This window comes from Carica papaya, chromosome 2 (genome assembly GCF_054855325.1).
Source record: "Carica papaya isolate Zhongbai chromosome 2, ASM5485532v1, whole genome shotgun sequence".
Classification (NCBI taxonomy): domain Eukaryota; kingdom Viridiplantae; phylum Streptophyta; class Magnoliopsida; order Brassicales; family Caricaceae; genus Carica; species Carica papaya.
Genome location: NC_142310.1, coordinates 27,033,628 through 27,103,961, shown reverse-complemented (window position 1 = coordinate 27,103,961; position 70,334 = coordinate 27,033,628). Strand labels below are relative to the sequence as shown.

Here is a 70,334-nt window from a genome sequence, read left to right as displayed (position 1 = left end):
AATGATAAGTTTCTTACTTTTATTTTCATAAAGGATTAGGATTTGAAAATTTGGAGAATGCTTCAAATCATCCTCTAGCTAATGGCTTGGTTGTGCTTAACTACATTCAAGAAGAATTATCTGTGAATGATGGCTTATTCCCTTCCTTAATATTCCACATATTCAAAAATTTTCTGTATAGTAGAGTTCGAATTGGTGGAACATAATGGAAAAATTATAGGCGTATAATACTTAAATTTGGAAACAGTGAACTTTTGTGTTGATCAAGTCCAAATGAGTTTTGAATAATATCTCTGGATGAACTGGTTTCGTGAACTTAATGAGAAAGGTCAAGACAGAAGTAATCTGACAAAGTCCACTCTCAGTTGCAGATTGGGTTTGTTACAACTACTTGTGCCCTGGATGGTGTTGATCTGATGGTATGGTGGTTGGGTGAACTTGTGGCTGCGAGTGGCACAATTTTTGATGGGATGTCATGGCAGGGTTAGCCATGAAAGGAGACATAACTATGTGGAGGAGATGTTTGTTGGTGGGAAGGGTGTGAGGGGCAATGAGGCTATGAGGGAGGCTGCTAGGGCATTTTATTTCGATCTTTACAGTGAAAATGGGAGCCTAAGACCAAAGCTAGATAATCTGCAGTTTCCGTGCTTGAGAGACAGCGATAGAGCAGAGCTGGAGGGGGTCTTTTTGGAAGAGGAGGTCAGGTCCTGTTTATTTGACTGTAATGGGGACAATGCACCAGACCCTGATGGACTTAATATGAGGTTTTTACAAGATTTCTGGCTTGTTTTTAAGGATGATATCATGGAGCTTTTTGATGAATTCCATAAAAATGGTTCATTTTTAAATCTTTGAATGCAACATTTTTAGTGTTGATTGCTAAAAGAGGGGCCAAAAATATCAGTGACTTTAGACTGATTAGCCTTGTGGGCTGCATATACAAATTGATCGCCAAGGACTTGGCAAATAGGGTGACGAGAGTCCTTGAGTATGTGACGGGGAAAGTCAACATGCGTTTGTTGAAGATAGGCAAATTATGGATGCTGTCTTGGTGGCCAATGAGGGGGTGGATGATTTGATTGGGAGCAATAAAAACGGAATGCTATGTAAATTGGATATAGAAGAAGCTTATGATCATGTTTGTTTGGACTTTGTTGATTATATGTTGGATAGGTTGGGTTTTGGTGGGAGATGGAGAAGCTGGATTAGGACTTGCATTACCACTGCTTCATTTACGGTTATGATAATGAAGGTCCATCTACCTTTTTACAGGCTACTCGGGGGCTTAGGCACGGTGATCCCCTATCCCTACTCCTCTTCATTGTGGTTATGGATGCTTTCTACAGGTTGTTAGAGAGGGCCAAATGGTGTAATCTGATAAGAGGGGTTAGGATTGGTAGAAATCATCAGCAGGTGGAGGTATTTCACCTTTTTTTTTGCGGATGACATGTTGGTTTTTTGCCAAGCGGAGGAGGAGATGGTTCAGAATTTAAGGACTGTTTTGTTGTGTTTTCAGGTTGTTTAGGGTCTGAAAATAAATCTCGAGAAGTCAGAAATTGTTAGATGTGGGGGGAAGGGAGGGGAAGATGCTCTTGTGGGTGTGTTGGGATATAAAATGACTAAACTTCCAATTAAATACTTGGGTGTTCTATTGGGAGCGGGATAAAAGAGACTCATATATGGGATCCGGTGGTTGAGACTTTTGAGAAGAGATTAGCATGTTGGAAACTGAATTTTCTATTTTGGGCAGTACACTCACATGGGTGAAAAATGTTTTGTCCAATACTCCTATTTATTTTCTTTCTCCTCTCAAAATGCTGGCCTTGGTTGCCAAAAAGCTTGAGAGAATTCAATGCAGATATTTGTGGGGAGATGACATGGAGAGAAGGAAATGCACTTAGTTAATTGGAGGGAGATGAAGAAACCTTTGAAGGAAGGAGGCTTGGGTATTAGATCTATTTTACATATGAATAGAGCTCTGTGTATGGTAAGTGGTTGTGGAGATTTTTAAGTGAGGAGGGCAGTTTGTGAAAGAGGGTGGTGGAGGCAAGATGGGGCAATAGGGATGGGAGAGGTGTTTGGGAAGGCACCTGGGAGCAGGTATCTGGTTTATGGAAGAGTTTCACAGGCGAGTGTTGTGATTGTGTGAGATGGAGGATTGGGAGAGGAAATAATGTGTACTTTTGGACTGATGATTGGGTGGAGGGGGGTTGTCTAAAAGATGGTGGCCAGATGTGGTTTCCTGCTAACCTGATCTGGAGGTCTCAAGCTTCGCCAAAGATTGCTTTCTTTGCATGGGAAACATGCAGAAACAGCATTTTGACGGTACATAACCTTATGAGAAGGGGTATGGTGATGGTCAACAGATGTTGTTTGTGTAAAAGGGAGTTGGGAACTTGCTGTCATCTTCTTCTTCACTGCACTGCTGTACAGGAGTTATGGCACATAATTTACAGATACACTGGGATTTGCTGGGTGGTGGGGGGGTCGGTAAGAGAGGAAGTGGGTGCTTGGGCTGGTCTGGGTTTAGGGAAGAAGAAACTGACTAGATTAATTCCTTTGACTATTTTTTGGATTATTTAGAAAGAAGGGAATCGTAGGGTTTTTGACGGGACTGAAAATAACATTGGAATGATTAGGGAAAGATGGTTTCATTTATTTAGTTCCCTAAATTCCAGCTTCGATGGGACAGCTTCTTTCAGAGTTGCAAGCAAACAAAAACTGCTGAAAAATGAAATAAAAGCTTGGACCAAGGAGGAAATCAGAAAGAATGGTGAAGAGATGGATAGTTGGCTTAGTGAATTGGTGTTGCTGGATGATATGGAGGGCAGGGAGGAGCTGGGGGTTGCTGATCAGCTCCGTAGGGATGAGATCAAATTGCAGATGGCCAGAAAATCAAAGATGGAGGAAGTGAATTGGAAGCAGAGGTCAAGAGAGAAGTGGCTGTTGGAAGGTGACAGAAATACTAAGTATTTTCATGCTTTAGCCAGTCACAAGAGGAGATGTAATTACATTGAAGAGTTGGGGGTGAATGGAGTGAATTACAGAGGCAATGACCAGATGAGGGAAGCTGCCAGGATTTATTTTGAGGATGTGTACAAGGAGGAATTTAGACTGAGACCGAAACTGGATGGCTTAGACTTCAGGAGTATCAGCACACTAAGCAGTCAGAATTTGGAAGCAGTGTTTGCTGAGGAGGAAGTGCAGACTGTGTTGATGTCCTGTAATGGAGATAAAGTCCCTGGACCGGACAGTTTCAACATGAGATTCCTCCAAGACTTTTGGTATGTGATTAAAGATGATGTGATGGAGTTATTTCATGATTTGCATAATAATGGTAAGTTTGTGCGGGAACTTAATTCTACCTTTCTCATATTGATTGCAAAGAATAAAGGAGCAAGGAACATACAAGACTTCTGCCCCATTAGCTTAGTTGGGTGCATATGTAAACTTATTGCAAAAGTGCTGGCTGCGAGATTTACTAGAGTTTTAGGGGAGGTGGTGGGCGAATGTCAACATGCTTTTGTGGAGGGAAGACAAATCCAAGATGCTATACTTGTGGCTAATGAGGTTGTGAATGATTTGATGCACAATAGAAATGGGGGGATTGATTTGTAAACTTGACATGGAAAAGGCTTACGACCATGTTTGTTGGGATTTCGTGAATTACATGTTATCTAGAATAGGTTTTGGGAAGAAATGGAGATTATGGATGAAAGTGTGTTTGACTACTTCTTTCGTTGTTTTAGTCAATGGTGGACCTTCAAAATTTTTCAAGGGATCTAGGGGGCTGAGACAAGGGGATCCACTCTCCCCGTTATTGTTTATTGTTGTCATGAAAGCTTTGAATGGCCTGATGGAGAGGGCTAAAGAACTGCAATTGGTTAGAGGGGTGCAGGTGGGCAGAGGTGATAATTATGTTGAGGTATTTCATTTATTCTTTGCGGATGAAACATTATTATTTTTGCAGCCAAAAAAGCAATACTTGCTGCATCTTAGGTGCATCCTCCTCTGCTTCTAAAGTGTTTCAGGACTCAACATTAACTTAACTAAATCTGAATTAGTAAAGATGGGGAGTGCGGGTGAAGATAACAGATTGGCTAAGATCCTTGGTTGTAAGACTGCGCAGCTTCCCATAAAATATTTGGGGATGCCGTTAGGGGCGAGATACAAAGATAAACAAACATGAGAATTGGTAGTTGAAATGTTTGAGAACCGACTTGCGACTTGGAAGAGGAATTTCTTATCAAAAGGTGGAAGATAGATTCTAATCAAAAGTATACTTGCTAACCTTCCAATATACTATCTTACTACCCTAACTATACTGGCTAGCATTGCAAAAAGATTGGAATCAATTCAATGTCGCTTCTTATGGAGGGACGGTATTAAGAAAAGAAAGTATCACTTGGTGAGATGGTCAGAAGTTAAAAAACATCACAACATGAGCGGTTTGAATATCAGATCTTTGGTTCATATGAATAGGGATCTTCAAGGCAAGTGGCTGTGGAGATTCTTTAAGGAGGAGAGCAGATTTTGGAGAAAGGTAATAGTAGCTAAATGGGGCGGGCTTGATTTTGCTGAGGAGGGTTACTGTGACAGTAGGGGCCATGACCTGGCTTTATGGAAGAATATCAAACAGGGTCGGGCGAGATTTAAAGAGTGCATCAACTGGAAATTGGGTAGGGGAAACTGTATAAGGTTTTGGGATGATGAGTGGCTGGATGGGGGATGCTTGAAGACTAGATTCCCTAAAATATATGCCATTGCACAATCTAAAAACATGAGAGTTGAGGAGGCGTATCCGATGGAAAATGGAGGTTGTCTTGGACAGTGAATGTTTTTAGAAATCTAAATGATTGGGAGGTTTTGAGGCTGGTCTCACAATGTCAAATTAGTAGTGAAGCACACCAAATTCGTTGGAAACCATCCAAAAAAGGTGAATTCATGATTGTTTTGCTTTATCGGCAGTTGGTGGGGACTGGGCATGATAACATACCCCTTTTTCCTTCAAAACAGATTTGGAATTCCAGGGGTCGCCTAGAATTGGTTTTTTCACGTGGGAGGCTTGTAGAGGAAGTATGCCGACACTTGATAAGCTAAAGACTAGAGGCCAGATCGTGGTTAATGCGTGTTTTATGTGCAAGAAGGCTGAGGAATTCTGCTGCCACTTACTTCTTCATTGCGAGGTGGTCCACGATTTATGGTGCCAGATTTATAGACTGATTGGGATCAATTGGGTCATCTCTGGTTCGGTTTTTGATAAGATATGGGCTTGGATGGGATTTACCTGGAGAAGAATATTGTTAAAATTATCCCTTTTAACATTTTTTTGGGTTATTTGGAAAGAAAAGAATAAGAGAGTGTTTGATGGTATTGAGAGGGATAATAATAGACTAAGAGAGTTATGGTTTAATTAATTTGGTAACATTGTGTTGGGTCATGATATCATTAGAGACGAGGATTTTGGGAATATTATTGACACCCTAATAACTTTGTAAATTTGTACAGGGTACCTCATTGGTACCCTGTTTATATATATCTACACTTATTATCTAGAAAAAAAAAAAAATTATTTGGTTCCCTATTTATTGGGAATGACTTGTATAGGGTGGATGATTTTGGGTACATAATAGATAGCCTAACAAATTTGTAATATTTTTGTACATGGGTTGCATCCTCTTGGTGCTTTGTTGATATATTTATATTTTTTATTTAAAAAAAACTCATAAATGGGTACATAATAGATAGCCTAACAAATTTGTAATATTTTTGTACATGGGTTGCATCCTCTTGGTGCTCTGTTGATATATTTATACTTTTTATTTTTAAAAAAAGACTCATAAATAATACAATAGTTTTATATTTAAAAAAACTATAGGTTCTAATCTTTTTAGGGAATATAAAACCTAATCCTCTCAATGACACTGATGTTTTGTTTAATTAATCCAACAAAGTAAAAATATATATACCAATTTGTCAGAGTATTTTTATTTTTTCTACATAATATGCAAATTTTCTCTACAACCTTTAATCCTGGTTGATTTTGCAAGGGGGATGTCAAAGATGTAACTTAGGAACATTTGTGGATTCTTAAATATTTGGATTCTTATATTAGAATAAATTGCTAAATCTTGGATGATGACTGAAAGAAGATAATTTTCGTAACTTGGTAACAAACATGGTTTATTGATCCGTGATCTGCTTTTCTTTTATGGAATTTACTGTCAGATGCTTGTCTAAAGTTTAGGTTTTCTGATTTGTAGCCAAGTAGTTTAATCAGGCAGGTGTTTTGCACATTTTACTTTTGGCATGGTTGTATGTAATTGGAATTGAGTGCTGCTAACTATATGTCATGGAATGTACCTTTAAACTCTTTTTTCCTTTGTTTTTTTTGTAGGCTTCATTTGAGCGAGCCAAAAAATGGGTCCAAGAACTTCTTTCACAAGGTAGTGTTTTCCATTGCCCTAAATTTCCGTAATCTGAGTTTTCTTCGTCATGTGGCATATTTGTCTCCAGACTTGTAATTACTTGGAGCAAGTTCTACACATAAATAGTTTTTTATGAGTCTGTAACTATCATCTTGTTTCATCTCTGTAGTATCTGATTTGTGTTTTCTGGTTATGTTTAGTTGATTGGTTAGCATCTATTAGATTTGTATAAAGTTATGTTTTCTGTTGTATCTATATCTATTAAAGCAGTATTAAATGGTTCTTCTTTTATGGTTTATTTGTGTCTTATGTACGACTAGGCAATCCAAATTTGGTTATGGCACTTGCTGGAAACAAAGCTGATTTGCTGGATGCAAGAAAAGTGACAGGAGAGGCAAGTACATGTATTTTGTCTTTAATGCTGCTTTTCTGAAATATATTTTTACTTCTTAATGTCCCTTCTGACACTTCAACAACAAAATCATATTACATTGGTTGTTTGATGCCAACTGCTTTGAACTTGAGTTAGATTATAGACTTGGCCTGCCATGCTTGCGATAGATTTTGAATTTTGATAACATTTTTCTGTGTTATCTTCTTTCTTTCTCTTCTGGGGTTTGATCTGTGATGAGGGATCAAATTCTATTGATAATATGTTTTGAAACCTCATTAATCTTTTGTTGTAACTACCAATCAAGTTAGTTTTGTAGTCACTGCTAACTACCTCAGTGGATTATTGGCAGTCTGACATTACAGTTGACCTAATGAGGATAGTTGCACCATATGGATTGTGGAAGCAACTGTTAGATCAAGTTGCTCACTAAAGGGGGACTTTAGTTAGGTTTGTAGGTTTGTTGGATGACCAAGGCCTAGATTCTCTACATATTCACATTATAAGATGTGAACAATGCATGTCTTAGGAAAAGCATTTTAGTTCCAGGTGTTGCTTTTTACATCTAGCTTTCTATGTTGTTGGTTTGTTTACTGATGCATGGCTAAAGCAGCAACTCCTAGGAACAGCAGGTAAGTTTGATCAGTTTAGAGTCTGCCACTGAGATTGGCCATTTGGTAGGGGTTGACATCTGGGCCTTACCAGCCGAAGTACTGCTGGACAATTTTAGGTCAGTATTCATGCAAATTTGACCAGTTGGAGAATATTCTTTGCCGCTATACTTTGGCAAACCTTGGGGCCCAAACAACAGGGAAAAAGATCATTGAGAATATGGTGAAATGAAAAACAAGGGTCTGCTTATCTACTTCACCTGTCTGGTTGTAAGATCAATTACATTTTTTGTCATTATATTTTCTTTTGTTTTTATCCTCAGTTATTCAAGCGTATGGTGGGCCTATTAACCATAAAAATAGAGATTATGTTTTTGTGGTTGCTGAAAATTTGCTTGGGCCATCATTTCATTTTATGTGCTTCAACTGTCACTTCAAAAAAAAAAAAGATCTAATGGGGGAGCAAGTGCCTTTTAAGTATGATTTGCGTGCACATGAAGCCCAGGAAATAATAAATTTTCAGTTATTGAGGCTTACTTCTGCAAATATTTTTGGAAACCTTATTTGTCTCAGAAAGCTGTGGAGAGCTTGGTAAAATGATCTCAGCGCTTCTAAATTTTACTAAAGAACTAGTTTGGAGCCCTCAAATTATCTGGGTTTTCCCTCTGCCCTTCTTTCTAAAGTTTCAGCTGCCCATTTCTTCTTCCCCGGGGCCCCTTTTTTGTCTCTTCCTCGTGTCAATTTCATCCAAAGGAACTTTTTTTTAGACCATGGCACTTGGGCCTGTTGGTCACTTTTCCCACTTAGTTAAGTGGGGTGGGGATCTGTTCTGCGTTCAACACCCAAGATTACGAAAACTTCTAGGGGTACGCAGAAAAAAAAACAGATATACTTTTTTAAAAAATACAACAAATTTTTTTTTTTTTTTTGGTTTGCTTGCCCTATGGGCTTGAGAACAAGGGTTAGAACCCTCGACCCGGACCTCACTCATCGTCTCTGATGAGGAGATGCCAGTGGTTTACAAAAAGTTAAATATTTAGTTTAAAATTTTAGCCTCATTTTCTTCCATGCAGGAGGCACAGACATATGCTCAGGAAAATGGCCTTTTTTTTATGGAGACCTCAGCAAAAACTGCAGCAAATGTCAATGATATTTTCTATGAAATAGGTATTTCAGCAGTTCGATTATGTCTCTAAGTAATAAAGCATAATGCGTAATGCTATAGTTGGTTCATTCTGTTACATTGTGCCTGATATGTGTCTGATATACAGCAAGAAGGCTACCTCGGGTGCTGCCGGCACAAAACCCAGCGGGAATGGTTCTGATGGATAGACCTGCAGAAAGGACAGCAAGTGCATCTTGTTGCTCTTAGGTACTCAAGGTAGTAGTGCGGCTTGTCACAGTCACTGCTCATGGTATTGCATATTTTCTGTAATATGGTCTAGAGATGGACCTTTTATCTTGACTCTATTACACCCTGTTCGTGTACCATTTTATTCAGATTTGTAAATGTTCTTTTTTTTTTTTTCTTCATTTATCTTGTCAACCCAGGAATGGTATTGGAAATTTGTCTTTCTTGTAAGTAAATGCTCTGGTGTGCTTTAATTCCTGTGGAAACTATGAGATTAGTTCAGCTTCTCTTGGTAAAATTACTTTCTATTAGCCAAACGTTTATAAAATAGAACTCATCGGTAAGTCTAGGAAGAACTTGAGATGATCTCAACCAATACCCAATAGGGAATAGAACACAAACGTTTGTTAATAGCCTTATTTGCGTATGGATAGTTTTTTGGGTAGTTGATTTTGATATATTGGATCGAGCTCTATTCGGATTATAAATTGAATCTGTTAAGGTGCAATTTAAAGGAGATATATTTGTCTGCAAAAATATTTTATATATATATTTTTTTCAATTATACACCTTGAGCTCATACAAACTAACAACTATGCAAGCAGAAGGAAGAATTACAAGAAAATCATGTTTGATTTGTGTGAAATCACCATTCAAAATGTTTTCCCTTATTTTCATTTATTATAACTAAGAATTACAAGAGATGTGATTCTTAATATTCCTCACCCTTGGTATCTCATTCAACCAAATTAACACGAGGACATCGGCTAGCAGTTAAACAAGTTCATCACAGATGAAGGAATTCGCACTTTCCCTCTGCCTTGAATTTCAGTAACAAAAGTGAATTTCTGCTGGCTATGGTTAGACGGTCTTCCTGAGTACCATTTTCATTTCAAACAACTGAATATATATTAAACAAAAGTGTATGAATATATATGTAATATATATATATATATTGTAATATTATTTTATTGGAAACTAATTTAACTGCTCGAACGATCCAGCCAATGAAAATGTATTACATATCAACTAACTGATTATATATATATATATATATAATATTATAATAATTTTAACTATTTTAATTCTCCCTTTTGCCGTAAGATTCCTCTGGTTTTTCAGTTATGTTAACATTTTCCTTCTTGTGCATGTTAACTGGCAACTTCTGTCTCCATCATGCACCCTTTGTCATAGGAAATGTAAGCCTTATAATATATATATATATATACACACAATACTTATTCCACCTCAATTTGTTCCTCCGCTGCGAAGCATTGAGAATATTTCCAACTCATTTTCTCACAAATCCCGAAGTTTTCATTTGACGGAGAAAATAAAGTTTGTACAATTAAAGACTTGGAAGTACAAATTAACATCAGCAAAACAACAAAAAGCAAAATTCATTTTTTTAGCGGTTTGAAAAAGAAAATTATTGGGAAAGAAGGAAGCAGCAGTCCAATCTTTTTCGGGCTAGAGCATATAGAGGACCGTTGAAGTGTAAATATAGTCCCTTTAGAGTGCCTTTGAAGTGTCTTCAAAGACCTGATTTCATTTGAAAGCTGCATTTGAGGCACAGTCCATTGGCTGAAACCCAACTCTTGCATTCTCTAAATCATAAACTACATGCACATCTTGTTGTTGGAAGCTCCCAAAGATCCCAGCTGGTCCATAATCACCCTCCTGCATGCTTTGAAACAACAAGCATTTGACCACACTCGAGTTACTTGGTGCATTCATCGCATAAAATTTGTTTTTCTTTGGTAACACAAGGCTCACATTGTTCAAAAAATGAAACGTGATTGAAGGAAACATATGTTCGTGTTGATCATCTATAGCACTCAAATTATTGTTTGGACAAGGTACCATGTAACAAAGATCAAAACCGGTCCGATCCTCCGTCTCTTTGGCTCTTGGGTAGCTTATCATCGACTCAAGAATCGAGAGAAGTTGTGAATAGAATGGCTCTGGGAGGTGAGTATAAGTTGTTCCAGAATCAATCAACATGCCACCATTGCCTTGAGAATCAAACTCTCTCAAGTTCAAAGACACGGGGGTTGAACTAATAGTGCTAATATTACCTACACTTATGGCCTCTAACCCAATATAATAGTAGTTAGGCAACATGGGATTGGTCATCATGGGGGTGAACTGCATTAAATCACCAGTGTTAGAAATAGCAGCATCTCCTAAAACTAAAGGGCTTGTGATATTAGGATTGTTTGCATACTTAAAGGGCAAGAAACAATGAGAGAAACCTTTGTTGAGGAACCCTAGTTGGGAGGGTATAGAGAGAGGTCCTCTCCCAAATCCTGCAATTCCAATGGGTTCTTTATAAGTAGAACCCACACATCCGAAACGAAATTTAGGTACTTCCCTAATAAAAATAGTATCAGAGGACCCATGAACCCTAAGAGTATCCTTAGTTAGCATCCCTGTTACCACCCCTCCCTCGCCATAAGTGTAAGCAAATGAAGGGCATGGCCTGGAACATGTGCCCTTGAGAAGGGTACTCAACGAGCAACCAGCCACTGTGCAGGGATCAAGAAATGTATCAGAGCTATGGAGGTCGGTACAGAAGGAGGAAGCACATGTGTCCCTAACTGAAGAGGATGAGCGAGAAGGAGAAAAGGTGTCCATTAACTTGTAGTTTCTATACTCGTCACAATCCATGCAGTCAAATGATAAGTTGGATCCACAGGGAACCCAAGTAAGGTCACTGCCAGTATCCATATAAACTTGAATGGTCTGTGGGGGTGTCCCTATATTTAGAGATAGTAAGTACCCATCTCTTATTTCCCTAAGTGACTCCACCATGGCATCTCCTACTGATGAATCTAGCTGGGAGATGAAGACGTTGTTATTGTATGATTTAGCCCTAGAATGAGTGAGGCCAAGAACTAGTGGGTTGAGATTTTTGGGTGATCTTGCTAGGGTTTGATTGAAGTTTAAAAAGGTTACCATCCCTATCATCATAACGAGAAAGATTCTCATGGCTATAAATGTGTCTGAAGCTTAATAATCTTGATATGGACTCGTTCGTATTTATAGTCTTATCTCTTGCTGAGATTAAGATTTATTTAATATATATATATATATATATATGTAATCTAATTAATGATAAACATTGCAGGAAGATTTAGATATAGTTTGCGGCGCATGTATATATATATATATATTCTTCTTTTACAGTAAGAAGTGAGGAAGTGCTTTTTTCACGTGTGGATCCACAAGAGAGTGTTGGGGAGAGAGAGAAAAGCAAAGCAAATACATATGTCGAGAGAAAATGATCATAATTATAAGCTGCATTTTTGTTTTTGACATATAAATCTTACCTAAAAAGCATATAAATGATCTATTTACATACAAATATTTAGTGCGCATGCTTTTATTTTATTATCCATATATATTAAATATTTTTCTGAGTCTAATGTTCGTATATTAATTAATACTCACAACACACATGTTTTATTAAAAAAAAAAAAACACACACACACACATATATATATATATATAGTTTACCGTTAACATGGATATTTAATTAGGCTTACCTTACCCATTTTTGAGTTCGATGTCAGTTTTACGAGGATCTTCCATACATAAATATATAGACACACAGATGCATACATGTAGGGTTATTAATATTTTGGTTAGTGAGTAGATTCAGAGTGGAGAGCACGTGCATTTCTCGTGGCATATAATTGGACAAGATAATGCAAACTAGGGTTACAGCATTTGGAGAAGAAAAAAGATAATTCCAAACATTTTTGTGTGTGTGTGGGTGTATGTACATGCATCACTTTCACATTTATTAATTACATGGATCGAATTGAAGAAAGAAATATGAAAGTTATGATCATGTGTTTGTATTAAATAAATAAATACGAATTAATTAATTTATTGTACAAGTTAACGACTAATCATAAAATATACTTAAATTTTTAGAAACATATTTTTTTTTTAAAAAAGAAAGTAAATTTTAATATTAATATTTTTTTAAAAAAGAAATATATATATATATATATATGATGTAAGAGAGTATCAAATAAAGTGCTGAGAAAAAGAATTAAAATTTTATTATTTTCATGATTAACTTAGTTAAAATATATATTTTTTTTTTTAGTAAAATACTAAAAAATGAAAGAAACAATTAATTAAGTGAATTTGTTAGCATGTTTTAGATAGATAATTTTATGGGCTTTATTTAAAATAAAATGTTTATTTATCATAAAAGAAAACAAATTTAAGTAAATAAATGGTGTATGTATGTATGTATATATTTACGACAAAGGATTTGCCCATTACTCAAATTTATATTCATATCATACAAATTAAAGTTGTTTTTAACATTTAAATTAAATGGGGTTTTGGATATCAAACTGGAAAGCTGCTTACGCGGAGATGACACAACATCCTTAAAAACTTGAGAGAATATTGATCGATCAATCCTAAGATGACATGTAAATATTGTCACATGGGTTATAGTTAACCCCCCACCCCCATATAATGTGTGTGTATATATATATATATATATATACGTACTGAAAAAGAATTTAACTTTATTAAAAGATGGTAGAATATTAATCAATTCACTTTAAGCATTTTCTTTTGAAGAGGTTTACCTTCTTAATATATAAAGGAAATGTACATATATGTATATTTAATTAGATAATGGAAAATGACCGATCATAAAGTTGTGTTTGATGAGGAAAGGATGATTATCAGAAAATAAGAGCATCCCATTACCATCTGGTCTTGATAAATTGTCAAGCATAAAAACTGACCTGAAAATTAACAATCAAATAACAAATTGTATTATCAGTGTATATGCAGATTCATCTTTTTTAACTCCCCAAAAAATACTGACTAACTTATAATATTTCGATTCATTAACATTAAAAACTTAACTTATTAGTATTTTAATGAAATTATAGTGACTAATTTGACTTAAATTTTAACAAGTTTGTTACATTTTTTAACCCCCCAAAAACAAAAAAAAAAAAAACATTCCAAGGTGTATTTCTAACAATAAGTCACATTGTTGTTCTTAGCTTGGAGGAGAGAGTGGTGTGTGTGTGTTCTCTTATGTGTGAGTATAAACATTAGAAAGTGAAAGACACGAAAAATAGAACTAATTAATTTAATTAATTAATTTTATATTTAAATCTTAAACTAATCCTTTCATTTTCCACGCTCGAATACATTACAAATTTTAATTATTTTAGATAATATTAATTAAAATGTATTTATATATATATATATATATATATATATATATATGGTTCACCTTACATGCAAAACTCATCAAATTTAAGATCAACTTTTTATTTGTTATCATTTATCTTAAAAAATTCTAAAGTTTTAAAACTTGATGTTAGTTACACCCCAAGTATCTTAAAGGATTTCTTAGTGGTTGAATGGAAGAAGGAAGGCTTTGGAATTAAGCCTTAAGGGCATGAAACCTTAAAGGCTTTGGAATTAGCTCTTCGGCCAAATCCATCCAAGACATGGAAGACATGAAATGGGCATTGGAAGGATATCCAAAACTAATTGCCTACTTTGACTTATTCTTAATCTTCTTCCAACTTTTAATGTAATCCAATCTGAATTCTCTCTCTCTCTCTCTCTCTCTCTCTGAGTATCAATGGAAAGAATACAGATTTTCACAAGTTGACACATCTGGTGGTTAGTCTAGGATCATTCACTTGAAAACTTTAGAAAGGAATTCCTGAGATTGACTGAAATCAAGAGATGCTGTTTACAAATCGAGCTAAAACACATGAGATATTAAGGCAATAAAAGCAAGAGAAAAACTTGTCTTCTCAAGAGATTTCTTCCCCTTGATAACACATCCTTCTGGATCTATCATATTAGCTCGATAATCGAATATCAGTAACAATAATATCATTTTAATTATTTATTTTTAAATTTTAGTCATATCAGAAGAAAAAAAAAATTAAACCGAGAAAAACGGTAACCAAAAAATTTGAAACAGCATCAACTTGAATGTACAGCCATGCAGATCAGATATCAAGGTTATACTTGAAAGGTATTCAGAGTTAATCATTTACAAGAAGTTGATTTCCATCCATATGGAAATCAAATAAACTTTCCCTATCAATTATACATACAAAATGGAAATAAAAGTTAAATAAAGTGCATTACCTAATAAAAGAGAGATCCTACCAGTCACTGCCTCTTTGCTAAAGTTTTCTTCAACCCCTTCAAAATCTTCCCAAACCACATCAAGTTCATCGCAGCTAGTACTGATGGTACCACAAAAACCAAAAGGTATCCAAATGCGTGCATCTGTATGACCTGCCAATGCATTCAACTCCAAACCATTACTGGAAATTGGCCGAGTCCTTCACATCTTCAAGTTCAAAGTATAATCTATTGTAATTTGATGCTAAACCAAGTCATCATGACTCGTGCTGTGTCCGCTATTAAATTACTTAGTAACCAATCTTGATATTAGAACAGTATAATATCCCAATGAGATTAGTTTACTTAATCTTTTCCCAATTCAATAATTAATAATAGGGTTTTGTGACTGGCCCAGACAGAGCAAGTAATACCATTAAAGTTCTAACAGCTAATCTTGGCAAAGGAACAAAATTAGAATCATTACGCTATAACAATTTCAGAAAGCGAGTCTCAAATATAAAAAGAAATTTGATACCCCAATAAGTAAAATTACAAATCCTCCCAAATAAGCTAATATCTAAATAACTTCAGTTAGTACTTCTGTGGAAAGATGTATATTACTAGAAATTGTTCTACAAGAAGACTTGGAATCCAAAGAGAGGTTTTTTTTTTAAAAAAAAAAAATTCTAAACAGAGGTGTTAATTTTGTCAGTTTTTAAGTTCCTAAAAGACAAAATTGGCACAAAAGCACAATCATCATCCCCAATTTTTGTCAAACTCCTATTGTAAAGTACAGGGTGAATATGAAGACTGTACTGTTACATATTTTTCAACTTCTGGAAATAAATTAATTGAAACTTTTTCATTAAAAATTTGCCAATGAACTTAAGTTTGCTCCTACTCAAGCAACAAGAAATGACTCTAGAAACTCAATATGAAAACCACAGTGGACGGATAAATATTTGCACCCATAGTTAAAGAAAACTATTCAATCAGAACAAGTTTAAGGAAATAAAGATTCTCAGTTTCCACAATTTAAAACAAAGCACATGCAAGATCCCAGACAATCATTATTACCTGGTTGTAGTGCAGGTAAACATGGTAGAACATGTAAACAAACAGAAGAACTCTTGCAACCTGCATTCCATATTCAGAAAGTATCTGAAGGTTAAAGAAAAAGAAAAGGGGGGGTGGGGGAGGGGGGGGGGGGAGGGGGAGGAGGCCTTTGTAAGGATGAAAAAGAACTCATATAAGCAGAAACTATAGGTCACAGTGGCATTCAGGTTATGGAAACCTCAGTTTGTCACAGATGTAAGAGATAAGAAAGATTCCAATTCAGGAGAAACCTCAGTAAGTTTGTCACAAATGTAGAAGATAAGAAATAATGCCGTTCAGGTTATTGAAACATCAGTAAGTTTATCACAAATGTAAAAGATAAGAAAGAATCATCAGCTCTTTTTCCTGTGAGAGCTTAACTAAATGTCTTTTTCCATGTTTTTCTTTATTCCGCCTTCTCCAAGGGACCGATTACAGGGGCATCATGGTGCAACAATTTCTTCTAAATGAAAATTCTAAAGGATTTGAACTCACCAGCCAAGCGAAAAAGATAACTACACCATTAATAAGATATGCATTAGACCTCTTCATGCCAGCAATATCAAGATACCTACATAAGACCAAACAAATGATTTAAGCAAATTTCAAAATCCCTTTCTTTAATAGAAAAATAAATATTGCTAAGACAAGGGACCAAGGAGGTGCCACACCTATGCATAAAGAATGCCAAAGACGAAGAATTAAATCAAGATTCTGATCTCAATATAATTCAACTGCTGGAAACTCACCATCTCATATTAATCTCTGGAGTCGTGACCTCAGAGATGAGAACCATGTATGTATAAAGCTGTCCTTCTCCAGAAAACAGAGAATATGCTACTGCAAGTCCAGAAAGAGAGTGATGTACAACCTGAGACCAGATATTATTAGCATCTTATTAGTTTTACTGACATGCCTCTACAATGCATATACAAGTTCAGTATAGAGTTCTCATTCATGCACGCTCCACATTATGATTTACCTTATTGCAACCTAATCTATTATATTATACTGCTGACTAGCCATTTAGTGGAGATTAGTCCTCAATATATCAAAAAAGGCCTTAGAGCTACTTAAAAGTGATAAATATGCAAATGGCATGATTAGAAATTCATTGAAATCCTGAGATCAAATATGGAAGTCAAGGTTATAACCTTTTTTATTTCCATCTGAAGATACTATGCTTCACATTCAATGAAGTAAACCACAGCAAATTAGGAATTTAAAACTCCATAGTTGAAGGCAAATGTTCACATATTTAAAAGCAAAGATAGCAGAAGTAGGTGCTTATATGCACATGTTAAAAAACCAAGGCAAGGTAAGGCAACAGAAATGCCATATGAAATAAGGTGTTTCTTTCCAAATCTTCAAAAGATCTATAGGAAACTTATAGGTCCATCTAAAACTATAGAAAAACCTAATAAGACTGAAATTACAAAAGTAGTATTCAATCTTTAAGCATTTAAATAATGTTAATTTGTAATGGTGCTGCCTTAGATTTACAAGATGCTCTTGCAGGATTATGAAAAAAGCATATCTACCATTTCATTTAGACCTGATTTTATACCAGGCCAAACATGCAAAAGTCTCAGATTATTATCCCTCTTCCTAGCCACCTTAACTGATGCTTTACAAAGTCTAATGCTAGACATGATTTTTCTTCATGGAACAAAACCATTCAACACAAAAAGCTTTTATTAAATAATACAAAACCACAACTCCGAAGGGAAGGTTGGATGCTGTCTTCTTCATGTTCAGCTACATCTTCACCAACAAGAATGAAGACTACATTACGTTATGAAAAAGGGGAACTGAGGCTTTGGAAAATATTTTTTGTTTAATTATGATGTTCAGGAAATATTTTGTACTTTGATAAACTCCAATATAATGTACTCAAGGACAAATAAATAAATGAATAAACAAGAATAAGCACTAGCCACTACATGTCCAGCCTATACATTCACTTACATACTCTATTCCACCCAAAGAAGGATATAGCCAAACAATCATTCCAAGATCAGCAAGGAAGTAGCCAACGGAAACCTGTAAAAGGATATGCAAAGAAACACCATATCACCTTTAGAATGCTTCTCAGAATTTTGCTCACAAGTCAATCTAGAATAATTTACTAAAAAAAACATCGAAAAAAGTTCAACATGCTAAAAAAAAGGTGGGGAAATGAATGATGACATTTGATACATGAAATAAATTGTATGTTATACATACAAATATGTATAAGAATATGTATAGTAACATGTGGTGGATGATACATAAAAGTATTAATTAGAAAAACAAGAACAACACTCTTGAAAACACTAAAAGCAACCTTTTATTATATTTTCGATCAAAAGAAAAAGAAACTTTTGTTATGGTGCATACTTTATTGTTACTTTTGTCTTTCACCCATCCTATTCATTTTCAAGTATCACATGTTTTTTTATTTATGAGCGTATGAGAGTTAGAAAGCTGAAATGCAACCTATACCTTGTACGTGTTTCTTCGCAGGTTCCATATATTGTTTAATGTCACACAAAAAAAAAAAAAGGAAGTATCTCTTTCGAGGAAGTTCAAAATTGAAAGGAAAAAACTAGAGGTAACATAAGCCCGCACAACTATATGGATATGCCTCACTGAATGGGCAAACTAGATTTTTAATTTTAGGCTAAACAGCAAATATTGTACAGAAAGTGCTAATAAGAAATCACAAAAGCAAGAAACTATAAAGAGTTTGAAGAAATTGCATATCAAATTTTAATCACACTTATTCCACAAAAATAATTCACTCATTCCTAGCATAACCAACAAATTTTAAACACGTGTCATAAGTTGCACAGTGATACATTAGTGAAAGCGTTCCAAGAAATATTAGAAGAATTGTTCTGTTTGGAGCACCAAAGCAATACATCACTAAGAACAGAAAATATAAACTGCCTCCAAGGTATAAGACCAAAGTCAAATGTTTGAGTCACTAAAATAAAATAACACATACCCCCAAAGCAAATGCGGAAACAGGTGAGCTACGAAAGGTGACAAGACCACCAATGTTTTGGTCAGAAAAGAGATCTGACCAGAAGACAAAGTACAACGATATAGCTGTGATAAAAATGGCATGAACCGTAGAGATACCACTGCCAGTTTAGATCATTAATCAATAGGTATAAGCAATAATCTAAAAATTGGGAGGAAATTTGAGGAAGGATCATGTCCTTACCGATTGTTCCATTCAATTCGCTGGATTTTTGTAAGACCATTGTAAGTCTTGAAATTGAAGGCACTAATTAACTGAACGAGATCATATGCCTGTGTCAGGAGAACACATACAGTGCATGTTAACATGACAGTAGCTCGAACTGGATAAATTGGTCATGCAACTTAACTGAATCTGAAAGAAAGCCCAACAATACCCAAAAAAAAAAAAAAAAAAAAAGGAAAAGAAAAATCTGGTTGTACTCAGGCAAGGGCTTCTTGTGTGCATACCACTTTGCAAACAAGGATACCAGCTAGTATAGAAGTGTATGGAATGAAGGGATCTGCTAATAAATAGTTCTTAACCAGCTCCTCAGCCTGATTTTGGTAGGACTTGATAGCCATAACTGTCTGTGATGACATTGCTATCATACCACAATCTTTCAACTGTTATTCTATTAAAAGGCTTTAATGAACCTTCTTCATCCCTTATCTTCCTTTCCTCCCTCGTCAACCTGCCATTTTATCCCATCTATAACACACAAAGAAAAAAATATGATTACAATCAACCACAGTGGATTTTACATTTTTAGAATAATCTAGAAAATTATAACTCCTAAACCACCATAATTTTCTAAAATATGACCAAAATTTATTACATACCCAGCTTTGAAGAAATTTAAAGAGGAAAAGTTTCTATTTCGCCTTTCCCTGGTTAAAGCAAGAAATAGTAAACTTTTAACACTTACTAGCACCACATTCAACTAGTCCACATGAAAAGCTGAAACAGCCAGATACTTCAAATTACAAATGCAATCTAGGTTTACACTGCTATCCATAATAATTTATGATGTTGTGAAAATTTACTTTATTTTACCATCAGGATGAATATCAGCATGTGAAAGAAATAGTAAATGAATCATTACTTCTTATTATTAGTTCAGCTCAATATTCTTCAAATATATACTCATTTCCATATATCTCCATAAAGTCATTACTTCCCGTGACTCCTTTAGGGCTTACCCACAGTATGTCAAGTTCAACCATTTAAGGTACATCAGTTACAGTGTGACTCTCAGCATGATTAGTAGCTCATAATATCTTTATCATCCTAAACAGCACTAACAAGTAAAAGAAGAAAACATCAGACCCTGTTATTACTAGAGAAAAATAATGCTATACAAACGTCAAAACAGACAAGAAGGAAGGGGACACTATCACCCGGTAACGCACAGTAAGAAAATAAAATAATTGGAAGGAAAAGGGAGAACCCAGAAAACTTGATTAACATGAGATTACGAAGATAAACGCCGAATCAAATTCTTAACTTAGAGAGGAGAAAAAAACATTTGAGACCAAAGGACTCCAAAGTTAATCTAAATATAAACTTTTTGTTTTGCTAAGGATCTGATATCACTAGAAACAAGTCACAGTAAATACTATATGTTTAGCGGAAAAAAAAAGGGAAAATCAAAAGACCAAGGGAAATAAGTATAGAGAGGCGAAAAATAAGATTGCAGAGCATACCGCAAGCACTAACATCCCGCCATCGATGAAGAAACCAGACGAGGTATCATAAAGCGGCGAAAACGCATATGAGCACCAGGATCAACAACCGATGGACAAAAAAGAAGGAGAAAAGCAAATTTGTTTGTTTGATAATAAGGAAGAAAAAAGAGTAGTGAATGAAGGGCGAAGGAGAAGAATCCCAAATCTGGAGCAAAAAGAAGGAAATGGGAAAGGTTAAACACGCGGGAAGAAGCAATCCATTGAGCAGAAGGCGAAAAAAGGCGAAAGGGTAATGTAAAGGAATAAATAATAAAACCTAAGGAATGGGAACCATGAAGAAAAGGACTTGAGGAAGAAAGAGAGAGAGAGAGAGAGAGTCAATGCAGTGGAGATGCGAGGTCAGTATTCTTAGAGAAGGAAAGCAGAGAGTCAGAAAGAGGCAGATGTTAACATCATGAGGAAGAAACAGGATTTCATGACCAACAACCCGTAAGCTTCAATCAATAAGCTAATGAACGGAATCTTCCAGAGAAATAATAAGAAGAAAAAGAGGATGGATATATATATATGTATGTATGTATGTATGTATGTACACGCACATATGTCTTGTGGGTTGATGATGATGATACGTGTAGCGGAAGGTTTGGGTGAGGAGAGTTGGTTGGTTGGGCCGTCGTGGATTGCGTTTTGTCTCCTCTTCAATTAATCCTTAAGGGTAACGAGGAGCGTGGTTACACGTTCCTTCAGGCGCGTACACCTTTTCCCTTCTCTTTCTTTTTTTTTTTTTTTTTAATTTGTTATTTTAATCATTAAATTTTTATTTATTTCTAAACATATTTAATGTCAATAGCTTTCAATTTAAAGCAGTTATTATTTTATGCGTTATGCATTATTATTACTATTATTATACTATCCATTTCTATAAAATAAATAAATTTAAGACCAATTTAAAATCTTTTTTTTTCTGTTAATGATACATTTTGCACTTAATTTATATTATCTGTATGATTATTATATTCAATAATCAATCTTATAATTTAATTAGTTAAAAATTATTTTATAATCTCCAAGACAAATTTAATTGATTAAAATTTTTATCCCTACAGTAATAATCAATCATGTAAAGTTAATTAATAAATTTTAAATTTACTTTTAAAATATTATAAAAATTACATCAATTTATGATTATTCAATAATCAAGATCTATATAATTAACAAAAATAATAATAATAATAACTTGGAAAAAAAAAAAAAAAAAAAAAAAGGCTGCCGTCTCAGCCCAAATTGGCGGACGCCGAAGTCTAAACTCTAAAACCCTTTCTTTTTTAGGGTTTTAGGCAACGGCGCCGGAAGTAATTTTTCGTAACTGATGATGCTCTCTTGACCGAGACAACTTCTTGTTCTTCCTCCTAAATAAAACCAGAAGTCGATTGCCACCTCTTGGAGAAAAGCTAGGTAAGCAAAGCAGTTCAACAACAACTCGTATTTATCTCTCTGCTCTCTTTATTTTCTCTGTAAAATCATGGGTTACCCAGAAAAAGTTCCATGAACTAGGAATCGTTATTCTTAGTTAAAAGGCATGGTTAGATCACCAGTTCTAGATTACCTATAGTGCTTTTTTCTCTGTATTCCTTAATCGTATCATGATATTTCGCAGATTATCTGAAATGCTTACCCAATCCAATCAATTTCTTGCTTTCCCTCCAATTTTGTATAAAAAACCCTATCTTAAGCTTCAGTTGTTTCCCGTTCGGTTTGAATTTCGATATTTTCATGGCGCTAAACTCGCCCATAGAACAAAGATTTCAGTCACCGAGTCAACTCATTCACCCTCTTCTCTGTTGGCTACTCGTGTCTCTCGGGTTGCAAGAACAGAAGCTCAAGGGGTTCTTTTTGATTATTTGCACTGTACTAGAAACTTAAGCTTCACAGACGCTGAACATATTAGCAAAAACTCACCCAATTTTGTTCAAGTTTTGTTGTCGAAGATTCATTGTGAAAAGGATGTGACCCGGTCTCTGGCCAAATTTCTTAGATACAATCCATTAAATGAGTTTGAGCCGTTTTTTGAAAGTTTGGGTTTGAGCCCGAGTGAGGTCACAGCTCTTCTTCCTCGGGACTTGATGTTTTTAACTGATGACAGTGTTATGCTTGAGAACTATCATGCTTTATGCAATTATGGGATTCCTCGTGCTAATATAGGTAAGATGTATAATGAAGCAGGAGAGATTTTCAGATATGATTATGGAGTGTTGGCTTTGAAGCTTGAAGCATATGAAAGTTTGGGTCTTGCCAAAGCAACAGTCATAAAGCTTGTCACTTGTTGTCCATTTCTTCTGGTTGGTGGTGTTAATGGCAATTTTGTTCTTGTTCTTGATAAACTCAGGAGATTAGGAATGAAAAATGATTGGATTGGAGGATATTTAACACCGAAAAGGACATACAATTGGTGTAGAATACTTGACACCATTGATTTTCTTGATAAAGTGGGTTACTCCGAGGATCGCTTGGGTAATCTGTTGAGGACAAATCCTGAATTGGTGTTTGAAGGTTCAGGGAAGATGGTTTCTGTGTTGTTTGGCAGGCTGCTGAAACTGGGGCTTAAGATGAATGAAGTTTATTCTTTGTTTATGAAAAACCCAGAAATCTTGTCATCTAAATGTATAAAAAATTTGTTTGAGGCACTGAATTTCCTGTTTTATATTGGGATGGGAACAGAAGACATAGCGAAGGTTGTGTCTAGTAACATAGAGCTTATGGGTTCATCTTCTTTGAAAGGACCAAGGACTGTCTGCAAAGATCTAAAAGTTACCAAAGATGGCCTATGCCAAATTATTAAGGAAGAACCACTCAAGTTGTTCAGCCTGGCTTCTAAATCAAAAGTCAGAAGAAAAGAGCACATAACTTCCCTTGATTCAACTAAACATATGGAGAAAACAGCATTTTTATTGAGGTTAGGGTATGTTGAAAACTCAGATGAGATGATGAAAGCTTTGAAACAGTTTCGAGGCAGAGGAGATCAATTGCAGGAAAGGTTTGATTGCCTGATAAATGCTGGTTTAGACTGCAATGTAGTTACTAGCATAATTAAACAAGCTCCAATGGTGCTTAACCAGTCAAAAGATGTTATTGAAAAGAAGATTGATTGCTTGAGAAACTGTTTAGGTTATCCGCTTGAATCTATAGTTGCATTTCCAGCATATTTATGTTATGATATCGAAAGAATAAACCACAGATTTGCAATGTATGTGTGGTTGAGAAAGAGAGGTGCAGCAAAAACCATGTTATCCTTGAGCACCATTCTTGCTTGTTCCGATGCAAGATTTGTGAAGTATTTTGTTAATGTTCATCCTGAAGGTCCAGCCTACTGGGCTAATTTAAGAAAATCATCTACTTCAAGCTAACAGTTGTTGTATTTTTTTTTTTTTTTAATTTCTTTCTTGAGAAATGTAATAGTCTTTAGCAAGAGTTATGTAGAAGATAAAATTCATCCTGCACAAGAAGAGGGGCCCGAAAATCAGGAGTCACCTCCAGACAGATAAAAGTCATTAGATACTCATATAATGAGGATTCTTCTATCTTACTTTTATATTATACTAATAAAATTCATTTTTTCTTTACACCTTCATTCACATTCAGGCTACTCTAATGCGGAAAAAAAAAATATATATATATATATATTTTCTCTTCCGATTGTCTTGTTTGTTGTGCTATTATGTTATAAGGACTCATGTAATGTAGTATAATTTAATGTAGGGAGGGTCATTATGATTCATTACTTCTTATGAACATCCTGTAACCCTTTTTGAGTTGGAGAAGGGTGAATGTAACTCTTGTTGAATTTTGATAAATAGTAGTTTAAACCTGTCTATTTTAATTTAATTGATACAGTTTAGTACTAAATTAAATGTAAGTTAAAGTAATTGAATGATAAGTTTAAAAAAAAAAAAAAAAAAAAAAAGAAAAAGAAGGAAGAAAGGAAGGATTGAATTCTCAATCTCTTCTGTTCTGTGATTTGATTTTTGTATTTTAGTCTGGACCATTCTTCTCATCTCATGTGGAAACAGAGAGGGGATGGTGTTATAACATACTTAGTTTCAGACCACATATTAAATGTTTATATATGCCTGTATATGGAATAAAATTGATTGGAGGCAACGAAGCTTAAGCTTGGCCCCCATTTTGGAGATATATACATACACAAACATGTGGGTGGATATGCAATTCTCAAATGTTGCAAGGGAAATGAGAAGATAAATGTTAATTATTTGACAAATAAATCTCTCTGTGTTTGTTCAAGAGCAAACTGTTTATTATGTTGATATTGAGAAATTCACGAGAAAATTTTGAAGACGACATTTATCTGATCCGATCCATTCAAAGGCAAAAACAGTATTAACTTTGTCGTTTCCGAGTAACCTTGTCCGGTAGAATTCTGATGGGCTGATCCTTCACTCCATGACTAATTTCTCATTCACCACAACTTCCTAACATCAAATTGGTCATATCCATGCCGATATAGCTTGAGACTTATGGGTTCTGGATTTATATACATATAAATTTTACATGCAAACCCAATAATTTTCAAGTTAATTAATTCCAAGCGAAGTTAGTATTTTTATTAACTAAAAATTTATATATTTTAATAATTACACAACACGTACGGTAACTTTCTAATTTGACACACATAAAATATACAATCTGATTTGAAAAAACAAAAACAAAAACACAAAAATATCAACTGATGAATGATTAATTCTTCCATAGTAATTAACTTACACGTAAAAGGAGAAAATTAATTTGAACAACTCAAAAATTTGTGATTTGAATTCTAAACTAGAAGTTACAGAAGGCTCTCATTTTATCAGCATTCTAAAATTTTGAGGATAAAATTGGTTAATTCTTCAACATCTCAATTTTTTTTTTTTTTTTTTTTTTTATAAAAAAAATAAGAACTACTTACTTCTTTCTCTTGCATAATGAAAGTTGTATCGAACCCTTAGTAATCACCTTTAAATTGAACAAGATTTGAAATATACGATTTACAAGTTTGTGAACATCCACATAAGCTATAAAAGAGAAAAACAAAAAAAGTTGTGAATCAATAAAATATATTGTAGATGAAGACTCTTACTTTTGTTCAATTAACATCTCCTTTTTTTGTCAACTTTAAAAACTAAAGTAACCTACAATGTTCAATTGACGGGAAATAAGAACAATTGACATCTCATTCTTGCCAACTTTAGAAACTGAACCTACTTATTATCATGAAATTAGTGCAATTGAACTATTTTTGTTCAATTTTCAATCTTATTTTTGCCAACTTTAGAAACTAAATCTATCTATTGGGTCCATTGTTTGCCAACTTTAGAGATTAAAATTACCTACAACGTCCACTTATAAGAAATCAGAACAATTGAATTAGTTTTGTTCAGTTAATATCTCATCTTTGTCAACTTTAAAAGTTAAACTTAACTTGTCAATTGATAGAAAAATTAAAATAGTTAGACTGAACTTTAACATACCATCTTTACTAACTTTAAAAAGTAAACCTATCTCTTGATTGAATTATTTTTGTTCAATTAACATCTCTTCTTTATCAATTTTAAAAACTGAACTCACCTACTATCTCTGTTAATAAAAAATCAGAACAATTGAATTATTTTTATTCAATTAATATCTCATCTTCACTTACTATATGTATTGATATGTTAAGTCAGAACAAATGAATTACTTATGTTCAATTAACATATTATATTTGCCAACTTCATAAATTAAACCTACTTATTGTGTCCGTATGATAGGAAATCAAAACAGTGGAACTATTTTTGTTTAAACTAAACTTACCTACGATGTCTGTTGATAGGAAATTAGAACAATTGAACTGTTTTTATTAAATTAATATATTGTTGTTTTATGTTTACTAAAACACTAAAATTAATACTGTTTAGTACAAAAAAATTCTAAACAAAGGAGAGAACAAGAAAGTTAAAAAGAGAATCTTTCTTTCTTAAGAATATGGATGATTATTTATAATAGAACATATGTTCAATTTGAATTCAAATGTTAACGGTGTTACTGTACATTAACAGTCAATAATTAAATTAAAAAAATTTATAAATATATATTTTGAATATTTTAAAATAGTATAAGAACTAATTTAATTTTTTTGGTCTTTGATTTAATATATCATTTTTATGTAAAGAAAAAAAATAAATAGTATTAAGTAATAATTTAATAGAAATTAATAATAACTATAACTAGTGGCATTCCCAGTGTTGAAAATTTCTCAAAAAATGAGACTGAAAACTACAGGTGAGTCTACTAAACCAGAATTAAGAGAATGAATCATATGGGAGAAGAGAAAAACAATTGAAATTCAAGCTGTTGGAACGTAAAGAGATTTACCCTATTTTTTAACCAACAAGTCCAACACAATACTTTTCCTCTTCTACCAGTATAATTATTAAAAACACAGCTAAATCATAAAGACATTACTTAATTTAACATAATTTATAAAAATATAATTACATACAAACAATTATACAAAACATAATTATTTTTATATCCAAAATGATAGGAAACACTTCCTAGAGTGCATCAATATGATCTGTTTGATTTGGATTTCATTTCAACTCAGCTGTTATTACATAGCAAAAAAAAGTTTTAAGGTTATCTTGCATCTCACTTTAGAGTGAATAAGTCCTTTTACCAACAAAAGTAAATAAGTTTTTGCTACATTCTCTCAACAAACAATAGTTTACAGATTTAAAAAAAAAAAAAAAAAAATTCCTACCTAAAATTGTATAAAAGACCAGATCAGCCAGATTCTTAATGAGGCTAAACCTAAAAATCCATTTTGCTTGACACACTTTTCAAACAATTCTGTCTTCACAATCCATTTAGCTTCTAAGTTACAGCATCTTTTAAAGAAGATGAAGACGAAGAGGAAGACAATCCAGAGCAGCTACTTCGGGCTTTGTCTTTAATAAATGCCTTTTGGACATCATCTTTAAGCTCCATAAACCGAGTTCTCTTTCTTCTCTGTTCATCAGGAGTGCCCTTCTCAAGGTAAAACAAATCTGGGAGGTCATCCTCCATGAACCTATCCAGCACTTCAGAGCAATGAGGGAAAAAGCGGCGACCCATGTTCACTGCATTATCAATAACCCAAATTATTATGTGGCTTTCTAAAATTATATTTTCTTGGCTTGTGCTCCATTGAAGGAAGAATCTGGCTTCGTATAAGAAATTAATGGAAAAATACAAGTAACATTCATTACATGATTTGGACTGCACTAACCCATTTTTGCAAGTTGGATGATCCCATATAGCACCCAAACGATTAACTTATCATAGAGATACTCAATGGATCATAGATATTTCTGAGGATTCTTTTATATGTGGTGGAGAAAGCTGAACCACTAACAGGATGAAGTGAGAGTTTGCACCATAATTATCAAATACCAAAATATATGTACAAAATACATACATTTTTAATTATTACCTTGAAAGGCAAAAAGCAAAATTGCAGCTTTTTTTTTTTTTTTCTCATATCCTAATATGTAAACAGAAAATCTTTAAACATGAAACATATTATGTTTTTACATGCAAGGTAACCACCCAATCCAAACTCCAAAGTAACAAAATTGCCATCTGGTTTTCCCTGGTTGCCTATAGACCTACTAGACCACTATAACCAATTGCTGCAAAGAAAGGCACCCTAAAGTACAAGTTCCACAGGAGATTGAGAGTAACACGAACAAAATAACAGAGGCCACAAAGAGATGACATCGTATTCAATTGAGACAACGTGAACAAAATATTGAATATGAACAGATTTAAAGCTTGTACCTGTTTTCATAAGTGATTCCACCCTAGAAAGAAGCCTTTTCTTCTGCATGGTAGGTGTCTCATTTAAGTCAACCTCCCTTAGGTTCCCATTCGATCCTGATGAGGCTGAAGGACCGGCAAACTCAGATGTTTCAGCATTAGCAATGTTCATGGCTACCCTGGCTTCAGCAGGGAAAAATAATCGTGCAAATGAAACTGCAACACATAAAAATAGAAGCACATTAAGAAAGGGATGCTAAAACATTCCATGTAAATAAAAAGATATTCACTTTAAAGTGAAATTCCAAGTAATAACATAACCAGAATGTCTTTATGAAGGAAAATAGCTTCGAAAGTGTCGTCTACAAACTAATACCTCTGTTTTCCAGGTATAGCAGCTTCATGTGCAGATCATCAGCCACTGTGTGCGAGTTCATAGATACATCTCCAGCCATTGGATTCCTCCTCATTTCTCTCTCTAGAATATCGATGCATATCCGGTCTTTATTGGTTTCTTGGCCCTGCTCCATTTTTGCGTGATAATCTTTTGGCCTTGTCAAACCCCTGCAGATGTTAACAGAACTCTGCCCATCCAAAGTCAACTCTGAAGCAGAAGCTCCTTTGGTCAAAAGTGACACTAATATTGATGGCTCTTTACGCATTGCAGCGATATGGAGAACAGTGTAACCCCTAGAATTCCGAAGATTGACATCAGCCAGACCTAGGCAAAGAACCTCAGACACAACTTTTGGATCACAGTATGCCACAGCATAATGGAGAGCATTAGCATCATCTAGACTTATATTAGACTCAGTCAGAAGTAGCTTCACCAGTTCAACATCATCCGAGTCCAATGCTTTATGTATTCGCCTGACTCTTTTTTCACGAAATGGGTCCAAAATTTCTCGGTTATTGTTTTCATCAGGCGGAGACTTGTCTCTCACCAGTCTAATATCCTCTGCAACTTCAAAGGGGAGTTCTTTCTCAATGGAAACCTTGTCAAGATCTGACCTTGCCACTCTATCAACACACTGAGCAATAAGCTGAGTTAAATGGCAATGAAATGCTACCACAAGGATTGGGAGAACATGTTCCACCATAGCCTTTCCGGTAAAGTTAAGAAGACGCCGCTGCCAATATAGAAAAAGTTGATAAGATGAGCCTGAAACAGAATTTATATTCACGAGTACAAGTCCCAGGGTTCATCATTGTAAATATGAAACAGAGGTTTAAATTACAGTTATTAACAGGCAGAGCAGCACTGGTATTGTTACATTTAAATTCTAATAAAACTAAGTTTTTAGGTAAAAAAATTCAAGATCCACATTAAAGATAAAGCATGGTTTTAAACAAAAATTCAAGTTCACATCAACTTTTTGATGCAAGGAAAATGCTGCAATGTGATACAACTACTGCCCATGCTAAGATTGCTCTAATTAATTGCATAAATTTTTTCCTGGTATTTCTCATGGCAATACAATTTGATATAGTAATGACTTATAGATGACCTTGCTGTGAAAACAGTGACCTATCCAATGTCAAAAACTAAAGGTGATGAAGCATGAAGCTTGCACTTAGAATTGATCAATTAGGTTACCAAAGCTGGTTGCTCATAAGAAATTCATCAAGCCATTTTTCTAGGTACATGCATAATGAAACATTTCACTAGATTAACCAGATACAAGACCCAAGTAGACATTTATGAATAATGTTTCTACACTCTGTACCACATTAATGGTGGAAGATCCTTACCCCCAGTGAATTAGTGTTATTTGCAGAGTGCTTCACTTTATTCAAAATCCTTTGGAGAAAAAGTATAAAATAATATATCCAGAATTCAAATCCACATCCTACAGGTCGATAGCCTTAATATAAAAGGTAGGGTGATCAAGTATCACCTCAAACTTCATACTCATGTATCATAATCATCTCAACAATCACATAAGTAAAATTTTTTCACAGTTTACAAATTTTGTAAACATGGAATTCACGAAGGTCCCATGGAGCCAGGCGCTTCGCAAATTAGGCCTTACCTTAAGGTTCTTAGTTTTCACACAGTAGTTCATCCATAATACTCTATTATTGTTTGTTATTAGATCATGAAACCAACTAAGTGGGTGCACCGGATTTTTTAATTGTCAATGAAGGGAACAATTAAGTGACCAATGAGGCTAACCCTGAGCATCAGTAAGAAAAATAATAGAACTGCACCACTATACAATACAAATTTACAGACAACAAGCAAGAAGTATAACTTATGCTCATTGTGAGTAGCACACTTGCCTGGAAGAGGGAAACCAGCTCTGGTATTTGGAATATGGACGAGGCATACATCAACTCCACAGCAAAATCAATGGCTGGCCTACAGGCATCATGGGCGCATGCAGTATCAACACAGGTCGATACCTCCATGGGAGAAGGCTTTAATTTTCCAGTGTACAAGTAACTCAAGAATATCAAGAAGGCTTCATATCCAACCTTGCCATGAGGCAACAACTCACTCATTTTGAACTTTGGTTTTCCTTCTTTTTCGGGATTCCCATTTTTTTTCCTGAAGAGATCATTGAAGAACTTGCTCCTAGCAGCCAAAATACATCGATGAACACCAACAGAAATGCCCTCCACAATGATATCAGCATCACTGTAATCACAAGTTGAATCAATCAGGAGCCGTTCCAAGTTGGAGCTTAGCCTGCTTAGACTGATCACCTCAAGATTAGGCCCCGTTTCATGGCAAGAAGAGGATGAGAAGTTATGGCTAGCTGAGCAATTTGATAAGTGGGAAGATGAAGTAAAGCTCAAAGATGATGATGGCTCAGCTGAATTAGCCATTAACAATCTACTTAAGAACCGATTTGTACTAGTAAGAGGGAACTTTTAAGCTAACTTTCATACTTCTCCAGTAAAAGCTAAAATCCACCCCCCCAAAAAAACTGAAAATCTATAGAACTATCTTAACATTCTTGATCGTTATCATAAAGGGAAGTGCCCATTTCATGGAAAAGCTATCACAATTCATGAGAGAAACAGAACGCGATGAAACATAAATAAGCCTTGTTATTAGATTCCTGGAGATGGAAAATAAACCTCAACAGACAGAAACCCGGGAAAAGAAATTTCCCGAATGGGTGCGAGACAAAGCGAATTTAGCATAAACATGAAGCTATGATTAGTTACTGCAATCAATAAATATAGAAACATAGATTACAATTTAAACAAAAATGAAACTACATTTGACAACACTATTTACTTCAATTTCTTGCTTGAATTTCCAATACCACCTAATCAGCATAATGACTATGAGGAAAACTCATTAAAGAAAATTAGCTACCGAAAACAATTAACATATAAAATTTCAACAGCTTTCATTTCATTTATCTAAAAACAAAAACAAAAAAAAAAAAAACTGAAGCAGATCTAAGAAAAATTTCTTAAAGAGGAAATCAAAGACGCACTAATCAAGGAATTTCTTAAAGGAGAAAAAAATCAGATAAGATTTCTATTCAAGAGAAGCAGGATGCAGAGGAGAAGCAAAGAGAGAGAGAAAAAATAATAAATAACAAGAGTAATCACCAAACGAAGTTTCCTATTTCGCTATCGACGCAAACAGGAAGAAAGAGAGAAATAGAAAGCAATTAAATTACTTAAAGAGGAAGAGAGAGTCAAGAGAGGTGAAGTCGTTCTGGGGACGAAGATGATGGCGTCAGCCTCCGTAGCTGGATTCTGCTGATGTAGACAATGGCGTCAGGTTTGTGAGAGAGAGAGAGAGAGAGAGAGAGAGAGAGAGAGAGGTGGGGGGAAGCTTTGTCGTTTTTTCAACGAAAATCAAGACCCTATTTATAATATCAAAGATTTCGTGTCCTCGTTAGCAATCAAAATCTAGGGTTCATTATGAAAATATTGAACAGAAGAGAGGTTTTTAAAAATAAAAATATTTCAGTAGGCCCCGGTAACTAATTATAGGAAATATTCTGGGGGGATTTCATATTTTTTAAAACAATAATTTTTTAAAAAAAAATTACATGTATTTATTTATAATATAAATTAATATTAATGGATATTGTATTTTTGTAGTCAAATCAATTTATAGAATAATTTAATGATAGTTATGGGAAAGGTCCAAGTTGTTATCATAGTTTTGTATTTTCCTCGTGGAATCCGGTTGAAACTATAAAACCAATAATAATAATAATAATAAGGCTTCTTCCACGAAAATAATAAAATAATTAAGTAATATAATAAAAGTAAATATTTTAATTAGTTGATATGAATTATTGTAACGATTCTGAAAATTTTAAAGAAAATAAATCATAAAATAAGTGTAGAATTAGAGTTTACATTCCTTATATAATAACTTAAAATACTAAATAATATTACGGGAATTATCATTTGAATGAAATATAAAAAAATTAAAAAATTAAACAAAAAATAAATAAAACTAGCATCTTACTCGCACCCCTCTTGTAGATTGAGCTCTTGATCCTGATCCTCTTGATCCGAAATTATTAAATAAGGAATGAGTCACACTAGTTCAGTAAGAATATCACGCTACTCACCGACACAGAAATGAAGGTTGGTATAAAAATCAAAATAACTAATGAAACTCTTAATTAAGAAAATTCATTATCATAAACAAAATCGTTTAACGCCAACTTTTCGTAGCGAAATTTACAAAACAATTTATAGAGACAATAATATAACACATTTTATAATTTTATATGCAATTAATTAGAAAATAATTTTTTCTTTAATCAGCCTACTAGTATTCATGGGGGTTCATAGGGATGTCCCCACAATGCGTGAACTTTTTCCTTTAACGTTTTCAATTAACGAGTCGTCCTCATACCTCGTTCGGTATGAGGGCCAAATTATAAAACCTCGATACCCCGTTCGGTATGAGGGTGAAACAGACTGTTCCATACATTGTCTAGTATGAGCGTCAAATTACTAAGTTTCAATACCCCGTTCGATATAAGGCAACGTTCACAATAGGATTTTCTATGCACCCAGTCCGTCCACTATCTCATAGGATATCCAATAAGGCTACCGTTTCATCCATTCACTTAATCACACAGTTCCCCATTTACCTTTAATCTTTAGTTTTCCAGTTCAATCATAATCACATAAAATAACAATACATACATTCAAAACTTTAAAATCAATCAACAGATATTATCATGCATCCAAATTGTAAACTAATTCAACAATAATCAATAGTGAATAATTTTTGATTTTGGCTCCATTAGTAACCCGTGATTAATTATGGATATTTTTTAAATTGTATAAAATACTATATTATTGTTAATTTAACTTCAATTCCATAACAGAAAATAGGGTAAGAGATTCTTACTCAAATTGATGCCCGAAAAGCTAAACTTATTTACTGCAGCTACTGGCGGTCCCCGGATTCCCTGAATTTTTCTTCGGGGATTAAAACGCGTTACAAGTACCTACAAATACCCAAAAATCCAAAATCGGTGTCAAGACCTCTTTTTGGCAAATTCTGGAATTCCGGCACGATGGCTCCGCCGTGCTCCAGCAACGGCCGGCGGCGGTTTGCATCGAGTCGACTGTTTTTGGCCATTTTCGATCAAATTCGGTTAGTTTTGCATCAATCCATGTGAAAAGATATGTTAAGGAGCCTCGATTGGCTGAAAAAAATAAAAAATTGAAACTCACTGATGACGGGGTTCTCCGGTGCAGTGGCTCCACCAGCTCACATTTGCAATTGGATGTTTTGCTTCGGTCAACTTGTAGAGGATGAAACGATGGTTACAATGGTGAAAGAATTACGTAGAACAGGAATTGGGATGGGTCTCATCGGAGGCTTTTTTGTAATTTTCCACAGCGGCACTGCCGAGCTTTGCTCGCGGTTTCCAGTCAATCTGCCGGTCTTTTGACTTTGATTTGACTATAGGGGTGTTTAAAATTGAATTTCAAGCAAAAAAAATTTTTTTTACCTCTTTTTGCGATCGAAAGTAGCTCTAGCGTGGCGGCGGGTGACGACGGCTCTCCTTCCCAGCGGCTATGTATTCTTCTCTGGCGATGGTGTCTGGCGGCTAGGGTTAGGGTTTGGTGTTAATAAGGTTATTTATATTCGTCTCCTTTTAATCTGGGCCGTCCATCGTGTTTGATCTGAACTGTCCGATCGCGATTAAATAAGAAGTAGATATGGACCGTTGATCGCATTTAAATTTGATCGTTCGATTGCGTATGGGGAGTGCATGCATCTGGGCCGTCCGCGCGCACGGGAACAGATCTGGGTCGTCTGATTGCGGGCACGTGGATCGCCCGCGTGGCCTACTGCGTGGCACCGCGTCAGTGTCCCTCGCCACGAGGCACGTTCTAGTTCGTCGGGGCTACTGATTGGGCATCCTACATGGCACAACTTTCATAAATTGTGTTTTAACCTCCGATTTTCGATTTTTCTTTTAAAAATACTCCCAGAATCCAAATTTTTACCTTTTTTTTTCTCAAAATTGTTTTTAATTTCATTCTTCACCTAATTTTCTTTATTTTTACGTTAAATTAAAATTAAAAAATTATTTTTATAAATTAATTTAAAATTACATAAAAATAAATTGAGTATTACAACTCTCCCCCCTTAAAAGAAATTTGGTTCCTCAAATTTGTCTCTCTCTCACTCAATCAAACAGTTGGGGGGTATTGGGCTCTGAAGTCTGATTCTACCTCCCATATGACTTTTCTCGATATGTGATTCTATCATAGAACCTTAATAAAGAAAATTTTCCAGTTGGGGAGTAATCTACTCTTTCAGTCCACAATACCGACCGATATTTTCTCATAGGACAGATCCTCTTGGAGTGAAAGAGACTCGTGGGCCAAGATGTGAGAGGGGTCCAAATTGTACTTGCGTAGCATAGACACATGAAACACATTATGGACCCTGGAAAGTTCTGAAGACAGTGCTAGTCTGTAGGCGGCGGTACCAATTCTTTCTAAGATTTCAAATGTTTCAATAAATCAAAGATTCAGCTTCCCCCTCTTGCCAAACCTACGGATTCCTTTGAAAGGGACGACTTTAAGGAACACCTGATCGACTTTCTCAAATTTCAAATCTCTCCTCTTGGTATCTACATAACTCTTATACATGCTCTAAGCCATTTGAATGTTCTTTCTGATCTTAACTATTTTGGATGTAGTCTCTTCTATGAGATCTGGGCCGAACAATTTCTTATCACCTACTTCTTCTCAACATATTAGTGACCTACATGGGCAGTCGTACAACGCCTCATACGGAGCCATGCTAATACTTACTTAGTACCTGGTGTTGTAGGCGAACTCTATTAGGGGTAGATGGTCATCCCCATAGCCCCCGAAGTCAAGAACACAAGCTTGGAGCATATTCTCAAGTGTGCAGATCGTCCTTTCTAACTGTCCATCGGTCTGAGAGTGGAATGTAGTACTAAGGAACAGTTTCGTTTCCATGTCTTACTGAAAGCTGGACCAGAACTGAAAAGTGAACCCGGGGTCCCTGTCGGACACTACTGTCACTGATACTCTATGTAATCTGACTATCTCCTGGATATACATTCTAGCTAACTTGTTCAAGAGATCGGTCATCTTGATGGCCAAGAAGTGGGAAGACTTAGTAAGCCGATCAACAATTACCCAGATGACATCATATCCTGAGCATGCCCTAGACAATCCTATCACGAAATCCATAGTGATATGTTTCCATTTTCACTCCGGAATTGGTAATGGCTGAAATAGCTCATCTAGACGTTGATGCTATGTCTTGACCTGCTGACATACTAAACACTTATAAACAAATTCAGTCACATCTTTTTTCATCCCGTTCCACCAAAATTGGGGTCGCATACATTGATACGTCTTAGTGCTTCCGGGACGCATTGTAAACTTTGAGCTATGGGTCTATGTCATGATGTCTCTTTTCAACTCACTGTCACCTGAAACACACACCCTGTCCTGAAATTTAAACAACCCATCGGCAGATACTCGAAATTCTGAATTTACTTCATGTTATGCATTTTTCTTGAGGTCTGCTAAGGTAGAATCGACTGACTGAGCTTCTTTTATTCTCTATTGTGCGGCCCCTATTACTCTGTATTTTGAAACTATCAAATGAGCTAATATACCAGTATTTTTTCTGCTGAGTGCGTCGACTACCACATTACCCTTATACAAGTGATATAAGATGTCGTAATCATAGTTCTTGATGAGTTCTATCCACCTTCTCTTACGTATGTTGAGATCTTTTTGAGTGAATATGTGTTTCAAGCTCTTATGATTAGTATAGATCTGAAAGGTCTCCTAATACAAGTAATAGCACCAAGTCTTCAAAGTGTGGATAATTGCGGCTAATTCTAAGTCATTGGTGGAATAGTTTTTTTCATGACTCTTTAACTACCTGGACCCATAGACTATGACCTTCTCATGCTACATCAAAACACAACTAAACTCTAGGTACGAGGCATTACTATAAACTGTATATCTACCCGATCCGCTCGGCAAGGCTAACACAGGTGCGGTAGTCAACCATCTCTTTAGTTTTGAAAAACTTCTTTCACAGTTCTTATTCCACTCAAACTTGACGTTCTTCTTTGTGAGCTAAGTCAGAGGAGCAGTTAGACTAAAAAACTTTTCCACAAATTTGCGGTAATAACCTGTCATCCGCAAAAAGTTACGGATCTCCTTAACCGAGGTCAATTCTTCCCAGCCGAGCACTATTTTAACTTTTTCGGGGTTCAGTGATACTTCATCTTTTGATATGATATGCCCAATGAAGGTACTCAAGGCAGAACCCACATTTACTCAACTTTGCATACAACTTATTCTCTCTGAGAACCTGTAAAACCTGAGTCAGATGGTGAACATATTCCTCTCTACTTTTTGAATAAAATAAGAAATCATCGAAAAACACAATGACAAACTAATCTAGAAATTGTCTAAAAACCCTGTTCATCAAATTCATGAAGATGGCTAGAGCATTGGTTAGTTTAAATGGTATGACCAGGAACTCATAGTGTCCGTACCTAGTTCGAGAGGCTGTTTTGGGAATGTCTTCTGCCCTGATCTTTACCTGATGGTAACATGAACGCATGTCTATCTTGAAGAAGATCTGGGCACCCTGCAGCCGATCAAAAAGATCATTGATTCTGGAGATGGGGTACTTATTCTTGATCGTGACCCAGTTCAGGCTTCTGTAGTCAATACATAATCTCAACGTCTCATCTCATTTTCTTACAAATGTGACTCCGGCACCCTAAGAGGACATACTATGTCGGATGAATCCACTGTCCTACAATTCAATGATCTATTTTTTCAGTTCCTCCATCTCAACACGATTCATGCAGTAAAGAGCAACCGAGATAGACTGGGTGTCTGGCTGAAGGTCTATGGTGAATTCGACTTCCCTGTCCACTAGCAGTCCAGGTAGTTTATTTGAAAACACATCTGAAAAGTCTTGAACTACCGAAATTTCTTGAATACAAATTTTTTTCTTGGGTTTGCCATATACCACGTCCGGGTCGACTTCTGCATAATGTTGAGTGAAGTTGTAAGCCCTACCCTGAATAGGAGGTGTGGCCTGGTTCTGGTTCCTCAGGCACCCTTTTACATAATGTTGGACATTATCGCATATGCGACATGTGTTGTTGAGGTGATCGCAGAGTCGGTTCCCATGATCTTTGCTACAATGTTGACAGGTCTTCCCACACTCTACTGCTGGAACCTAAGGAGCCTGAGTCATTAATCTGGGTCTTTTGTTCTATTGAACAGGTGCATTAGGTGCTGGTCTGCGGTGTAGAGCTAAGGGCCTGAGGTTCCCTACGGTTAGAGGGAAGGTTTGAAGGTTCCTCTCCACTAACTGTGCCTTAGCCAGGACAACCGAGTAAGTGCTAAGCTCGAACATAAACAACTACTGTCTGATCTCAGGACGGAGACCCCACTTAAACCTTCTAGCCTTTATGCCTTCATCTGTCATGCTCTCTGGGAAATACCGACCCAATTCTAGGAACTTGCGAGTATATTCTGATATAATCATGTCCCCCTAGACTAAGTGTACAAACTCCATCTCCTTTAGATGTCGGAGATGCTCTGGAAGGTACACTGCATGAAAGGCCGTAAGAAACTATTCCCAAGTGACTGGAAAGGGAAAGGTGGCCTGCTTGAGTTGCCACTAGCGGCCTGCTTCTCCCACCAACATGTAGGTAGCAAGGATGACTTTCTGTTCGAGAGTCACCTCAAGCATCGTGAAAGCCTTCTCTGTCTCAGCTAACCAGTACTCGGCCTCTTCAAAGGAGGATCCCCCTGCAAAAGTAGATGTATTTAGTCTTTTATACCTCTCAATGTAGTCTAGGTCCATCATGGAAGGAGTTAGGTCCTGTGGAAGAGGGACTGAACTGCGCTGAGGATGGACTGGGTGGCCCTGCGGTGGTACTGGATAATATGGTGAGGCACTAGATTGTACTGTGGTGAAAGGCCTTTCATGCAGTGTACTAGATTGCACTAGATATAATCATGTCCCCCTAGACCAAGTGTACAAACTCCATCTCCTTTAGATGTCGGAGATGCTCTGGAAGGTACATTGCATGAAAGGCCGTCAGGAACTATTCTCAAGTGACTGGAAAGGGAAAGGTGGCCTGCTTGAGTTGTCACTAGCGGCCTGCTTCTCTCACCAGCATGTAGGTAGCACAGATGACTTTCTGTTCGAGAGTCACCTCAAGTATCGTGAAAGCCTTCTCTGTCTCAGCTAACCAGTACTCAGTCTCTTCAAAGGAGGATCCCCCTGCAAAAGTAGATGTATTTAGTCTTTTATACCTCTCAATGTAGTCTGGGTCCATCATGGAAGGAGTTGGGTCTTGTGGAAGAGGGACTGAACTGCACTGAGGATGGACTGGGTGGCCCTGCGGTGGTACTGGATAATATGGTGAGGCACTAGATTGTACTGTGGTGGTGCTGGGTGATGCAGTTGGGGTACCAGGCCATACTGTGGTAATGCCGGGTGGTACTGTGGCTGGGACACTGGATCATACTTTGGTGGTGCCAGGTGTTACTGTGGAGGAGTAGGGTCATACCAGGGTGGCTCGGGATCCTCTCGCTGCAGAGGTGGCTCAACCTGTGGCAATGGGAGAGATTCAGGTAGCTCATTCCTTTTCTCCCGGGCATGCTGGACAGCAATGAGTCTCTCCAGCATCTCAAATAACCGGTCAACATCCTCTCATAATGAACCCTCCTCTCACCCCTCTTGTGGGTCGGCATCTGAATTCTGGTCCTCTTGATCTAAAATAGTTAAATAAGGAATGAGCTACACTAGCCCAGTAAAAATATCACGCTACTTACCGACACAGAAATAGAGGTTGGTATAAAAATCAAAATAATTAATGGAACTCTTAATTAAGCAAATTCATTTATCATAAACAAAATTGTTTACCGCCAACTTACCATAGCGAAATTTACAAAACTACTTGTAGAGATAATAACATAACACATTTTATAATTTCATATGCAATTGGTTGGAACAATAATTTTCTCTTTAATCAGCCTACTGGTATCTATGGGGGTTCATAAAAATGTCCCCATAACGCGTGAATCATTTCCTTTAACATTTCTAATTAACAGGCCGTCCTCATACCCCGTCCGGTATGAGCACCAAATTATTAAGTCTTGATACCCCGTCCAGTATGAGGCAACGTTCATGGTATGGTTCTCCATGCACCTGGTCCGTCCATCATCTCCCAAGATATCCAGTAAGACTGTTGTTTCTTCCATTCACTTAATCACATAGTTTTTCGTTTACCTTTAATCTTCACTTTTTCAATTCAACAATAATTACATAAAACAACAATATATACATTCAAAACTATAAAATTAATCAATAGATATTATCATACATCCAAACTGTAAACTAATTCAACAGAAATCGATAGTGAATAATTTCTGATTTTGTCTCCATTAGTAACCCGAGATTAACTATGGATATTTTCATTATTGCACAAAAACACTGTATTATTGTTAATTTAATTTCAATTTTATAACAGAGAATAGAGTGAAAGATTCTTATTCAAATTGATGCCCGAAAAGTTAAACTTGTTGACTGCACCTACTAGCGGTCCCCAGGTTCCTTCAATTTTTCTTGGGGGATTAAAACGCGCTAAAAGCACCTACAAATATCCCAAAAACCTAAAATCAGTGTCAGAACCTCTTTTTGGCCAATTCTGAAATTCTGGCACAGTGGCTCCACCGTGCTCTGGCGATGGTGCCGCTGCCCGCAGCGGCGGTTTACTTCGGGTCGGCTATTTTTGGCCGAATTTGACTAGTGTTGAATCAATCCCTGTTAGAAAACTTGTTAAGGGGCTTCAGTTGGCCAAAAAAAATAAAAAAATCGAAACTCACCGACGGTGGAGTTCTTTGGTGCGGTGGCTCTGCCAACTCACCTTTGTGGTTCGGTATTTTGCTTCGGTCAACCTGTAGAGGAAGAAACGGTGGTTATAATGGTAAAAGAATTACACATAACGAGAATCGGGAAGGGCCTCATTAGAGGCTTTTTTGCAATTTTCTGGGGTGGCGTCGTCAGGCTTTACCCACGGTTTTCGGCCAATCCACCGGTCTTTTGGCTCCAATTTGGTCATAGGAGTGTTTAAAATTGAATTCCGAGCAAAGAAATTTTTTTTACCTATTTTAGTAGTCGGAAGTGGTTCCGGCATGGCGGCGGCTCTCCTTCCCAGCGGTTGGGTCTTCTTCTCCAGCGAGGGTGTCCGGCGACTAAGGTTAGGGTTTGGTATGAAGATGGTTATTTATATCTGTCATTTTTTAATTTGGACTGTCCGATTGTGATTAAATGAAAAGTAGATCTGAACTGTTGATCGCGTTTAAATTTGATCGTCCGATCGCGTCTGGGGAGTGCACGCATCTGGGCCGTTCGTGCGCGCGGGAGCGGATCTGGGCTGTCCGATCGCGGGCGCGGATCTCCCGCGTGGCATCGCATCAGCGTCCCTCGCCACTCGGTCCGTTCTGGTTCGTCGGAGCTGTTGACTAGGCATCCTACTTGGTACAACTTTCATAAATTGTGTTTTGACCTCCAGTTTCTGATTTTTCTTTAAAAAATACTCATAGAACCCAAATTTTCGTCATTCTTTCCCAATTTTTTTTTTTTCAATTTCATCATTCACCTAATTTCTTTCATTTTACATTAAATTAAAATTAAAAAATTAAAAAATTATATTTATAAATTAATTTAAAATTACATAAAAATAAATTAGGCATTACAATTATAGAAAATTTTATGTAGAAATTTATCTCTATATATAATGTAATCACATGTTTTTAACGAATTGTTATTTATTATATTGAGAAATTTATTTGTTATTCAAAAAATATAGAAAATTTATGTAGAAATTTATTTTTATCATTTAATATATATATATATATGTAGTATGTGTTTATTCTTAATTGACATTGCTGATTTTACTATGACAATCACTACTGATGTGTTGATAATGTAACATATATTTGGTACATATTTAAATACATTAATAAATACACATTATCAAAATAAATTTGTAAGGTACATTTTTAAATGTATTTTTTTTTTCTAATTTTAGTTACTATTTAAATAAAAACATAATATATTTAAAAATTTATTAAACCTGCCAATATTAGATTATTTATCAGGTATTATTGTATCATGTCATGTTATATGGAATGCTACATTGTGTATTAAATTTAACACAATTTTATAGTTTAGGCACAAAATTATTGAAAATAAAAAATTTCAGAATATCAAAATTGATTCTAAAAATCAAAAGGAATTCCAGCCCAATGGCTACTCATGTTTTCGTTTATGTTTAAGATTTTAATTTTGACTTTTATCTAATATAAGAATAATATATATTACATTGTGTTTAAAAAAATACTCTTATTTAGTCTAAAAATAATATGTACTATGTCGTAATTTTTTTTTTTTTAAAGTAAATTTACTTTATATATATATATATATATGTACAGCTTTTATATGATAAAGAAAATAAGTAACTCACAAAAATACAATGAAAAGAATGGGTGGGTTTGAGTAGAAATAGTAATTTTAAACTTGAGATGGAAGAGAAGTATTCTTTACACTTTATTCCAAAGTAATAAAAAAAATAAATAAATAAAAAGAAAAGATAATTATTCCATTCCATGCATATATTAATCTCTTTTCTTCACTTAATTGCTTTTTTTTGTTTTTTATTGTTTTCTTAAAAAAAAAATGGAGAAACATAAATTACCAAGAATTTGTAAAGTAAACATGGAGCCCATTAATATATAATATAATATATATATATATATTGACAATTTCTGAATTTTTATGTTCTTTTACTGAAATACAACAAAAAATCTAAATATTTTCAAGATTTTACTGAATTTTTATAATTAAAAAATGTAAGAACTAAGATAAGGTTTCAAATTGATTTATCTTTTAAAAAAAAGAAGTGGGTAAAAGAGAAATAATTATGAGACAATAAAAGCCATGTAATGAGACAAAGAGAGAATGACATTGGGAAATGAGAGAAACATCACCAAAAGACATAACAAATAAACACCACAACATTTTCCCCACAATTATTTCTTTCCACTAATATCATCGCTGTATACACACACACACACACACACACACACACACACACACAATGTGGGTGTGAGTGGTTTTTCTTGCCTACTAGAAACTATTGTTACACAATTTTAATGAATAATTTTGGGAATTTTTTAATTTATTTAATTTGACTATTAGATATAAAAAAATTATTTAAAAATATTATTTTAAATGCAACTTGAAAATATTTCACCCTAATCAATTATAGTGATTATCTTTGAAGCATTATAATTTTTCCTAATTGATTTTTCTTTTGATTCATTCATGAAAATTAATTAATGAAAAGATTCAATTTACATAATGAAATGTAATATTGAAATCTTTTTTGTTGAAAATATTTTATTCAAATAACATAATTTAGTTAGAATACGAATACTAATAACAAAACACAAACAATAATATGCCAAATCTCCTAAATAATAAACAATTTGAACCCCTAAAGTTATTAAAAAAAAAAAAAAAAAAAAGTATACAAATACTATTTGTATAATCAATTAATGATTAATAAATGATGTAATATTCTTATTATAAAGTTTATTTTGAATCATATTTTTTTTATTTTTTTATAATTTTTTTTTTAGAAACATGGACCAAAAAAAACCAAAACAAAACATGAAAGTCACACAAATGTTGATTGTCCTCACTTGAGTTGTCTTTCTTCACTTCATTCTTACACTTGCTTTCTTCTATGCTGTCCTTCATTATCTTCTTCCTCCAACAAGAATGTCAATGAACCATTTACCTCAATTCTCAGAAAACAATGGCTTCTCTGCAACAACTTCTCGCTCAACAAGGCTTTCAAACCTCCAAAAACTACATCAAAACATCCACAACAATGAAGCTCCCACACAGTCAACAACCAGAGGAGTCAACAATACCAGAGGAGTTCTACATCTGCCATGGTCCAAAAAGCTTGGATTTCTCCAGGCAGACAAGTGAAAATCCTATCCTGCATCATGACCGTGACCGTGACCATAACCAGTCCTTTCTGGATGACTCCAATTCTAACTCATTGCTTAAAGATGATATAAGGAGAGACGAGCCTGCAATTGATGAAGTTGCCATCAAAGCAGTGATTTCTATTCTCACTGGCCATATTGGGAGGTACTGTAAAGATGAAAGTTTCAGGAGAATGATCAGAGAAAAGTGCAATGCTTGCTTGCTGAGAAGGAGAAAGGAAGCTGACAATGGCGTCTTTGTAAATATGGCGATGGGTATTGAGAGCATTGACAAAGTGGTTGAGGGAAAAGTTCTCAGGAAAGAACTGAGAACGAAACTGTTAAGGAATTCAATTAGGCTTTTGAGCATTGTTGCCTCTTTGAATTCAAGAAAATCAAGAAGCTCTTCAACTTGTGGAGTCCTAAATTCAAATCTCTCAGTCTGTGCTCAGCTCTACTTATCCATAGTCTACAAGCTTCAGAAGAATGACAGGCTTTCGTCGAGGCACTTGCTTCAAGTTTTCTGTGATTTGCCATTTTTGGCCCGGACCCACTTGCTTCCTGATCTTTGGGAGCATTTCTTTCTCCCCCATCTTCTCCATCTCAAGGTCTGGTACCTTAAAGAACTTGAATTTCTTTCAAGCTCTGACTATGGAGAGAAAGAAAAGAGAATGAAAACTTTGAACAAGGTCTATAATGACCAAATGGACATGGGAACTTGTCAGTTTGCTTTGTACTACAAAGAATGGCTCAAAGTAGGGGCTGCAGCACCAGCTGCTCCTGTTGTCCCTTTACCATCAAGACCAAGTAGTAGATCATCAAGAAGGAGATCATCTGATTCGTATGCTTCTTCACATTCAATAATCAACAAGAGTTTGTAAGTGATGACATTAAATTAGTGATTATAGTTGGATTACAAGTCAGTTTGTGATTATTAGCTCTATGTATTTACAAGTCCTGTATATTTTGCTTCATGATTGCCTGGGTTTTGAAAGATACCAAGCTGTTTTTGGACCCACGACTGAGAGTGGATCCACAGATTTTGATAGTAGAAATGGTGCTGCAATCGAGGCATGGGAGCAGGGAGAAGAGGAGAAAATGTCTGCAGATGGAAAAGAAGGCTACAAGGACTTCAATTATGTCCATGTGGGTAACTCTTTGTCTTATCTCAAAACTGCAATTCTGTCTTTCAGACTTTGAAAAAGCTTACTGTTGAAATGGGAGCATGTATGAATCTGTTTTTCTCATTTTTGGCAGAGGAACAAAACAAAGCCTCAAGGCAGATCAAGATCAAGCCAAAGTCTCAGAAACCCAAGACATGTGTTGTGGCAAGAGAGACAGAAATCAGATTATCTTAAGTTGTTTATCTGCCAGAGTTTACCAACAGAATGCTTGATAAATGGCAATCATGTAGTGAGGAGTAGTTCAGTAAGAAAAGAAGGAAACAATCATCTTCTTTCAACCGAGCTAACCAGAGCCATTGCCACTCTTTGCTCCTCTGATAATCTAAGTGACTGTGAAATTGCAGTTCGAGTCATTACCAAAACTTGGCTGCAATCACATGGTGATCCTGCCACTGAAACTACCTTTTCCAAAGCACCTATCATTGAGGGAATGCTAGAGGTCTTATTTGCTTCTAATGATGATGAAATTTTAGAACTAGCAATATCAATTTTGGCTGAATTTGTATCGAGGAACAAGAGCAATAAACAGATAATATTGAATTCAGATCCACAGCTTGAAATTTTTGTGAGGCTCTTGAGAAGTAGTAGTCTGTTTCTAAAGGCTGCTATTCTTCTTTACCTGTTGAAACCCAAGGCAAAACAGATGGTTTCAGCCGAATTTGTACCACTCATCCTCAGAGTTTTGGAGTTTGGTGATCAAGTTCAAACCCTTTTCACAGTTAGGTGTAGTCCTAGAAGTGCAGCATTTTACTTGCTAGATCAACTCCTAACAGGTTTTGATGAAGATATGAACTTAGAAAATGCATGTGAAGTTGTGTCTCTTGGGGGATTGAGTCTGCTGCTAAGGAGCATTGAGATTGCAGATGATGTTCGTGAGAGGAACAATGCTGCTTCCATCATCTGCTGTGCCATTCGAGCCAATCCAAACTGTAGAAATTACTTAGCTGATAATGTGAACAAAGCTTCTCTTCTTGAACTCATTGTTCTAGGGAACCATAACAAGTACTCCACCAAGTTTGGTTTTGGTTTACTAACCGAGCTGCTCTGCCTCGATAGGTATGATTCAGGATTATTTCTGGTATTAAATTCAATATCAATCCATAGTTTTTCTTAGAATCTGGACTGGTAACTTTGATGGTCTTAGGAGTCTTCTTTTTTCTGGTGCAGAAGAACGTGCATCATAAAATTTTTAGAGGGATTAAAAGAAGGATGGGCAGGGTTAAACACAATGCATATCTTCTTAGTTTATCTCCAGAATGCTTCAAAAGAAGAACAGCCATTGGTGGCGGCAATCTTGCTACAACTTGATCTTCTGGTAATTCCATTATTTTTGTTGCTTTGCATTCTCAAATTAAAAGGAAAAGAGTAATACACACCCAATTGGTTTTTCAGATCAAGATTTCATTTCTGAATCCTTTTCATTCATCCTATAATTTTCTTAGTATCTCAGTTTCTTGCTTGTTTTTCTTTCTGAGTAAAATACCCAAATTCAAAAAAGAGTATGAATCTGTTTTCCTCATCCTACAATTCTTTCGGAAACGAAATCGGAGGATTTTCCCTTTATCATGGTGCAGTTATGCTGCAGGGAGATCCATCCAAGTGCAGTGTATATAGAGAAGAAGCAATCGATGTGTTAATAGCAGCACTTGATTGTCAAATATGTGACGAGAAGGTTCAAGAACAATCAGCAAGAGCTCTGATGATGTTGGGTGGTAGGTTTTCTTACACAGGAGAGACAACAACAGAGAAATGGCTGCTAGAGCAAGCTGGTTTCTGGAAGATCTCAGGCGAATCATTTCACTGCAATGAGGTAGGTAATGATGAAAGTTTGATAACTTTAGAAAGTTACACTAAATCATACAGTTAAACAATACAAATAATTGATTAGACCATTTCCTATCAACTTAAGATTTCAAGATAATCGGTTTAACCTAATATTCAAAAAGATATCAGAGCAAATCTAGTTTTCGGATCATAATTCTCTCATTTCTCTTAAAAATTAATGACATAAGGTTTAGTGTGCATGTGATTGATTCAAGTTTTCTGCCAGGTGGGCTTTCGCGTGAAGGGTATATATTAAAATATAAATAATTGATTGGATCATTTTCTATCGGTTTAAACTTTTGAAACAATAAGTTCAATTAGATAATCTCATGTATTGACATATATCAGACTGAAGAGGAGGTTGCAGCTGAAAATTGGCAAAGAAAAGCAGCAAGAACTCTGCTGAATAGTGGAAAAGAAAAATTATTGGGTGCACTCGCAAAATCGATAGTGAACGGGACTCCTAATCTAGCACAAGCAAGTCTGTTTACTGTTGCATGGATAAGCAACTACATCAACTGGGTTAATGATGAGAAGCTTGGGTTTATGGCAAGCTCAATACTGGTGCCACAGCTGATAGAATCGTCTAATTATGACAGAGTTATTGAGGAAAGAGTACTAGCAGCCTATTCATTGCAGAATATTGTGAAATGTCCAGGTATATATGGTAATTTTCCTAGTAACTTACCTTTACCCAGTTAGGTATTAAGTAGTAAAATGAATTGTCTTTATCCCACAGAATCGATGTCTTTGCTCTCATCACTGGAGAAGGAGCTGCTATTATTTGAACCTCAACTTCTGCGGTGAAGATCAAGACAAGAACCCCATTTGTGTGGTTAAAAAAACAAAGGCAGGCAAATTATATTAGTTGTGTGTTTATATACATGTCTTATAGTTGAATTTATTTTCATTTATATTTTTGTACAGGCCAAGTAAATGTAGGCTGAATTTTTGCGTTTCAAAATTGAGATAACGGAAATGTAAAATCGTTTTTCTTTTGAGACTGAACACAAGGAGAGGTCGCTATCCGATAGAAGGAAACAATTATTTATAGGTCGAGCAGACTGATCTGTCTTCCACCAAATTGTGCAAATATGTTGGTATGGAGAAAGCTCACATGGTTAAGAATGGAGTAGAAAAAATCTATATGAAGTTGTAGAGAATAGAACAAGGAAGAAGTGATTTTTAGTACTTTATATATGTCTAAAGTTTTTGTAAAGATTCATCCAGTTGTAAAACAACCAAGTAGTGGACCAGCTGCATATGAGCCAGATAAAATTTATATACCCAAAAAACAAAACGCATGTCCACCAGAGAGAGTTGCATGTAGTCTTGAATTTAATTGAAGGAATCTAACAGATGGACCACATGAGCATTTTTTAACTTTGAGTTTGGTAATTTCCCATCTAAAGCATGTTTAATTTTGTTCATTAATTCATAGGAATTCAGATTTAAGCTCCTTTGGAACATAACTAAAAAAAAATCTCTTGTTACCTATGCATATATATATATATATGTATACATATTTACTTAAAAATATGTTATACTCAATGTTGATTGGAATATTATATTATTGAGATATATTTTTTTTTTATAATTATTTCTGAAATCTTTTGTATAAAAATATAATTAATTTATAAAATTAATTAAAATCTTTACAATAATATAAATTTCTTTATTCATAGATAGAATTTTGCATATATACTCTAGTTGTAATATTACAAGACGTATTAGAAAATAAAGTTAATATTTTTTCTTCAAAATTTTCATAGTATCAAAGCCAAAAATAAGGTTGCATAGACTTCTAATTTCAAGATTTTTTTCAAACCTTAAAATATCACAATAAACTGAGTTGATACCCACTTATCACGATCTACTCTCACCACCACCTTAAATAGAATAATAGCCTCACTGTCGGCCTACCCCTTGACTTTGTTGACTATTTCCAAAGCACGTGAGCCACACGCACCACCAGCAACAAAAACGTGTGAGCCACACGCGCAACCAATAGCAGAAGTGCGTGAGACACACGCCGTAAAAAAAACCTACTCGACTTGAAAATCCTAATCGTGATCGAGACAGATCTGGCCTTGTCGCACACGATCTGGCTTTACAGATATAGTTTCGCACGATTTCGTTCGGCTTCTTCATGCGACCGTCGATCACGCATATTGTTTTCCCCAACCGGTTTTGGTTTCACGCCGCGCCACGCACCACTAGCTCTCTTTTTGCCGCGCGACTCTGATCTAGTCGTGTTGGCTGTTTACTCTCCCCGCACCATGCCATAATCATCTTCTCTAGCTTTAGTGTCGCAACTCGTCTCTCTCCAACTCGATCTGGTCCTACTACTGAGCTAAGTTGCCTTCTACTGGGGTTGCCTTGCCGAACAGACCTGTTTCTGGTGATCTTCTGGCTCGCATTATTTTTTCAATCTCCATTGGTGCTGATCAGAGGGTCTATTCTATTTCATTGAAATTAACTATTGAGTATTTTTCTTTCCTTATCTCTAGTTACTTTAAACAGTGACAGAAATAAAGAAATTGGGTGTTACTAGTTCGGGTAACTCTTCATCAGTTATTGGAGTCTTTTTAAACGAGGAGATTCAAAACTTGAAACGTATCTTATCTCAACTTAACCCTTCATCAACTATTGATGCATAAAAAATGGTAAAATCTGATATTTCTCATCTTCTTGATAGTTCCAATTTTGACATTTGTATATACTTTGGAACTAATAGACACATGACAAACTCTTCTAAAGACTTCCCAACTTATTTTTCTTTTACTAAAAGGAATGTTCGTATCCCATATGGATCATACACTCTTGTACCTAGAACAAGTTCCATTAATTATACTTCTATTATTACTCTGTCTGCAGTCCTTCATGTGCCTAATTTTCTTTAGAGTCTTTTATCTATCAATGATATCACTAAAGATCTTAATTATAAAATTGAATTTTTTTCTGATTATTGTATATTTCAAAATCTTTAAATAAGGAAGAGGATTGACACTGGTAAACTATAGGATGACTTTATATGTCTTAAATAAAAGTCAAAACGTAATTAAAAATCAAGCTGCCTTTGGGGATATAGAAGTCAATCAGAAAATTCTACAATTGCATCGACAATTGGGACATCCTTCTTTATTTGTTTTAGAAAAATCATATCTCAGTTTATTTAAAAAAAAACTTCTATAGATTACTTATTTTGTGATGTATGTGAACTAACTAATCATAAAATGAGTTCTATCATGTGAATAATTATAGAAATACTACCATTTTTATGGCTATTCACTTTGATGTTTAGTGACATATTCAGAATACCTCTTTACCTATTCATAAATAGTTTGTTACTTTTATTAACTATTATACTTTATTAACATGAATTTATTCGTTGAAAATAAAAAGTGATGTATTCTCGTACTTTCAGTCATTTCATAAAATAATATGTACACAGTTTGATGTTAAAGTTAAGATTCTAAGAACAGACAACGATATAAAATATATGGATAGTGGATTTAGTGCCTACTTGGAGTCTAATGGGATAATCCATTAACGAGTTATGTCTACACCAGTAAACCAAATAATCTTACTAAAAGGAAAAATAGACACATATTAGAGATAATTCAGTCTTTTATCTTCACCATAAATCTATGAAAAAGTTACTCGGGATATGCAGTTCTTTTAGTTGCTTATCTCATCAACAGAATGCATTTGAGAACTCTTGATTTTAGAAGTCATTTAGAAATTTTGTAAAGAAAAAATTCATACATTGTTCCTTCAAAGGTGTTTAGAGGTATTTATTTTGTCCGTACTAGAAATGTAAACTATAACCTAAAGCTCTCAAGTGTGTATTTGTTAAATATTCTTCTACTAAAAAAAGCTACAAGTGTTATCATCCACCATCTACAAAATACTTTGTGACTATGGATGTTACCTTGAGATAATATGAATCTTACTTCAGTTTAAACCCAACACCTCTTTCAGGGGAGAGTGAGAAAGAAGAGGTTATGTCCACGTTAGTAACTCTTAACAGTCGTTGTAATACCCAAGTTTAAATTTAATGTAAATTAAATTTATCTAAATGCAATTTTTTAATTTTATTTTATTTTATTTTGGAGTAAAAATGAAATAATTTTGATGGATGATGAAATTGAAAATAATTTTAGGAAAAATGGGTGAAAATTTGAGTTCTGGGCGTATTTTTGAAAGAAAAATCAGAAATCGGGGGTCAAAACAAAATCAAACGCGGGCGATTCACGTACCGGCAATTGGACGGTTAGATCTGAACACGATCGGATGGTTCAGATTAGATCGCGATGGACGGTCCAGATTGGATCGCGATGAACAGTCCAAATTCACTTCCTATTTAATCGTGATCGAACAGTCTAAATCAAACGCGATGGACCGCCTAGATCAAAAGTGGACGGATATAAATAACCCTCATCCACACAAAACCCTAACCCTATCCGCCAGACTCCCTCGCTGGAGAGAAAGACCTGGTTGCCGGGAAGGAGATCGCCGCCACCTGCTGCCGCACCGGAGCCCTTTCCAACCGCCAAAAAAGGTAAAAAAAAAAATTTTTTTGCTAGGAACTCAATTCTAAACAACTCATTGCCAAATCGGAGAAAAAAGATCGGCCAATTGGCCAAAAAACGCAGGCGAAGCCTGGCGCTGTCACCGGGAGGAATTTCACAAAACACCTCCAATGAGACCCTTCTCGATTCCCGTTATGTGTAATTTTTCTACCGTTGTGATCTCCATGTCTTTCTCTACAAGTTGACTGGAGCAAAACACCCAACCACAACGTGACCTGGAGGAGCCGCTGCAACGGAGTGCCCCACCGCCAGTAATTGATGGAAAGTCGGCTGAAAACAGCCAAGTCGAGGCGGACTGCCACCGCGGGCGACGGTGTCGTCGCAGGAGCACGGCGAAGCCATCATGTCGAAATTCCGAAATTGGTCAAGTGGGCTCTGGGACTGATTTTGAGTTTCTTTGGGATATTTGTAGGTATTATTAGTGCGTTTTAATTTCCGAAGAAAAATTTAGGGAACCCGAAAATCGCCTGTAAGTGCAGTCGAATAACTTAGCTTTTCAGACATTAAATCGAGTAAGGATCTCTCACCCTATTCCCTATCATAGAATTGAAGTCTAAATAAATAATAATCTGGTATTTTGTGCGAATTTAGAAAATGTGCATAATTAATTACGAATTGCTAATGGAGTCAGAACTGAAAATTATCTACTGCTGTTTGTTGATTGTTTTTACAGTTTATATACATGATGGAATCTTATTAATTTATTTTATGGTTTTGAATGCATGTATGGTTTATTCTATGTGTTTATGGTTGAACTGAAAAAAAAGAAGGTTTAACGGTAAAAATTGTGTGATTAAGTGAATGAATGAAACGACAGTCTTATTGGATATTCTGGGAGATAGTAGACGGACTGGGTACATAGGAAACCCTACCATGAATGTTGTCTCATGTCGGATGGGGTATCGAGACTTGGTAATTTGGTGCTCATACTGGGTGGGGTATGGGGACGATCCACTTCACGCTCATACCGGATAGGGTATGGGGACGGTCCATAATGGAGAATGTTAAAGAAAAGGGTTCACGTGTAGCGGAGAAATCCCTATGAACCTTCACGGATACCAGCAGGTTGGTAAAAAGAGTAACAGTTATTATTTGATTTATTAATGATGGATATAAGATTATAATATGTGTTATGTTACTGATTATACATGAAATCATGATCTGTATAATATTATTATCTGTATAAGTTATTTTTATAAATTCCAATACGATAAGTGGACGGTAAATGGTTTTATGATTGAAAAATGAAATTGCTAAATTTAGTGCTCCATTAGTGGTTTTTTATTTTATACCAACCTTTATTTCTGTGTCGGTGATATAGTGTGATGTTCTTACTGGGTTAGTGCAGCTCATTTCTTATTTAACCATTTCAGATTAAGAGGACCAATTTTCAAAGCCCGAACCGCAAGAGAATTGCGAGTAGATGCTAGTTTTCTTTATTTTTCATTTATTTCCTTATTTCTTGTATTTTGTTTTTTAAAGAGTGAACTCCGTAACCCTCTTTGGTTCTTTAAGTTATTGTGTAGAGAATGTAAACCTTGAATATTTATTACGCTTCTGCACTTAATTTATAATTTATTTTTTTTGAATATTTCCGGGGTCGTTACAGTCATATTTAAGGAGAAAGTTCTATTTTAGAAGATCTTATTCAAGAAGAAAATGTTGAACACTTGGATAGACCTAACTTGAAGAGGTATTTAATGAGAGATAAAACAAAAAAAAACTATCATGCAGTCTGTTTTAGGTCAATAATCTTCTTCAGTTCCTGAAGATACCTATGAGTTATCTTTACCTTATGATTTATCTTATAAACACATTACTTTTAGAAAATAAATTAATACTTGCTTCTAATTTTATTTCTTATGACTCTTTATCTCCCCCCTATAGAGTTTTTATTTTATCTGTTTCTTTTATGCCTATTTCATAGGATTAGAGAGAAGTTCTAGAATATCCCAAACAGAAAGAAGTTATGATTGAAGAAATAAAAATTTTGGCAAAAAATGAAATATGGTTACTTGTTTCACCTCAACAGGGAAAGAAAATGGTTGGTTGTAAATGGGTGTTTACTTTGAAACACAAAGTAGACGAGTCGACTAAAAAGTACAAAGCCAGACTAGTGTTGAAGGATTTATTCAGACCTATGAAATTGACTATCAACAATATTTACACAAATCACAAAGATGAATAGAATCAAAATATTATTGTCTTGTGCAGCTAACCTTGATTAGGACTTACAACAGTTTGATGTCAAAAATGTCATCCTTCATAAAGACTTAGAGGAAGAAGTATATATGAAATTCTCCCTGAATTTGAAGATGAAAGAAAACAAGGGAAGTTTTATAAATTAAAGGTTTAGAAAAGTTATAATCTCTTTAGATATCAACAAAGCAACGTTAATCATATCTTGCTTATCAAGCATTATGAGTAGTGTCACTCTTCTTATTACTTAAGTAGATAATATTGTGGTGACCAGGGATGATATAAATGAGATGACTCGATTGAAAGAACTTTTTACTCAAGAGTTTGAAATAAATGATCTAAAAAAATTGCCAATATTTCTTGGGAATTAAAGTTGTCAAATCTAATAAAAGGATCTTCATTTCTAAAAAAAAAAATATCCTAAACTTATTAAAAAAGACTGGTATGATGCGCCGCAAGCTGACAGAATCTCATATTGAAAGCAATTACAAACTACAAGTGGGTAGTGATATATCAGTTGACTTGGGAAGATATCAGAGATTGGTTGAAAAACTCATTTATTTCTCACATACAAAATCTGATATTAGCATATACGATTAGTTTGGTGAGTCAGTACATACATGATTCTCGTGAGCCTCATTTATATATTGTTTTTAGCATATTATGATACTTAAAATCTACAGTAGAAAAATGTCTACTTTTTTCTAAAAATATCCATTTTAAGATAGAAATATTTACATATGTTGATTGAGTTGGATCTCCGAATAATAGAAAGTCAACTATCAGTTACTGCACACTCGTAGGAGGCACCTTAGTTACATAGAAAAAAAGAAGTAAAGTGTAGTTGTCCGCGCCAATGATGAAGCAAAATATCATCTCTAGAGAAAAAGATATAAGTATTTCTGAAGCAGTAACTAGAGCCACTGATTCAATTAACAAGATACCATCTCTCTAAAAGTGGTGTTTATCATCGATGTAGCCAGAGGAATACTTGATATATGGTAACAACTTGAAAGACAATAGATTCACGCACAAACTCCTTTGCAAGTCCTCATTGAAAAGCAGTAAACCTTCATTTCGGCATTTCACACAACAGTGGTAAAATGCATACATCTTCACTTTCCAATCTTGATTTGTCTTTGCTCCTTCAAACAAAAAACATAATGTTTTCTAGATCAGCATGCACCTTATAGAACTTCTCATCGAAAGATTCCTCTGCAGACAATGAAGACATAGTCAATGTGGAAGAAGATGATATAGCAGAAGGTGGAGACTGCTTCTCTATAACTGCTTCATGATACAGCCGCCCCCTGTAAGCAACAAGATCTGCATAGTACACTGGAGGTATCAAGGATACAGATTTAGTGCATCGGGCAAATGTGAAGCACATGTCATAAATGAGCTTCTGCAACTGATCAGAAGAAAATCCATTCTCATCCCACAACACATGGTAGTGTGTAGGCTTGCTTGTCCCAATACTCCCATAGTGACTACAAAGATAAAAGTCGAACTCAAAAGGGTGAATGATTTTTGTATCCACAACAGTACCAGGAGGTATATTACCGGTAAGACCCCCATCTTTCTCACTCTCTGGAAAGAAACGAGTTTGATGACGCTTCTGTGCCACAACAATAGTTATATTTGGGAAATAACTGACTTTTTGAAATGCGTCTTTCATGTCAAGTAACTCTTCGTTAAGAACCATATCAAACTGCCCCTCACTCACCCCATCGCGGAAGACCACAACTTTTTTAGGTTTCACTCCTTTATTTAGCCGAGCATAAGTTTCAGCAAGATCCAGACACATACTCCCGTAATTAACAATCCTCTCTTCACGATGGTTTTGAGCACGAATCCTTGCTGCGTATTGGTTAGCTGCTGGCCAATTTATAGTGGCAACTACAGCTGCTATCGATGGACTTGTTGTGTTCCGTGCAGCAGGATGATTGACGTCAGCTCCCACGAACATAACATGGTCTTCTCTTTTGAAATGAGCAGGGGCATCAACCAACTCTACGTTACTACCTCCAAGCTTAGCATTGATCTTAAGAGCAAGATTAGCAAGATACTGATCATTCACTTTGTTGGCACTAGTGGACAAACAACATTGTGTCACCACACCAGTTCTCGTCTCAGAGATCCACTTGAGATACTTGTAGCCAGGATCCTTTCTCGACATCACACAGAGAATGAATTGTACATGACCTCCACCACAGTAGTAAGCTCCACTAATAACACTTTCAAGCAATTCATAAAGATCATCAGTGTTAGACAATTTATCCATTCCAGTGCGTTGATATAAAACAGGTTCTTTCATATGCATCCCTAGAGTCCTGCAGCGATTAATAAGCTTCGGAATAACTAGGTCAGCATTCAACCTACATCGATCAGATGAGCTAAAGTCAAGTACAGCCCATCTCTCAACAGGTTTTCCTTCCACTACTCCTTTGCCAAGAAGATTCCACTGGCATCTCTTCCTGTCAACTGTTACCTTAATCAGTCGACCATCAGGAGCACCTAACTTCAAGTCGGGAGGCCGGATAATTCGTCCAATAACTGATGTCATATTCACATCAACCTCAATTCCAAAATTTCGGATGCCATATCCACTGCCAATATAAAAATTCTCCAATTTGTTAAAATCCCATCCATAAAATATCAGATTATTCAAAATTCAAACTGAAGTAATTTAATTAATCAGTTGGTTCACAGGATTTACATGGAGAATGTTCGCAACAAAACCTAATATACAAATGCATACAACAGATGTCCACAAATTATAAGTTAAATCCATCAGGAAGGCATTTAGACAAATGGCTATTGATCCATCACTTATTTCAACAGCACGATTGACTCACAAAATGCCCCTCTGGTTCTTAAAAGCCATCAATTGACAAAATAAGAAAACATTTATCCATAATCACCGGTCAACTTTAGTATCAAATACATGAATAGGTCAATCACTTAATCACTGATAACCTGTGCACACTTATATTCACTATAATCACCTAATAGACTCATAGTTGACTGTCAATACAGCTCCTCATGAGAATCAAAGATAACTGTTCTGATTTAAATAAAATTAAAAAAAAAAAAATTGTGCCAAATACCACAAAACATTTTAATGAGATTCTACCCAAAATAAAAAGACAATAATGCCCAAAAGCAGTTCAGAGCTGAAAATTTAAGTGCAATAGCAGGAATGAGGATTGCAAGTTAAAAGATTAAATTGTTTTCTCCATACCTATATGGTCCATCAGTAGCCCCTACAATCTTACAAATCCTGCTCTCTCTATCTTCTGGTTTTGCCAGTGACATGTTCTTCAACCTCCAGGCTGCATCAGTATGCAGCTGCTCTTTCGGATAAATCTGTCCCTCCACTAAGACGCAGAATTCCATTGGTACATAGCTCGCCCTATTGTTTTTTCCTAGATCAAGGCAAGGAATATCTTTATGCACAATATCCCTGCCGTATTTCTCTCTGAAATAATCAACTATACTAACTTGTCTTTTTGGACATTTGCCATCTGGGTCTTCCATATTGAATTTAATATTCTTTGTTCTCTCCTTGGTCAAACAAACAATAGTGTACTTTTGTTTGGTTTTACGGTGGGTTACTGTAACTTTTAAGTTTGTCAAAGCATTTGCAACAGCATTCCTAGAGACATTAAAATTGTTTAAAGAAAACCTATGAATATGCTGCTTCAGAAACTCAATAACTGGCATCTTTTTCCAAAATGCCAACACGGAATAGTCCACACAGAGTGCTAGACCTTGTGAGGTGGGCTTGAGGCTATGTCGATACCCTCTGGATGCAGTAAGACCAAATCCAAGATCATCATCTGGATCAGGGTTAATGAAATGAAAGCCACGACCAGCAGAAATCATACATTTGGTTGGATTCTCCTTCATTACGACATCCATTCCTTGCAGTATATCACGGGGTACTGTGCAGACATTCCCAGTCAAATAATCCCGCAACTTGTGAAGCTTGAGTTCATTCACCAGCTTTATAGTACACATGTATACTCGTATCCTCGAGTCTTCCACCTCAGACAATTCCACCTTATATACTCCCTCTTCAAGTGGAACTAAACTATAAATATTCTTCTCACCGTCATATGCTGTAGCTGAGAGCGGGAATTTGATGGGATTATCAGTGAAAAGTTTCTTCCTGATCATAGTCATGTTTAACTTTGAAATTTTCCCTGGGCAACTATTTTCAGGGACCACCTCTTGTCTAATATTAATGTCATAGTGCATTATAGTACTGCCGACACTAAACTTAACTAGAAAATGGTTGACACGAAGTCTTGCAGTATGAATGGCCAAGGTACCACCTTCATCAGGTCGTGTAACTGGAAATCTTTTAGAAGTGTTTTTGGGTGTAGAAGATGAAGGTGGCAATTTCTCTGATAATGTCACTGATTGTATCTCTTGAGAGAAAGAATCTGTTAACAAAATCAAAGTGTTGTCCCACAGGACCAATACATGACAATACACACACCGTTAATTTCAAGCTTTAGTCATGAAACAGAAGCCACAAGTCTTACAAACAATGGAAAACCTAGAACATGCACGAAATTTCTCCTGAGCAAGAAAAAACTTAAAAGTTTAACTACATTTGCTTACTGGGCTACAAGTTACAAAACTAAATAAAAAAATAAATAATAGAACAACAAAGGAAGACCTTCTGCACAGAAATAAAAATAAGCAAACAAAGCAGCAACAAAGAGTCCAACTTCAGTAAATCCACATAACTTTTACAACTGTATTAAATTCTACTTCGTATCTTTAGCTGAAATTATTGCCAAAAACTTTTTATTTGTATTGTGAACATGAAACAAGATAAAATTTCTTCACCTTAATTCTTCGGATGTCAAAAGTTGATACATTTTTATAATGCTTGAATTAATTTAACTAAAAATACAAGGAGAAAATTGATAAAATGATAAAAATAAGAAAATTTTATGATATTGACCTGATTTTTAATTTTTATCATTTCTATTTTTCACATATTAGATGTTCAACATTATTAGATTGTTCAACATAAGAAATTTTTTTTTTTTTTTTGAAAAAGTTATCTATTATTTCGAGTTCATTGAAAGTTTTACGTGTTTGAGGATATACAGTACAACAATCCTCTGGTATTCGAGTTTATTCTAATTTTTTGGTCAATTGTTTATCCTATAACAAGTCTTATTCTTTGACTACACTTCTAACGATTAAATAAGACAGAACTCGTATCCAATTAATAAGACAGATAAAATTTTGAAAAGAAATTTGCAAGGGAAGATCCATATACCAGGAAAAGGCTCAGTAAACGGAGGTCTATATGGCGGCACTGGAACTCCACCTCTGTTTGGGATCCAAACCTCTCTTCCTCGTCGACTGTTTTCCCCCTTCCCTGGCCCAGCTCCACCCGTACCACAACGACGACCACCATCATGACTCGAATCAAACAATGAATGCGTCTGTCGGCGCTGGAATCCTCCATGATCATCAGGCCTCCGTTGCCTCTGATGATGATCCTGATACTCGTATGAATTCTGATTACGCTGCTGATGATGATGATGATGGCCTCCAAAACCGTTGGAGCCGCCAACATTGCCACCTCTATGACCACCGCCACCACGTCCGCCTCTTCCTCTTTCCCTATATCCTCGTCTCTCCATTAGACGAATCTCGGGAGTTAAGCGGAGACCTAACTCAGTCCATGTAGTTTCGACAGTACACCAAATAGCAGGACGAATGGAGCAAAGGCAGAGAAGGTAGACCTTTTATAGGGAGGAGAAATGGAAGCTTGTAAGATTCTTGAAAGATTCCGGAAATTCGGTGAATCCGAAGTGGCGTCGGATCCGTTGGTTTCCTAATTAGTGACGGAATTATTTAATGGTAATAAATTATAAATATTATTAATGTCTTATTTAATAATATCAACTCTAATTACAAAAAAACTTGAAAAAGTAAACTTAATATGTAATATCATAAAAAAGATTTTTAAGTAAATATCTTTAAAAATTATTTCATGTAGATTTTTAAGTAAATATCATGAACTTCACATAAACATTAACAATAAAAAAATTTAAAATTCTTAATTAATCTTCTCTACTTGAATCACATTCAATAATTTAATACAAATTAAGATAATTAAAAATAAAAATAATTATAAAAAAGACGTCAAGACTTACCCAATAAATCAATTTAATCCTCTAACGCAATTAGATTATTTAAATAAATATTCTAAATTTTATTATCTATAAAATTAGTGTTTACATTATGTAGGCTTTTACTTAATTAATTAAACTAAAATTAGGATTATATAACTCTATTAAACTCTTAGTCTAAATAGTATTTAAAATAATTCAAACTAATCTAAAACTCTTATAAAATGATTAATTAATTAACTGGATAAAGCTCTCTCTCCCTTGGCCGATTGTGGGAGTTCTCCTCGATTGAGATGCTCTTCATCTTCTTGAATTATCCTTCCATTAATTTATTAATTCTGTTAAAGAAGTTGGGTAGGAATCATGAAGAAGAATTCAGTTAGGAGAGAAATCCTCTTTGGCCGAATTTCAATATATGATTTTCATCCTCCTCCGAATTCTTTCTTCAATTTGGTGTGGAATCTTTATGGCAACAAACTCCACCTAAAAAGGAAATCTAAACATGAAACATGTGAGAAAATAACAAGAGGAACTCCTTGTGCGAGTGGAGTCCTCCGCCCACGGGGTGGTCTTCTCGCATTTCCTCAAGCTCACAGTCTCTCTTTTCTTATCTTCTTTAAGTCGTTCTTCACGTTTTAAAACTCTTCTTCCTTACCTCATCTTGTCGCACCCTTTAGTTCTGAAAGAACCCATTAAAACCAACTTGGAGGAGGAGAAGACTTCTGTAGTGGCCGACGAACTTAAAAGAAAATAAAATCATAAATTGAATTCGAAAATGGAATAATAGAGTTAGGGTTTACATTATTTACACAATAATTTTAAAAACCCAATAGGTTTACGGGAATGTCTCTTCTAAAAAAACAAACGAAAATCAAAGAAATAAATGAAAAGTAAACAACTGAGCATCATAATACGACTTTCACTAGCTTTTGAAGGAGTTCGTATGGTGAACTATTCACAACTCCCTTATTGATCGGGATCTAAATTTTGCTCCTCTTAATCTGAAATAGTTAATGAATGGGTGAACTACACTAGTTTAGTAAGAATATCACATTACTTACTGATACAGAAACTGAAGGTTGGTAAAAATCATTAAAAAAAAAACTAATAAAACTCTTAATTTAAGTAAATTCATTTATCATGAGTAAAATAATTTATTACATACTTACCGTTGCGAGATTTACAAAACCGATATATCGAGACAATAGCTCAACAATATCACAATCTTATATTCAAGTAAGTAATAATAACAACTTTCTCTTTTTACTTGTCTACTACTATCCATGGGGGTCTATAGGGATGTCTCACTACGTGTGAACCAACATCCAACCTTATCAACTAACTGGCTATCCTCATAACCCGTTTGGTATTAGCACCAAAAATACTATTCATCAATACCCCGTCCGGTATGAGTGCCAAAAATACCAATCTTCGACACCCTGTCCGGTATGAATATCAAAAATATCAATCCTCGATACCCTGTCTGGTATGAGGCAACATTCACAGTAGGATTTTCTATGTACTTGGTCTGTCCACTATCTCTCAGAATATCCAATAAGGCTACCATTCATTCATTCATTCACTTAATCAATCAATTTTCTATTTATATTTAATTTTCAATTTCACAATTCAACCATAAATTATGCAAGACAAGCAATACATGCATTAAGAAAACACAACAGAATCATTTTACCAATTCCAGTATATTATCATGCATTTAAAGCTGTAAAGTCAAACAATCGGTTAAACATGACAAACAATAATAAATAACTGATTCTGTCTCCATTAGCAACTTGTAGTTAATTCTTAAAGTTTTTTAAATTACACAAAATACCGTATTATTAATAATTAAACTTCAATTCCATAACAGGAAATAAGGTGAGTGATTCTTACCCGAATCAGTATCCGAAATACCGAACATTCAGTTGCGCCTATTAGTGGTCCCTAAGTTTCCTGAATTTTTCTACGAAAATTAAAACACACTTTACGTACGTAAAAATATCCCAAAAAACCTAAAATCGGTGTTAAAAACTTTTTTGGCCAATTTTAGAATTCCGGCACAGTGGCACCGCCATGCTCCGGCAATAGCACTGTCGCCTGCAGTGGTGATTTGTCTCGGCCTGACCATTTTTGGTCAGTTTTAGTCGATTTCTACCAGTTTTATACTCATCTTTGCGAGAAAACACATTAGGGGGCCTCGGTTGGCCCAAAAAAGTCAAAAAATAAAACTTACCGACGGCAGAATTTTCTGATGCAGCGGCTTTGCGGGCTCACCTTTACGACTGAGTGTTTTTCTTCGGTCAACCTGTAGAAAATAGAACGGTAAACACAATTGTGAAAAAAATCACACGAAACAGAAAAGAGTTTATCGGAGGCGATTTTGGATTTTTTCTGCTGCAGTGCTGCCGAACTTTGCTCGTGATTTTCAGCTCATCCGCCGTTCTTTTTGCTCTGATTTGGCCATGGGGGTGCTCGGAATCAAGTTTCGAGCGGATAAGAGAACTTTTACCTGTTTTGGCAGTCGGAGGTGGCTCCAACACGACGGTGAGCGGCGGTCGACTCCTTTCTCCGACAACTGGTTCTTCTTATCCGGCGGGAGGCTGGCGGCTAGAGTTTGAGTTCGGTGTGATGCAAAATATTTATACCCGTCTCCCTTAAATCTGAGTTGTTCATCGCGTTTGATCTCGATCGTCCAATCGCGTTTAAATACGAAATGAATATAAACCGATCATTGCGATTTGATCTCGACCGTATGATTGAGTTTAAAGATAGAATAAATCTGAACCGTTCATCGCGTTTAATCGTGACTGTCTGATCGCGCTTGAGAAGGGAACGGATCTGGACCATCTACGCGCGTGGGAACACATCTGGACCATCCGATTGCGGGCACACGAATTACCAGCATTGCCTCTCGCGTGGCACCGAGTCAGCGTGTCTTGTCACACAGCGCGCTCCGGTTCGTCGGGGCTGCTGACTGGGCAGTCCTACATGGTATAATTTTTTTTAATTATATTTTGGCCTTCAATTTTTTATTTTTCTTTAAAAAATACCATGCGAACCTAAATTTTCACCAAATTTTCTTATAATTACTTTCAATTTCATCATCAACCCATTTTTTTTTCTAATTTCATATTAAATAAAAATTTATAAATTTTAAAAGTAGATTTATATATATTTTTTTAATTTTAAAATTAATCGCGAACTAAATTTTAGAATTGAATATTACAACATCGGGTGAGCCTCAGGTGCGTGGGAGGTTCCCACAGAAACAGGTTCCCTTCCTCGCAGATGTGAGCAAAAGGGCTCTCTTGATCCCTCTTGGCTACAGGCCTCCTCGGCTGAATGGCCTTGAGTTTTAGGCCGGAGGCTGGCGCTCTTTGTCTTGTAATTATTCTTCAGGGTCACGGCCTCTTTCATGAGCTTGACTTGTCTAGGTGAGAGTCTCATTTAAGTAAAAACTTCTGTTTATTCTTTTTTTAAAGCTTTTAAATTATTATACCATTTTATTTATCTTTAATATACATAAACCATAAATCCTTATAGTATTTAATACTTAATTGCAGTTACATATAAGAATTTGAAAGTATCTTTTGTAATTTTTTACCAAATTTATATTAAACAATTAACACAATTTTAAATTAATTTTCTTATTTTATCTGAAATTATACCTAGACATGACAGTTACTCATAAATTAGATAATAAAATTTTGATTGCCTCAATTTTTGTCTTTATCAAATAACTAGTAGTTCTTTTTTAAATAGATGCTTTCTTCTTCTTCCTCCAAAAATAAAAGAACTAAAATCAATTAATTCTCTATTTTGAATCAATTAATTCTGGAATCAGGTTCCTTCCTTCAATTTTTACTTATTTTAAAATTTACTTGAAACAATACAAATTGCATTACAGCAGTTCTATTTAAAACTAATTATTTATGACAGTTTTATATTCCCATCAATTAAAATAAACATCTTCGTGTTAAAAGGAAAGAGAAAAAATGCAGGTGCCCCATCATTGTCCTAGCCGAATTAGATTCACGCACAAACCCACTCACCATAACTAGTTTTCACGCAAAACGAACATGAAATGTCAAGACATAACCCTCTTCATTGGCTCTAACCCTTCAAACAAAGAACATTATGTTTTGCAGATCAGAATGCACCTTGTAGAACTTCTCCAAAAATGCCTCTGATAATGATGATGAAGTCAATGCAGGCGCTTGTGACCCCCCCTCCATGACTGCTTCGTGATACAGCCTCCCTCTGTAAGCAACAAGATCCGCATAGTACACAGGGGGTACCAAAGATACTGATTTCGTGCACCGGGCAAATGTGAAGCACATGTTGTAAATGAGTTTCTGCAGTTCATCAGAAGAAAATCCATTCTCATCCCACAACACATGGTAATGTGTCGGCTTGCTTGTTCCAATGCTCCCATAGTGACTACACAGATAGAAATCAAACTCAAAAGGGTGCACAATCTTTGTATCTACGACTGTGCCAGGGGGTACATTAGCAGAAGTACCTCCATCTTTCTCACTCTCTGGAAACAAACGAGTTTGATGACGCTTCTGTGCTACGACCACAGTGACATCTGGACAATAGTTAGCTTTTTCAAATGTTACTTTCATCTCAAACAACTCCTCATTCAGAACCATATCGAACTGTCCCTCGCTCACCCCATCACGGAAGACCACGATTTTTTTAGGTTTTAACCCTTTATTTAACCTTGCATAACTTTCGACGAGATCCAAACAGATATTCCCAAAATTCATAATCCTCTCCTTGCGATGGTTTTGAGCACGAACACGTGCTGCATAACGGTTAGCTGCTGGCCAGTTTACAGTGGCAACTACAGCTGCTATTGATGGACTTGTTGTGTTCCGTGCAGCAGGATGATTGACGTCTGCTCCCACAAACATAACATGGTCTTCTCCCTTGAAATGAGGAAGAGCATCAATCAACTCTACATTACTACCTCCAATCTTACAATTGATCTTAAGAGCAAGGTTAGCAAGATAATGGTCATCCGCTCTGTTGGCACTAGTGGACAAACAACATTGCGTCACCACACCAATTCTCGTCTCAGAGATCCACTTGAGATACTTATAGCCAGGATCCTTGCTTGACATCACACACAGAATAAATTGTATATGACCTCCCCGAGAGCTGTGATTTCTATTAGTGATGCTCTCAAGCAATTCACAGAGATAATCAATGTTCCGCAATTTATCCATTCCAGCACGTTGATATAAAACAGGTTCCTTCATATGCATCCCAAGAGTCCTGCACCGATTAATTAGCTTTGGAATAACTAGGTTAGGATTTAGCCCGCACGGATGAGATGAGCTAAAGTCAAGTACAGCCCACCTCTCAACAGGTTTTCCTTCCACTACTCTCTTTCCAAGAAGGTTCCATTGGCATTTCTTCTTGTCAACCGTCACCTTAATCACTTCACCATTGTGAGCACCCAACTTCAGTTCAGGAGGCTGGATGATACGGCCTATAACTGATGTCATATTCATATCAACCTCAAGTCCAAATTTCTTCATGTCATATCCACTGCCAATGAGAAAAAACCAATTAAGTTTAACAAGCCTTCATCCATACTTAGATTTCAAACGTATAGTACAAGTTATTACCAATCAGTTACTTAAATTGATTTACGTAAGAGGATCTTTTCAAACGTATAAATGCATACAATATATTTCTAAAATTTATAAGTTGGATCCATCAGGCAAAAGACGTCATACCAGGTGAGGTTTTTTGCCACTTATTTTAACAGACCATAGCTGATTCCCAAAATGCACTTAGAATCACAAAATGTCCTCAAGTGACAAGAACAATACATGAAACCATTCACACCAGTCGACTTTGGCAGCAAATCCATAAATGACATGCTAATTCAACAAGTACGAAAACCAAACACCCAGCAAATCACTAAAATGTGTAAGTATTTACTTTCACCGTCACCAGATAATAGTTGACTGACACTGAAGCACCACATTCTGATAAACCAAGAACAACAGCGCTCAATACCACCTTGACATTTAGCTACATTTTACCATAAAGAACAGATAATCATGCCCAAAATCAGCTTGCAGTCAAAAAATTGAAGTGCAACAGTGAAAATACAGGATAGCAACTTAAGAGGTGTATAATGTTTTTTCTACATACCTGTCGGGTCCATAAGTAGCCTTTACAATCTTACAAATCCTGCTCTCTCTGTCTACAGGCGTTGCTAGTGATATTTTCTTCAACCTCTTGGCTGTATCTCTATCCAACAGCTCTTTTGGATATATCTGCCCCTCTACTAACAAGCAAAACTCCATTGGTACAAAGTTCACCCTATTGCTTTTACCCATCAAATCAAGACAAGGAATATCTTTGTGAACAATGTCTTTGCCATACTTCTCTCTGAAATAATCAACAATTCTAACTTGCCTTGTTGGAGCCTTGCCGTCTGGATCTTCAAGAGGAAATGTAATATCCTTTGTTCTCTGCTTTGTCAACCCAACAATGGTGTACTTTTGTTTGGTTCTACGGTGAGTCACAGTGACTTTTAAGTTACTTAAAGCATCTGCAACAGCATTCTTACACACACCAAAATTAGTTAAAGAAAACATATGAATATGCTGCTTCAAAAAATCAATAACCGGCATTGGTTTCCGAAATGCCAAGATTGAGTAGTCTGAACAGAGGGCTAGGCCTTGGGAAGTAAGCTTAAGGTTATGCTGATATCCTCTAGATGCCGTAAGACCAAATCCAAGATCATCATCTGGATCAGGGTTAAGGAAATGAAATCCACGACCAACGGTAGTCATACTCCTGGTTGGGTACTCCTTGATTACTACATTAATTCCTTGCAAGATATCCCAAGGTCTTGTGCGTAAGTTCCCAGTCAAATAATCTTTCATCTTAGAAAGCTTGAGTTCATTCACCAGCTTTATGGTAAACTTATATGCACGTTTCCTCGAGTCTTCCCCCTCAGACAATTCCACCTTATATACTCCCTCTTCAAGTGGAACTAAACTGAAGATATTCTTTTCACCATCATATGCTGTCCCTAACAGAGGGAATTTGGCAGGATTATCTGTGAATAACTTGTTTCTGATCATAGCCATGTTAGACTTTGAGATTTTCACTGGGCGACCATTTCTGGGCAGCTCCTCTGGCTTGATATCAACATCATAGTGTAATATAGTACTGTGAGCACTAAACTTAACTAAAAAATGGTTAACACGCAGTCTTGTAGTTCGAATGGCCAACGTGCCACCTTCATCTGGTCGTGTAACTGGAATCATTTTTAAAGTATTTCCGGGGGTAGATGAAGACGGAGGCAATTCTTGGAGGGTTACTGATTGCTTCTCTTCATGTAAAGAATCTGTTAAGAAAAACAAAGCATCGTCCCGCACGACGAATTTATAACTAGACAATACATTCAAAACAAAACCATTTTCCAAATTCAGTCAAAAAGCCGAAGCCATTGTTTTCAGAAACCATCATCAAGGAACATCTGACTAAAAAAACCGAAAACATTCATGTAATTTCTCCCAAATTAACAATAAGATGACAGTTCAACGTTGCTTGCTACAGGTTGCAAAGAAATAATACTAATAATAATGATAGAAATAAAGCATCCCACCATAGGCTGAAAATTTCAGCAACTTCTAAAACTATAGTATTCGGTTAGAAATCGAAAAAGCCAAGTAGGTAAACCAAAAAGTTCATATATATATATATATATATATAACGATCAGATCGCTGATAAATGTTAAACAAGAAATTTGCAAGAGGAGATCGTTTAATACCAGGAAAAGGATCTGGAACCGGGGCTCTTTGTGGCTGCATTGGGGCTCCACTCCTGCTAGGGACCCAAACCTCTTTTCCTCGTCCACCGTACCCACCCCTTCCGGGTCCAGCTCCACCGGTACCACGACGACCGCCACCGCCATGACTGTTTTCAACCTTAGGAGGATGATGAGGCCATGAATGAGACTGCGTCGTCCCCTGCAATCCTCCATTTCCCTCGGGTCTCCGTGGTTTCTGATGATATTCATGCTGCTGAGGACGGCCGCCATGAGCACCAAATCTACCTCCTCTATGGCCACCTCCGCCTCTGCCTCTGTAGCCTCCTCTCTCCATCGGATGAATTTGGGTGGTTAACTAGGTTGACTCAGGGATTTAATCAGTGTATGGTTTCCAAAGTAAATCCAAAAACAGCGTCAAATTTGAATGATGTACGCAGAGAGAGATAAATGAAGCTTTTTTATACAGGGACAGGCGGAAGAGTGAAATGACGAGAAGAGTCAAAACTTGGCTGCCAAGGAAAAACTTGAGGATTCCGGAAGGTTCTGGAAAATCAGATTACGTGGGAATTGGGTTTACGTGAAAAATGCGAGCTAATGACGGTTAATTTGTTATTATTATTATTATTATTATTAATTTTTTTATGAAGAAGATTAACGGTTAAGTTTTTCAATTCTTAATTACTTTAGATGATTCAATCTCAGCAAAGGAATGAGAAAGGTTAAAAAAACAATAATTAACTGAGTTATCATCCTTTTAACTTGAAATTTTAGTACAATAATTTTTTATAATATATAAAAACACAATAATATTCTCCTCGATTTACAGAAAATATAATAATCGATATAGTTAAAATTTCAAAATAACTAAAAGTTTAAGAAGTAGATAAAATAATAATTTTATTTTTAAAGCATAAGTTAATATATATATATATATATATGTACGGACAAATATTATTTACGATGGAGTTGGACATCCACAAAACATCTTCCAACCCCCCCCCAACTGCTCTCCTTACCCCATTTTGTTCCCTTGTCCTCACTGTCACCCACAATCTCTTAAAATCGTCTTCATCTTCGTCTGGTCATCAACTTCCTGAGCATTTGACACGAGTTTTCATCCCCTGCTTCGCCTACATGCGATAATCATCAAGTCCAGAAAGCAAAAGATCTTCTTTTGGCATTGCCTCTCTTTGTCGCGTTCTCTTCCAGCCTTCCTATTTTGCTTCTCCGAAAAACATCACCACTCATACCTAAGTACCATATTCGGACTACCATCATCAGACTGCAAAACCCTCCTTCTCCCTAACCCTTTTTGATTTAATGATTCTTTTAACAATCTGAAATGAATGTCTAAATGATTATTATGTGAATATCAGAAATTAAAAGAGTTGTCAAATTAGTTAGAGTTGAAAGCTCGAAATACATTAATATTTTTTTTTAAAAAAACTAATTGATGTACTACTTTTGTTTCTTCACCTAGCTAATAATTTTGCTCACATTTTATATCTCCGTTGATTTCTTTTCTTTTCTTTTCTTTTTCTTGGTTTGAAAAAAATGGAGATAATGAACTTTTTTTTGTTCTTCATTATAATTATTTTGAATACTATTTTATAGTAATAAAAAAAATAAATAATAAATTTATATATTACATGCACAAAATTAGTACGAGGAATTACAAATTGCATAAGAACTTCCAAAAGTATTTTAGTCAATTCATGTATATGACCAAGATTATTATTATTATCTTAAAACATTACAACATGAATATCAATCTGACCTGTTTAGAAAAATTTTTAAATATAAGTTTTGTTTTGGACACAAAATTATGGCAGGGAACCATCTAAGAGCTTTTCAAATATTAAAATTAGAATGAATGAATGAAAATTAACTATAAAAGATTGCGCGATAAATTCATTATTATTAAAAACACAAAATCTAAATTTGTTATTTTCAATTTAATTTCCTTAAATTTGTTTCTAATTACCCGATTTAAACCTAAATCCTATTGGTTATGTGTCCTGCCCAAAAAGGGCAAATTAATAATTTAAAAAAAAAAAAAAAAAAAAAAATAGGACTGCAGTTTCCTCATCTATATATATGTATGTTCCGCACAAAAAATAATATTCAAAAAAAAAAAAAAAAAAAGAGAGAGAGAGAGAGAGAGAGAGGGATTGTGCGGAAAAGAAAGAGAGAAAAAGAGATATATATATATATATATAGACGATGAGTGACTGCCAAGAATAAGGAAAAACAAGTGGTTTTCACTCTCTCTCCTTGGTGATATCATCAGTGACATCATCAATTTTGTTCTTTTCTACAGAAGTTTAAATTTTTTTTTTCCTTTCAAGTTCTGTACAAGAAAAATATTATTGTTTTTGTTCTAAATTTAATTCTTATTAGATTATTTGTACTTTTTTTTTTTAATAGTAAATTTAATTCAAACCTAGACTCACG

The 70,334-nt window shown here is 35.5% G+C and overlaps 8 protein-coding genes across 17 annotated transcripts in view; 3 read left to right on the top strand and 5 right to left on the bottom strand.

The window, feature by feature from the left end:
* The window catches only part of RHA1 (Ras small GTP-binding family protein), a 12,066-nt gene extending 2,987 nt beyond the window's left edge, over window positions 1-9,079 (top strand). The window contains exons 4-7 of the mRNA XM_088213786.1: window positions 6,398-6,446; window positions 6,749-6,822; window positions 8,504-8,597; window positions 8,702-9,079. Coding sequence (XP_088069912.1) covers window positions 6,398-6,446; window positions 6,749-6,822; window positions 8,504-8,597; window positions 8,702-8,802 — 318 coding nt within the window. The 3' untranslated portion in view covers window positions 8,803-9,079. The remainder of the gene's footprint in view (window positions 1-6,397; window positions 6,447-6,748; window positions 6,823-8,503; window positions 8,598-8,701) is intronic.
* A 1,090-nt stretch (window positions 9,080-10,169) lies between these two features.
* LOC110808767 (Eukaryotic aspartyl protease family protein) lies at window positions 10,170-11,767 on the bottom strand. The gene has a single exon (XM_022034374.2). It carries the CDS (start codon window positions 11,752-11,754, stop codon window positions 10,330-10,332), a length of 1,425 nt encoding a protein of 474 aa, XP_021890066.2. The 5' UTR covers window positions 11,755-11,767; the 3' UTR covers window positions 10,170-10,329.
* Window positions 11,768-14,780: 3,013 nt separating this feature from the next.
* LOC110808756 (TRAM, LAG1 and CLN8 (TLC) lipid-sensing domain containing protein) lies at window positions 14,781-21,368 on the bottom strand. Of its 2 annotated transcripts, XM_022034357.2 has the most exons (10): window positions 20,734-21,368; window positions 19,870-19,917; window positions 19,498-19,738; window positions 19,232-19,320; window positions 19,010-19,148; window positions 17,989-18,063; window positions 16,770-16,891; window positions 16,516-16,591; window positions 16,003-16,062; window positions 14,781-15,096 (listed from the first exon to the last, which is right to left on the bottom strand). In XM_022034357.2, the coding sequence occupies exons 3-10, from the start codon at window positions 19,636-19,638 to the stop codon at window positions 14,968-14,970; spliced, it is 831 nt and encodes a 276-aa protein (XP_021890049.1). In that variant the 5' UTR covers window positions 19,639-19,738; window positions 19,870-19,917; window positions 20,734-21,368; the 3' UTR covers window positions 14,781-14,967. The 2 variants fall into 2 exon arrangements, with proteins under 2 accessions (XP_021890049.1, XP_021890048.1); XM_022034356.2 differs by lacking the exon at window positions 19,870-19,917 and having other exon boundaries at window positions 20,734-21,367.
* A 594-nt stretch (window positions 21,369-21,962) lies between these two features.
* On the top strand, window positions 21,963-24,335 carry LOC110808774 (transcription termination factor MTEF18, mitochondrial). The gene has a single exon (XM_088213785.1). It carries the CDS (start codon window positions 22,359-22,361, stop codon window positions 24,117-24,119), a length of 1,761 nt encoding a protein of 586 aa, XP_088069911.1. The 5' UTR covers window positions 21,963-22,358; the 3' UTR covers window positions 24,120-24,335.
* Window positions 24,336-27,311: 2,976 nt separating this feature from the next.
* NPR3 (NPR1-like protein 3) lies at window positions 27,312-32,327 on the bottom strand. 4 transcript variants are annotated; one of them, XM_088213782.1, is made up of 5 exons: window positions 32,193-32,327; window positions 30,832-31,189; window positions 28,925-29,678; window positions 28,570-28,764; window positions 27,312-27,869 (listed from the first exon to the last, which is right to left on the bottom strand). In XM_088213782.1, the coding sequence occupies exons 2-5, from the start codon at window positions 31,051-31,053 to the stop codon at window positions 27,625-27,627; spliced, it is 1,416 nt and encodes a 471-aa protein (XP_088069908.1). In that variant the 5' UTR covers window positions 31,054-31,189; window positions 32,193-32,327; the 3' UTR covers window positions 27,312-27,624. The 4 variants fall into 4 exon arrangements, with proteins under 4 accessions (XP_088069908.1, XP_088069909.1, XP_021890039.2 ...); XM_088213783.1 differs by having other exon boundaries at window positions 32,122-32,312; XM_088213781.1 differs by lacking the exon at window positions 32,193-32,327 and adding an exon at window positions 28,019-28,131 and having other exon boundaries at window positions 27,730-27,869; window positions 30,832-32,186.
* An 11,462-nt stretch (window positions 32,328-43,789) lies between these two features.
* On the top strand, window positions 43,790-48,334 carry LOC110808760 (uncharacterized). Of its 6 annotated transcripts, none has more exons than XM_022034365.2 (8): window positions 43,791-44,980; window positions 45,099-45,249; window positions 45,361-46,343; window positions 46,455-46,602; window positions 46,873-47,097; window positions 47,460-47,778; window positions 47,851-47,961; window positions 48,039-48,334. In XM_022034365.2, exons 1-7 carry the CDS (start codon window positions 43,926-43,928, stop codon window positions 47,916-47,918), a joined length of 2,949 nt encoding a protein of 982 aa, XP_021890057.2. In that variant the 5' UTR covers window positions 43,791-43,925; the 3' UTR covers window positions 47,919-47,961; window positions 48,039-48,334. The 6 variants fall into 6 exon arrangements, with proteins under 6 accessions (XP_021890061.2, XP_021890057.2, XP_021890058.2 ...); XM_022034368.2 differs by having other exon boundaries at window positions 43,792-44,980; window positions 47,460-47,769; XM_022034366.2 differs by having other exon boundaries at window positions 46,458-46,602; window positions 47,851-48,334.
* Window positions 48,335-54,445: 6,111 nt separating this feature from the next.
* On the bottom strand, window positions 54,446-59,769 carry LOC110808753 (protein argonaute 2). The gene is made up of 3 exons (XM_022034354.2): window positions 59,211-59,769; window positions 57,150-58,356; window positions 54,446-56,514 (listed from the first exon to the last, which is right to left on the bottom strand). The coding sequence occupies exons 1-3, from the start codon at window positions 59,578-59,580 to the stop codon at window positions 55,053-55,055; spliced, it is 3,039 nt and encodes a 1,012-aa protein (XP_021890046.2). The 5' UTR covers window positions 59,581-59,769; the 3' UTR covers window positions 54,446-55,052.
* A 4,135-nt stretch (window positions 59,770-63,904) lies between these two features.
* Window positions 63,905-68,353, bottom strand: LOC110824717 (protein argonaute 2-like). Its single transcript, XM_088213779.1, has 3 exons — window positions 67,881-68,353; window positions 66,247-67,453; window positions 63,905-65,631 (listed from the first exon to the last, which is right to left on the bottom strand). The coding sequence occupies exons 1-3, from the start codon at window positions 68,212-68,214 to the stop codon at window positions 64,194-64,196; spliced, it is 2,979 nt and encodes a 992-aa protein (XP_088069905.1). The 5' UTR covers window positions 68,215-68,353; the 3' UTR covers window positions 63,905-64,193.
* Between the last annotated feature and the right edge of the window lie 1,981 nt (window positions 68,354-70,334).

Bases quoted from the DNA above. Each gene is read 5' to 3' on its own strand.
- LOC110808753 (XM_022034354.2), bottom strand. From the start codon at position 59,580: ATGGAGAGACGAGGATATAGGGAAAGAGGAAGAGGCGGACGTGGTGGC. The intron at 58,357-59,210 runs GTATATGGATCT...TTTTGTTAACAG, and splicing joins GTTTACTGAGCCTTTTCCTG to ATTCTTTCTCTCAAGAGATA. The intron at 56,515-57,149 runs GTATGGAGAAAA...TTATATTGGCAG, and splicing joins GCTACTGATGGACCATATAG to TGGATATGGCATCCGAAATT.
- LOC110808760 (XM_022034365.2), top strand. From the start codon at position 43,926: ATGGCTTCTCTGCAACAACTTCTCGCTCAACAAGGCTTTCAAACCTCC. The intron at 46,344-46,454 runs GTATGATTCAGG...TTTCTGGTGCAG, and splicing joins GAGCTGCTCTGCCTCGATAG to AAGAACGTGCATCATAAAAT. The intron at 46,603-46,872 runs GTAATTCCATTA...GTTATGCTGCAG, and splicing joins TGCTACAACTTGATCTTCTG to GGAGATCCATCCAAGTGCAG.
- LOC110808774 (XM_088213785.1), top strand. From the start codon at position 22,359: ATGATATTTCGCAGATTATCTGAAATGCTTACCCAATCCAATCAATTT.
- NPR3 (XM_022034347.2), bottom strand. From the start codon at position 31,380: ATGGCTAATTCAGCTGAGCCATCATCATCTTTGAGCTTTACTTCATCT. The intron at 28,765-28,924 runs GTATTAGTTTGT...TATGTGTTGCAG, and splicing joins GCTATACCTGGAAAACAGAG to TTTCATTTGCACGATTATTT. The intron at 27,870-28,569 runs GTACAAGCTTTA...TTGATAATGCAG, and splicing joins GGAATCACTTATGAAAACAG to TGAACATGGGTCGCCGCTTT.
- LOC110824717 (XM_088213779.1), bottom strand. From the start codon at position 68,214: ATGGAGAGAGGAGGCTACAGAGGCAGAGGCGGAGGTGGCCATAGAGGA. The intron at 67,454-67,880 runs GTATTAAACGAT...TTTTCTTAACAG, and splicing joins GGTTCCAGATCCTTTTCCTG to ATTCTTTACATGAAGAGAAG. The intron at 65,632-66,246 runs GTATGTAGAAAA...TCTCATTGGCAG, and splicing joins GCTACTTATGGACCCGACAG to TGGATATGACATGAAGAAAT.
- LOC110808767 (XM_022034374.2), bottom strand. From the start codon at position 11,754: ATGATGATAGGGATGGTAACCTTTTTAAACTTCAATCAAACCCTAGCA.
- LOC110808756 (XM_022034357.2), bottom strand. From the start codon at position 19,638: ATGATAGCAATGTCATCACAGACAGTTATGGCTATCAAGTCCTACCAA. The intron at 16,892-17,988 runs GTAAGTGAATGT...ATCTGGTCTCAG, and splicing joins CTTTGGGTGGAATAGAGTAT to GTTGTACATCACTCTCTTTC. The intron at 15,097-16,002 runs GTAATAATGATT...ATGCATTGGCAG, and splicing joins TTTACCTGCACTACAACCAG to GTCATACAGATGCACGCATT.